Consider the following 72,089-nt stretch of genomic DNA (forward strand, 5'->3'; position numbering starts at 1 on the left):
ATAATGACTGAAAACTTCCCTAACCTAGGGAAGGAAACAGACATCCAGGTCCAGGAAACACAGAGTTGCAAATACGATGAGCCCAAAAAGATCCACCCCAAGAAACATCATAATTAAATCGTCAAAAGTTAAAGAGAGAATCTTAAAAGCAGCAACAGTAAAACAACTTGCTATGATGTGCAAGGGAACCACAAGACCTAGTTGATTTTTTTTGGCAGAAACTCTGCAGGCCAGAAGGGAGTAACATGATATTTTCAAAAGGGTCAAAAGGAAAAAAAACAAAAACAAAAAACAAACTTCCAACCAAGAATACTCTACCTGGAAAGGCTATCATTCAGATTTGAAGGAGAGATAAAGAGTTTCCCAGACAAGCAAAAGCTAAGGGAGCTCATCACCACTAAACCAGCCTTATGAGAAATGTTAAAGGACTTCTTAGGATGAAAAGAAAAGGGACTAACTAATAAGAAAACATATGAAATTAAAAATCTCACAGGTAAAGGTGAATATATAATAACAATAGTGGATTACCCCACTTACAAGCTAGTGTGAAGCCTAAAGGACAAAAGTAGTAAAGTTAATTATAACTAGAATAATTAGTTGAGGAATATACAAAATAAAAAGATGCAAGATACGATATCCAAAACATAAAGCATTGGTGGTGGGGGAGGGGTGGGTAAAAATGTAAAGCTTTTAGAATGTATTCAAATTTAAGTTGCTATCACCTTGAAATCGACTATTGTATTTACAGACTATTATATGTGAACCTCATGGTAACTACAAAGCAAAAACCTATAGTAGATACACAAAGATAATGGGGGAGGAATCTAAACATAACACTAAATAAAGAGGTCATTAAACCATAAGGGAAGAGAGCAAAAGAAGAAAGGAATAGACAGACACTACAAAAACTGCCAGAAAACAATCAACAAAAAGGTAGTAAGTACATACCTATCAATAATAATTTTAAATGTAAATGGACTAAATTCTCGATCAAAAGACAGAGTGGCTGAGTGGATAAAAAAAAAGAGTCATCTATATATTGCCCAAAGGAGACTTATTTCAGATCTAAGGACACGCATAAATGGTAAGTGAAAGGATGGAAAAAGATATCCCATGCAAATGGAAACAAAAGGAAAACTGGTATAGCTATAGTTATATCAGAAAAAATAGAGTGTAAAACAAAGATTGTAATGAACGACAAAGAAGGGCATTGCATAATGCTAAAGGGGTCAATCCAACAAGAGGGTATAATATTTGTAAATATTTATGCACCCAACATAAGAGCACCTAAATATCTAAAACAAATATTAACAGACCTAAAGGGAGAAATTGACAGCAATGCTATAATAGTAGGGGACTTTAATACCCCACTTACATCAATGCGTGGATCATCCCAACAGAAAATCAATAAGGAAACTTTGGCCTTAAATTACACATGACACCAGCTGGATTTAATTAATACATACAGAAAGTTCCATCCAAAAGCAGTAGAATACACATTCATCTCAAGTGCAATTAGACATTCCCCAGAACAGGTCACCTGTTAGGTTGCAAAATGAGTCTCAATACATTTAAAAGATTCAAATCATATCAAGCATATTTTCTGACATCAATAGTATGAAACTAGAAATTGATTACAAGAAAAAATAGAAAAATAAAATATTTAGAGATTAAACAACATGCTACTGAAAAACCAATGGGTCAATGAAGAAATCAAAGAAGAAATAAAAAAAATACCTCAAGACAAATGAAAATGGAAATACAACAGTCCAAAAATCTATGGGATGCAACAAAAACAGTTGTAAGAGGGAAGTTCATAGCAATACAGGCCTGCCTTAAGAAACAAGAAAAAAATCTCATATAAATCATCTAACCTTATACTTAAACGAACTAGAAAAAGAACAAACAAAGCTCAAAGTTAGTCAAAGGAAGGACATAATAAAGATCATAAATAAATGAAATGGAGACTAAAAAAAGCAATAAAAAAGGTCAATGAAACTAAGAGCTGGTTCTTTGAAAAGATAAACTAAATTGACAAACTGTTAGTTAGACTCATTAAGAAAAAGCAAAGGTTCAAATAAATAAAATCAGAAATGAAAGAGAAGTTAAAACCTATACCACGGAAATACAAAGGACCCTAAGAGACTACTATGGACAATTATTTGTCAACAAACTGGACAATCTAGAAGAAATAAATTTCTAGAAACATGATCTTCCATAACTGAATCATGAAGAAATAGAGAATCAGAATAGGTCAATTACTAGTAAGGAGATTGAATCAGTAATCAAAAACCTCCTACCAACAAAAGTCCAGGACCACACAGTTTCACTGGTAAATTCTACCAAACATTAGAAGATGATTTAATATCTATCCTTCTTAAACTCTTCACAGAATTGAAGAGGGAGGAATGCTTCCAAACTCATTTTACAAGGCCAGAACTACCTTGATACCGTAACCATATAAGACACCACAAAAAAAGAAAGTTGTAGTCCAATATCCCTGATGAACATAGGTGGATCTCCCACAAAATATTAGCAAACTGAATTCAACAATTTGTTACAATAATTCAACAATAATCAATAAAAAATCTAGTCAAGAAATGGGCAGAAGGTATGAACAGACATTTCTCCAAAGAAGACATACAAATGGCCAACAGACACGTGAAAAAATGCTCAACATCACTCAGCATCAGGGAAATACAAATCAAAACCACAATGAGATACCACCTCACACTACTCAGAATGGCTAAAATTAACAACTCAGGAAACAACAGATGTTGGTGAAGATGCAGAAAAAAGGGAATCCTCTTACACTGTTGGTGGAAATGCAAACTGAGGCAGTCACTCTGGAAAACAGTATGGAGGTTTCTCAAAAAGTTAAAAATAGAACTACCCTATGACCCAGCAATTGCACTAGTAGGTATTTACACAAAGGATACAAAAATAGTGATTCGAAGGGGCACATACACCCCAATGTTTATAGCAGCAACGTGCACAATAGCCACACTATGGAAAGAGCCCAGATGTCCATCGACAGATGAATGGATAAAGAAGATGTTTTATATACATGCAATGGAATATTACTCAGCCGTCAAAAGGAATGAAATCTTGCCATTTGCAACAATATGGTTGGAATTAGAGGTATTATGCTAAGTGAAATAAGTCAGTTAGAGGAAGACAAATACCATATGATTTCACTCATATGTAGAATTTAAGAAACAAAGCAGATGAATATAGGGGAAAGGAAGGAAAAATAAGATAAGATAAAAATAGAGGGAGACAAACCATAAGAGACTCCTAACTATAGGAAAAAAACTTAGGGTTATTAGAGGTGAGATGGATGGGGGGATGGAGTAATTGGGTGAAGGGCATTAAGAATGGCACTTGATATAATGAGCACCGGGTGTTATATGCAACTGATGAATCACTTAAATTCTACCCCTGAAACTAATAATACACCATATGTTAACTAAATTGAATTTAAATAAAAAAATAAAAAAGAGGATTTCTTTGTTGTTTCTGAATTGGATAGATGCGGAAGGTGTTTCATGACAGAAATGTATAAAAAAACTTCTGGGAACATTGACAGGCTCTGTTAAGTAACTAATGCTTTTGTGTGGAAGGGGGCTGAGGAAGCAGAAGAAACATACAGAGAGGTAGAATCAAACAAAACCCACTGCTGGTCCAACCCAAACTGCCAAAATTATGGTTGCCCTAAGTGATGAACAGCATTAGGAGGTATGGGGGCTAAAAATGATCCAAGGTGTTATTTCCTATGCCTGCGGGCTTGGCCAGTACCAAAGTAAATCTTGGTACGGTCACTGCCGGGAATGTTGTGCTTTCATTGGACGCTCAACATCTCCCCCTACAGGGCTTGGCGATACAGATCCTCTCTTCTGGGTAGGCTGTAGTAATTTTAGTTCACACTCAGCCACATAGGAGTAGGCTCTGACAGCCTTAGTAATTTTGTCAAGATTGAGATGCTGTGCTGCTTCAGAAATTCATAGCCTACAAAGGGAGAATAAATTCTGAAGGCATTGGAAATGTATCATAACTCCCTGTCTCTGGCTTTTATTCGTAAAAATAGATGTGTACAATAAATACAACTGGACCCAAGTATCCAATCCAGTTAAGAGACTCAACTGGACGGAATACAGAACTACTAGTTATTCATCTTATAAAAAGCAAGTTTTTAATTTTGATTCAAGTGCCTAGGAATTGCTGCATGCCAAGAATTGCATGCAAGAAAATGTACACTCTCTAGTTAGTAAAAATGTATACCGTCTAAAGCGGTTCAGAGGTCACCACAGACCACAACTGTACAATATGTCATTTAAATGTAAAACAAAACTGAATTCACCTACAAGGAGGAGAAAGAATAAATATATTTAGACCACAGAGTTGAACAGATTATCACATTTGGGCAAGAAAATTGCTATAAGATTTCCAGTTGCTAAAGTTACAAGAGAAACACAGTGTTATAAACTTTTCATTTTCTGACAACAGGAAGAAAATAAATCCATCAGCAGATAGATTTTTTTCCCCCTCTGAAACTACATGAAATCACGAGTAAATGGCATGGGGTTCTTGTATAAAATACAAAAATGTATGGAGTGAATAGAATCTTCACTAGTATAAAGGATACTGAAACAAACCCTCAGATGGTTCTTGAATCCACAAAGACAGAGGGAATAATTTTCAGAAGTAACAATGAAGTCAATTTTGCAACAGACTGTTGATAAGGAGCAAACATTGTTTTTCTAGGGTTTAAGTCAATAGAAGGATGGAATGTGAAGGTCTATATCAGAGATTCTCAAGCTTTAGTGAATCATCTTGAAAGCTTGATAAAAAAAAGGTGGATTCCTAGGCCCTTTTCCTTGAAAAGCTTTGGATTCAGTAGGTCTGGGGCAGGACCCAGAAATCTGCATTTTTAACTACATTCCACCAAGTGTTTGAAGGGGAGGTTGCCCTGGATCCGATTTTGAGACACACAGAGCAGATGACATAAGTGGATTTGGGGCAGGTGCTGGATCAAGAGCTGTTTACAATTGTGGAAAATTAACTGGAGACACTTCACAACCTGTGTGGAGATGAAGCTCATCTGAAAGAAGAAAGCTTCAAGGTCTATTGTGGATCAGGCACAATGCGAGATGCTTTGCATATACTGACTCATTTAAAGAAATGAGGAGCCTTAGGCAAAAGTTTTCTTCCCAACATATTAGATTAGATGCCTATTTAAAGTATCTGCCATGAATTGCTCAGAGCAAAAAGTCTACTATCTCATACTAGTTACAGAATTATGTGAACTTGGTGTTATGTGCAGAGTCCCAAGACTATTAAGTGTTTCCTCAAATAGTTCCATTTTTTTTTATTGCTCACAGTTGTGAAACACAAATTTATAGGCTGTGTCCCCATGAAAAGAATTCACACTTTGAAGTTTTTCTACATCTGAGCAGTCTAAACAAGCCAGTGGTCATCTTGAACAGGAGGGGCACATGGGTAATGGTGATGGCAAGGAAGCTAGGGCAAGATCAGAGAGTTCCTCCAAGCTTTCCCATTGCTGCCACCACAGGAGGTACCCAGGTTTTGAAAACAGAAACAAAACGAACAAAATTCCACCTGGCTCTATGAGTGGTTAACTTTTTGGCATGGTGTTGAGATGCATCTCTATTTGTGATGGAGTGCAGGTCAGAGAGCATGTGTAGGAGAGGGAAAGATCCATGACTACTGCCGAGAGTCTAATCCATGTCCCACCAATGGTGGTACAACCTGAAACCTTTGAAAGTCTACATAAGAGATTTCCCCATCATGAATCTCATTTTTAAAAACTTTCATTATGCTAGAGCACAGGACATTGACCTTGGGACAAAGTTATAGAAAATAAAGAAAAGTCCAGTCTTCTGGATTCAGACCAAAGACTAGATGATGGCAATATGTATATAACACTACCCCCCACCAAGTTGAAAAATTAAGTCATATCAGCCATTTGTCTCTACAATATGAAACAATTAATTGAACCACTTTTCCTTCCCCTCTATTAAATGGCTACTTAAACATCTGTTTCATCTTCACTCTCTGATTTTTTTATTTATTATTTAACATTTAGGCCTGATAATACTATCACTTTTAACTGCTAAGAATATGTTTAAATCAACTAAAATATATCCATTATGTTTCATTTAGGGGATTTTTCTCTGCCTCTCTTTTAGCCTCCTAAAAGCAGGCAGCCAACTTATTAGCTCATCTATTTTGGCACAATAAAACGATGAATGGTCTTAAAAATTGGGAAATGTAAAACTTCAGAGAAATCACAACAATATCCAGCTTATGCTGCTGTTTATGTACTTCCTATGGGATGTATGGCTCATCCTGTGGAAGGATTTCCTCATTCTGAATCCCCCAAGGTCTCTGACTGTTTTTCCTCTTCCTTTGGCACTGTTTGTGTTTTAAAAAAAGAATGCCCAGGAGAAAGATAACCACCTTGCTGTTGCTTCATGGACACGCATGCATTCTCGTACAATTCCTCTTCCTTCTTCCTCATAAGTGATGAGATGAAGAACTGAGTTTAAGCACATCATCAAAATTGCACAGTAAGGGGTCAGGAGTCTTCACAGGACACAAAAGGAGGCTGAATTACCCGAGGAGGGAAGCACAGCTGGAAGCTACATATTGCATCATCTGGCCTTCCTCCGCTGAACAAAGAACATTATTCTGTAAAGTATTTACAGATGCTCTTATTTCAAGTGCCAGAATGCATTTGTTTCAATGGAGGTTTTCAATCTGCAACTTCGAAATTTTCCTTAGTATAGAAAACCCCATAACAATTCATTGTACCCTGGAGTGTATTTGAGGGAAAACAGTTGAATCTTAAAGCTAAACTGCAATTTGGATAACCTTGAAGGCTGATTTTTCTGGGATGTTTCCATTTTGTATTACAACACAGAAGTTCTGCCTTTATTTGAAAAGGGAAGACTTAAAAAAAAAAAAACGTTCTGTAGTCATGGGACTAGTCATGCTGTGTGATTTTCAATCTGTACTGAACACGACGGTGTGAGTATTCAAACTGATATTCTCCAGAACTGTGAATTTGGTCACGAGAGCCAAGATCAAGATGGGCTTCTAAAAGCAATTGTTGGGGCACCTGGGTGGCTCAGTCAGTTAAGCGTCTGCCTTCGGCTCAGGTCATGATCCCAGGGTCCTGGGATCGAACCCCACATCAGGCTCCCTCCTTCATGGGGACCCTGCTTCTCCCTCTGCCCCTCCCCTGGGCTCACGTATTTTTTTTTTTCTCTCTCTCAAATAAATAAATGAATCTTAAAAAAAATAAAAGCAATTATCATTTATTAGATTATTAGCTTATTAGGTTGAAGCTCTTTTCAAAAATCCTATTTTGTGCAGAGTAGCCGAGACAGATGGCAAAAACAAAATATTGGCATGTTTAATCTAAAGATTAGTGGTAAATACATAGCTGGTTATTTCAATGCCAGGAATCAATTGCTCAAGAAATAATTCCAGACTTAATAAGGGAAAAGAGGAAGTTCTCTATAAGCCAGTTCAAATAATGGATGTGACACTGTCACCCTTCTCTATCATGTAGGAAAGTAGCTTGTGGAAAGGAGAGACATGCAAATTGCTTAGGCAGGCCAAGAACTGAATGAAAAAGTGGAAAAGGAGAAGGCTTCCTTGAGTGAAGTCACTTGTATCTTTCTGATTCAGAATCTTGAAGGAATTTCTCCGTGTATCTCCCGGCCTTTACTTGACAAACCAAAATAAACAGGAATAATAAGAATTTGTTCAGAAATTTTCATATAGTTTTGATTTACCGGTTTCTCAGAATTGAAGGCCAATGGTATCCCCCTAACATGACGATTCACCCCACTAACCCCCTCATGTTTCTTTAGCTTCATTTCTTATTTTTTTTTTTAAAGATTTTATTTATTATTTGAGAGAGAGAGAGAGAGAACCTATGGTGGGGAGGGGCAGAGGGAGAGAGAGAAAGAGCAGCAGACTCCCTGCTGAGCAGGAAGCCTGACATGGGGCTCAATCCCAGGACCAAGAGGTCATGACCTGAGCCCAAGGCAGCCGCTTAACTGACTGAGCCGCCAGGCGCCCCGGCATCATTTCTTATTAGAGTAAATGCTGATTATGTGTTGCACTGGAGTCAGGTTGAATCAATCAATCAACAATTATTTATTATCTGCTCAGAAAAGTCCTGTGTTGGGATCACGTGGAAGTGCAAGCAACGATCCTTTCCAATAAGGAATCTAGATTTTTACACTCATCATTAGGGTCTTTCTGGCCAAGGATCAAGGCTCTAGCCAAGTCAATTCATTTGCTGTCCATCCACAGGATTTAAATTCTTTCCTCTGGAAAGTTGCCTGTGCTCTCCACCTAGAATGCCTTCCCCACATAATTCTGGCAGTTCACATCAAGAATAGCTCAAAATTCAATTCTTCAAAAAGGTTAAAATCACTCCACTTTGAATTTCCTGTGTCACAACGGTATCTTTCATCAATGCTACAGAAAGATAAAAGTGGCAATACCTGTTATCTATGGATCTGTGTGTCCATTGACAAAATTCCCTAAGCTCTTTAGAAGTTTTCTGCCCTCTGATTGGGAAGCACTAGTTTAAAATATCAATTGTTTGACTGAATTTGGAGTTGTGTAGGGCAATTTTATAACTTATAACAAGACAAATGCCACACCTTGTAAGATAATCTTTTAACTTTAAATTTAGGCTCCAGATTTTGTTTGTTTCTTTATTTTCCCTCTCCATCCCTCTCTCCTTTTTCCCCTCCCTCCTTCCCTCTCTCCCTTTCTTCTTCTTTGCTAGACTGGATGTCTTGACCCTCTAACTGATGTATTAAGTCCAGTTCATTTTGGCTGATACTAAAGGCAGACTTGAACCTTGTAATTAATAAGAATCATTATAAGTAATTAATAAACAAGGTTTACCACGTGATAAGCTTTACACACATTACCTCATTTAGCCCTCAGGGAGTTCCTCCTCCTCTTCTCCTTCTTCTCCCTTGTCTCCTTTTATATGTCAGTCTGAATCCAGATTTTCTTATCTTAATTATACAGTTTGACCTTCAGCCTGTAGGTTTAGCAGTTGTTAAAAAGCAAAAATCAATCCAGCTCCGATTCTGTCCCAAGCTGCTAACAGCAAGGTTTGGGAAAAATTTTGCAGGCTATTATTCAAAACCGGCTTTTCCCCTAGGCCGCCTGGCAGAAGCAGGGAGGCAGCTGGGTCCCCGATGATTGATTGCCAAAGCAAGGAGGGCTCTGGTGTGAATGGAGCTCCTTGGTACATTTCCCTCCTGGGCGGCGCTGCTTTTCTGTTTCTCCTCTTTTGTGGTCATGAGTGTGTGTTTACTTTGGTCCTGATATGCTTCTGTCTTCTATCCCCAAACACACTTGGAACTCCTTCCACAGAGGAAATTTCAAAAGTTTGTTTAGGGAGCCATGTCTGGGGTCTCTTCTAGGACAAAGGTTATGATTTCCAAACATATGTTCTATAGGCAGTACTTAAAGTCATCATCTTGACAATGACCCTGTGGCCCAGGTGTATGAGCAGCTGAGCTCAACCTGTGCTGGATTCTACCTACTGCTCTTTGTGAGGGGTCAAAAATTTTTAGGAATCATAGGGCAAGTCAGTGATTAATGTTTTGACACCATTCTTAATACTTTGCTCTAACTATAATAACAAGTTTCACAGGGCAATTCTTTACAATATATATTTTAATATCTGACTATGGCACAATGCCAAGACTTGCATCAGTAATTCTACAAGGGGCAAAACACAGTGTGCAAGTTTCTTTTTTATTTATTTATTCATTTATTATTATTTTAATCACCATACATTACATCATTAGTTTTTGATGTAGTGTTCCATGATTCATTGTTTGCGTATAACACCCAGTGCTCCATGCAGAATGCGCCCTCATCAATATCCATCACCAGGATAACCCATCCCCATCCCCCACCCCCTCCCCTCTAGAATCCTCAGTTTGTTTCTCGGAGTCCATAGTCTCTCATCGTTCGTCTACCCCTCCGATGTCCCCCCCTTCATTCTTCCCCTCCTGCTATCTTCTTCTTCTTTTTTTTTTAACATATAATGTATTATTTGTTTCAGAGGTACAGGTCTGTGATTCAACAGTCTTACACAATTCACAGCGCTCACCATAGCACATACCTTCCCCAGTGTCTATCACCCAGCCACCCCATCCCTCACATCCCCCACCACTCCAGCAACCCTCAGTTTGTTTCTTAAGATTAAGAATTCCTCATATCAGTGAGGTCATATGATACATGTTTTTCTCTGATTGAGTTATTTCGCTCAGCATAATACCCTCCAGTTCCATCCATGTCTTTGCAAATGGCAAGATTTCATTCCTTTTGATAATATTCCATTGTATGTATATATATATATATATATATATATATGTATATATATATATACCACATCTTCTTTATCCATTCATCTGTCGATGGACATCTTGGCTCTTTCCACAGTTTGACTATTGTGGACATTGCTGCTATAAACATCGGGGTGCACGTACCCCTTCGGATCCCTACATTTGTATCTTTGAGGTAAATACCCAGTAGAGTGTGTAAGTTTCTGATGGCTTGATTTAATTTGAGGATAAATTTTTAGTGTGTCCAGTGCAGTGAAGAAGTCCTTCACAAATATTACTTCTTGAACAGCAGTGAATTCTAGGTTACACCATGGGTAAGTGAAGATATTTTATGCTGGCCATTTCCTTTAAGGCAATGAGGAACCAGAGAAACTCACTGAGGGTCTATATCTAAATGGATAGTCATCCCCTCTCCAAAAGTGTGAGGGGAGAATACTGGTCTGTAGAGAGAGCTTCTACATGTTCTTTTAAAACGACTTGGGCTCCAGATGCCTGGGTGGTTCAATCGGTTAAATGTCAGTGGGATTTGTCAGAGTCCTAAATGTCAGAGTCCCGCATTGGGGCTCCCTGCTCAGCGGGGAGTCTGCTTCTCCCTCTGCCTGCCACTCCCCCTGTTTGTGCTCTCTTTCTCTCTGTAAATAAATAAATAAAATCTTAAAAAAAACCCCACCAATTTGGACTCAACTCCAGCACACGGAAGAATGGATAATTATAGAAATAAAAGAAAAACACAAATTCCAAATTTATTAGTTCAGCCTGATTAAAATTAAGCTAAAATCAGAAATTGGAAATATTTAGTAACAGGACCCTTAAAATAATGAAGAATTGTTGATACATGTGCTTTGGGAATACGAGACATTCAGCTGGCTTCTTAACATCTTGTTTTGAAAGATAAAGTATGTTAGAAAATATTTGCAGTCTTATATAATACCCAGTGCTCATTACATCACATGCCCTCCTTAGTGTCCATCACCCAGTTTCCCCATCCCCTCACCCCATTCCCCTCCAGCAACCCTCAGTTTGTTTCCTATGATTAAGAATCTCTTATGGTTTGTCTCCCTCTCTGGTTTCATCTTGTTTTATTTTTTTCCTCTCTTCCCCTATGATCCTCTGTTTTGTTTCTTAACTTCCACACTCTACCTCTGAAACCAATAATACATTATATGTTAATTAGTTGAATTTAAGTTAAAAAAATAAATTTAAAAAATTTAAAAAAATTAAAAAAAATTTGCGTATTGGTCACCATAGAATTTGGGTTAATCTAATCCCTATTCTGTTTCTTAGCATTATGTTGAGTTTCTCTTTCTCTTTAATAGAAGAAAATAATTTTCCAAAATATTGAATTTTGAACAGTTTTAATAGTTTCAAAGACTGCTGACTTATAATTTTGAGGGTTTGAATACTTGAAATAAAAAATTAGGGGCACCTGGGTGGCTCAGATGGTTAAGCATCTGCCTTTGGCTCGGGTCATGAACCCAGGGTCCTGGGATCGAGTCCCACATTAGGCTCTCAGGCTCCCTGCTCAGCGGGGAGTCTGCTTCTCCCTTTGCCTCTCCCCCTGCTTGTGCTCTCTCTCTCTCTCTGTATCTCTATGTCTCGAATGAATAAAATCTTAAAAAAAATTATATTCATGGAATCTTTGATGAGGAAAACTGTTAAGTAGAAAACTTTGCTTTCCATAGGAAGTTTTATTCAACAACTGTGAAGAAATTTCTATTGCACCAATATTTTCTGACCCCTTCTTTCATAGCAATAGTTTTTAAAAAATATTTTATTATTTATTTGTCTGAGAGAGAGAGGGAGCACAAGCAGGGAGGGTGGCAGGCAGAGGGAGAAGCAGGCTCCCCACTGAGCAAGGAGCCTGATGTGGGACTCAATCCCAGGACTCTGGGGTCATGACCTGAGCCAAAGGCAGACACTTAACCAATTGAGCCACCCAGGCATCCCGCTATAGAGTTTTAGCTGGGTATAGAATATACTATGTGACTAAATTATGGCCAATAGGATGTGAGCAGAGGTAATTTGTAAACTCGTGAAAATATTCTCAAAGGGCAAGGACATGCCCTACTTTTCTTCTCCCTCTTTTGTGGGGTCTGGAATGTGGATGGAGTGGCAAATTGTCTTGGATAATGCAGACAAGGACGGAACTCCAGTGATACAGAACAAAAATAGAAGGACCTGGGTTTCTGACACCATAGAGAGGGTCATACCTGCCTAAGCCCTTTTATATCCATACTTCATTTATATGAGAGAGAAATAAATAGCTATTTTATTTAAACTACTATTATTTTGGGATCATTTGCATGCTGAGAATCCTAGCTGATAAACCAACTTTGTGCTGACTGATCTCTTGACTCTGACCTCATTGATTAAGTTCTAATTAACTCAATCAAAATAAGACTCTTCAGATAATCTTAGAATTAGAAACATAACCAAAATATATTGTTCTTTTAAAGAAGTTATTTTATAAGTTGAATAAGAAATTATAGAAACACAATATAGAATCTCAATTTTCTTTTTTTAAAAGATTTTATTTATTTATTTGAGAGAGAGAGAGAGAAAGAGAGAAACAGACTCCCTGCTAAGCAGCGAGCCTGATGGGGGGCTCGATCCCAAGACTCTGAGATCACGACCCGAGTCGAAGGCAGATGCTTAACTGACTGAGTTACCCAGGCGCCCCTAGAATCTCAATTTTCTGAGACAACTGTCAAGGCCCCAAAGGTGTGTGTGCCTTAGACCCAGAGCTTTCCAATGGAACTTTCTGCAATGATGGAAAATATTCTATATCTGCATTGCCTGATGTTGTAGCCACTAACTATTGAGCACTTGAAATATGACTAGAATAACTGATAAATTGAAATTTTGACTTTTTTTAACTTTATATAATTTAAATTAATTTAGATTTAAATACCCATAACCTTAGATCATGGCCGTAATGATTTTAGTTTTTAAACGTTTTGATATTCTGTATGTTATTAAAGCTTACTAAACATATGGAATATCTCTCTTTGAGAATTTCAATTTTTCTAAAGAAACCTCCAATATACATGGATTACAAAATATATGCCCAGGTTCTTGACCTGCTTTATAAGGTTGTTAACCATAAGACCATTAAATATTAGAGAAGTGGTCATCATGAAGCAATAACTCCCATCTATAGAGTTGTGAGGCTGGTGTGAGAGGATACTCATTAAGCACTTGGTGCAGCACCAGGATCAGAGGAAACATGCGGAACCTTATAGAAGGATAGGTCACAGTCTGGGTCTAGAACCAAAGGGTGAAAATGAAAATGATGAACAAAGGAAAAATTTTCCAAAGGAGACAGATTTAGCCACTAATGGGAATGCATTGATCTTGCAAATGCTTTGGGGTACTTCCTGGTAGAGGTAGAAGTAGAATATATAAAAGTTAGAAGTTTATCAAATAATTGACATATGTTCAAATAGACAAAATGTGACTCAATAAAGGTGATGTGTTAGGAAATATGATATCTACTTTTCTAACAAGTTGAGTTAGAACCAGAGATTTCTGCCATACAGAGCCAGAAAGCTTAAAAGCAGTTTCATGAGGTTGGCAAAGATAAAGGTTGATCAAATTAACTTTATTTATTTGCTTGTTTATTTATTTCCTTGAAAACCAGAAGGTATTAAATGTCAAAACCAGTGCATATGGAAAATTGGATGGTCTCTAGTCCTTGTCTCTTACAGGCACATAACTAATAGAAAGTCAAATACACCCTGTTTGTATCAAATCAACCATGTTTAGGGAAACTATCTCTTCTGGTTTGTATTGAGGTGTTGATGTAGGATGAGAAGCTTCACATTAGAAATGAACAAATGACTATTCTTATTTTCCAACGTTTTTGGTGCTGGAGTATTTACTAGGCATTTTGCCATTTTTTTAGCTTAGGTGTATAGGGGGGGAAAACAGGAGTTAGGAGTAAATGAATTATGATCTTAATAAAAGTGAGTGAATCTACAAAAAAAAATTGTGTGGATCAAATAAAAATTTTACCAAATAACCTCTAATAACCTCTGTCAGATTGCTTTATCCGGTTTCAACCTAATATTTTCTTATCTGACTATTTTGTATATTCCTGGAAATATCCAATGATATACTAGAGGATGTTATTACAAAATCATATGACTCTCATCTTAAAGTATGAGCCAAAAAAAAAAAAAGCAATCTTTTTTTGAAATGTTGGATTTTCTAACTTTTATGATCTAATCTGGCTGCATTTCAGGAGAGGAATGTTGATCATTCTAGGGATTGTAGTCACTGGAAAATAGGAGTGAGTGTAGGGTAGGGTAGGACTTAAAGGGAGAGTGATGAGAAATTGGTATTGTTTAGAACTGGCTAAAAGCATAGCCACTAGTGTAGCATGCCATCCTGGATTTCGCGATGAAGTTGATCTGGTTTAAGGTAGAGCCATTTAGCCAGTTCCTAGACGTAGAGGAGTTTTCTGACATTCTGTATTCATAGGGGTTTTTGGTTATAAACATCAGAAATCAACCCCAGCTAACTTAAATGAAAAAGGAATTGTCAGGCAACTCACAGAATCAATAGAAGGTCTAAAAAATTAGGCTTGGAAAATAGACAGGAACCAAGAGAGACTTGGCTGCAGTAGACATTGCCAGAGTTTCACCACCTCTTAATGCCTCCACCTCACTGGACTAAGGATGCTGGTGCTGTCACCACGTACAAATTCTCAGTCATCCCTAGATCTTTGTGACACCACCACAAGAATCAAAGTGCCTGATGAAAGCATCTGATTGGTAGAACCTGTACCCTTATCTTTCATGGCTAAGGTGAGTTATTCAGTTCTTTTAGTTTCACTTTAAGATGCAGACAGTGGGGGATTATCTTCCAAAGAAAAGGTGTTCAGATAAAAAAAGATAAATGTCCATGAGGCATTCTGGACCATATACCTTGGAGTTGGATATACTGGTTCCTCAACCAAGCAGGACTGCCCTTCAAGGCAGTAGAGTTGGGACAGGTAGGGTTGGGAGGGGGCCACTCAAAGGAGGAATACATATCTGTGCCAACTATAAATCTTTTCAGAACTTATATAATCAAGGTATATATTAAACATGGCATAGGGAATGCTGGGAACATGATGTCTCAGCAAGCCCCGCCCTCTCTTCCCCTTTATTGCCAATAACTCCAAGCCAAAACTCCTGGGTTGACTGGGAGCCAGAGCTGGGAGGCAGGTGGAATGTGGAGGCCAAGCTTCCCTTCCCCCTACCATTCTAAAGCCAGATAAAGCCTAGGGAAAGTTTGAAAGCTACAATTCTTAGGAAGGCCATTCTTGGCACATGGATATCCCCAAGCACTCAGGGAGAAAGTTGACATTGGCTAGCATGAGTGTGCCTGTCTTTTTTTCCCCAGGAAGCCAAAGAAGAAAGCCATGTCTTCTCCCACAGAGAAGAGAGGCATCTTCTCAATTTCTCAACAAGGGATGGAAAACTTTTTCATCAATGTAATGGGCCGCACAGTTAGAGTCTGCTGTGCTTCCACCACTCCCAAGATTCTAGTGCTAAAGTATCTGCAAGGACAAAGGAAAATAACACTATACCTCAAGGACCAGCAGCCATAGAGAAGAGTAAATAAAATAATCAGAGCAGACTTAAACAAAATCTGAGGAATTTACTGAAGGAAAGACTTTAAGCAAACAATAAATAAATCCAAAGTCCTCAAGACAGGAAAAGATATTCAGGGGAGAAAACAGTGGTAATGAAGGAATCTTGTGATATATCCATGTAGTTAAATCAAAATGGATAACCATGGACTATCTGAATGTGTATAACCTAAGAGGGAACTAATATAGAAGGAAATTGAAATTAATGAAATAGAGATTTTAAAATGTCACAGAGGCTAAATAAATCTGAAAATTGGTTCTTTGTAAAAGTTGATAAAATAAGTTCCTTGAAGACTGGATTAAGGAAAAAAAGAGCAAAAATATATAAAATTGGGAATGAGACAGGAAACATAACCACAGAAATGTAAGAGAGTGAAAGAATTGTAAGATAATACCACATATAACTCAATTGCAACAAATTTGGAAACTTAAAAGAAATAATTTTTAGCAAAATATAATTACCCAAACTAACCCAAAATTAATTGGGAAACGATTAGACTAATTACTATAGAGTTATGATACAAATCATCTGTACTTGCTGAAAGTATAAATTCCTACAGCTGACTGTATCCCAGATCTGATGAATCAGAATTTCCAGAGTCAGGGCCTAGTAATTTCTGTATTTATCAAGTCTCCATTGATTTCTATTTTCAGTGAACTTAGGAAATGCTGCCATAGAAGATTCAGGCTAGGTAATTGTAGACATACCATTTAAGAAAAGACTTTAGGATGTGATGCTTTTATAGCTGATTTCTATTTAGCCTTTAAATAACAGATACTTTTAATATTATATAACTATTCCAGACCATAGAAGACGATGGAATAATTCTTCTGATGTCAGCATAATGTTAATGCCAAAACTTGATATAGTACAAAGAAAAATAAAAAACTACAAACCAAACTTACTAATGAAATAGATCAATCTAATAAAAAAGCACACAGAACCCAGCAATGTTTCACAATAATAATACACTATCACCATATAGAATTTATTTTATGACTGTAAGGATGATTTAAAAACAAGATTCTATCATTTATTTCACTAATTTCATTAATAAATTGAAAGAGAAAAAATGATGGTATCAATAGATGATGAAAAGATATTTGAAAACATGATTCCTAATAAAAACTATAAGAAAAATAGGAATAAAATGACATTATTTAAATAAGATAATTTCTGTTTTCTAAGAGCTAATAGTAACTATAATCACAAGTAGCAATACATCAAAACATTTTTAATTAAAATAAGAAGCCATATATGGATGCCAACTATCACCATTCTTAACATGATCTTAGAGTACTAGCAATTGGAATAAGACAAGAAAATAATCAAGATTGGAAAATAAGGGGGAAAACAATGTCATTTTACTTGTGAAATAATTGATCTAGGCAACCAAAGGATTTCGGTTAAAAGTAAAAGCTGCTAGAATTAATGAGATAATTTAGTAAATAATTACATAAAGATATATTAAAAAGTCAATAACTTTCCTATATATTTCAGTACTTAACATAGTACTGAAAAAACGGAATTAAAGAAGTCAGACTCCATTCATCACAGAAACAAAAATCTATAAAATACCTAAAAATAAATATAAGAAGAAGCAGAGGAACTCAGAAGGTAATTACAAAATCCTAGTGACTGATAGGGAACCACAAATGGAAAGACATCACATTTCTGAATGTAAAGCCAATTAGCTTAAAACTGATATATACATGTAATGCAGTTTCAAGTATAATGCCTGCAAATTACTTTACAATGGCATCAAATGATCTTAATATTCAAATGGAAGAATGAGTGCTTGAGAATAGTTCAGAAAAGTGTGAAAAAGAGTAACCACTATTAATTGAGTATTGTTCTGAGCACTTTGCATGAATTAACTTAGTTAATCTTCAGATAACTCCATGGGGTAAGTTTTACTTTTCTCTCTTATTTATTTATTTGTTTGTTTGTTTGTTTGTTTATTTAAAATAGGCTCCATGCCCAGTGTGGAGCTCAACACGGGGCTTGAGCTCATGACCCTGAGATCGAGACCTGAGCTGAGATCCAGAGTTGGATGCTTAACTGACTGAGGCACCCAGGCCCCCCTACTTTTCTCTCTATTTCAAAGATTAGAAAACTGACGCTCAGAATGTTATGAAGCTACTAAATGGCAGAGCTAGAATTTGAACCCAGGTATGCTTAACCACTAAACATACCAAAGGCAGTATACTTAACCACTATGCCATAGTCTTCTTTCCTGATATTAGGACGTACTATAATTCAGAAGTTGAATTAAATTTTTTGTCATAGAAGCAGATAGATTAGTGAGACCAAACAGAGCATCTGTGATAAAAGTGACATTCAATTCAGTGGGAAAGAATAATTTATTTAATTATAGGGGCTAAAACCAGTAATTACCCAGAAAAACATAAGGTTAAGTATTTATCTGTGAACACAGATAAATTTAAGCTGAATTAAAGATGTAAATATAAAAAATTAGGAAGCAATAAAATATTAGAAAAACATCTGGGAAACTATTTATATAACTCGGGAGATAGGAAGACCTTCTTAACTAGATAGGCAACATAAGATGTATAAAAAAGAAATATCTGACAGTATAAAAATAAGAAAAACTTTTTGCAGGGCAAAAAATTCTATAAGTAAACTCCAAAAGCAAGTGACAGAATTGGAAAAAATACCTGTAATTCAAATGTTGATATCTACAACTCATACCAAAAAGTGAGCAAATGGTATGAATAGTTCTTAAAAGTATAAATTTAAATAGTCAATAGAATGTGAGAAGATGCTCAACTAGTCAGCAGAAAATGCAAATTCAAGTAGAAATAAGAGTTCTCTCTTTTGAACTGTTGCTAGTATGACGGGTTTGAAAACACCCACTGTTGATAGAGACAGAGGGAAAAGAAAATTCTCATGCATTGGTATAAATTCTTACAGACTTTGAAGAAAGCAATTTGGTTACATCTTTTTAAAACTAAAAATTCAGGGGCGCCTGGGTGGCTCAGTTGGTTAAGCGTCTCGCTTTTGACTTTAGCTCAGGTCAGGATCTCAGGGTGGAGCTGCACTGGGTATGGAGCCTGCTTAAGATTCTCTCTGTCTCTCCCTCTACCCCTCCCCACTCATACTCTCTCTTTTTCACTCTAAAAAGCAAAACAAAACAAATATAAAATTTCATGGGGCGCCTGGGTGGCTCAGTCATTGAGCGTCTGCCTTCAGCTCAGGTCATGATCACAGGGTCCTGGGATTGAGCCCTGCATCGGGCTCCCTGCTCCGCGGGAAGCCTGCTTCTCCCTCTCCCACTCCCCTGCTGTGTTCCCTCTCTTGCTGTGTCTCTCTCTGTCAAATAAATAAATAAAATCTTTAAAAAAAAAAAATTCATATGCCCTTTGACCCAGCAGTCCCATTGTGGGGAATCTATCTCAGGGAGCTGAAAGCAGCTGTAGATAAGCATATTGAATAGAAGACATTTAGTGGAGCGTTGTTGTAGTGACAAAAATCTAGAAATGCTTAAAAAGAGGGGGATGGACAAATAGAGTACATTCACATCATGAAATGTCATATCATCAAAAAGAATGAAATCAGCTGACTTGCAGGGATTGCCACAAAATATTGAAGAAATAAAGTAAGATTTAGAGATATGCAGGGGCACCTGGCTGGGCTCAGTTGGTGGAGCATGTGACTGATCTCAGGGTCGTGAGTTCAAGCCCCACATTGGGTGTGGAGCCTACTTAAAAAAATAAATAAAAAAATAGAGATATGCATAGTATGACCCTATTTTTAAAAAGCAAACAATTCCAAAATCCTACTATTTATCTGACAATTTATGGATATTTACATATATATATATATGCACAAATTTGCTTATATGTGGCTGTATGTATATGAAAAATACAGAGGGGTGCACACTGATATTAAAAAAGATTAGGGTAGAAATTGAGTCAGGATAAGTGGAGAGGAGATGAAGGTGAGGGACAGAAAGAGGTTAAAAAAAAAAAGGCTGAAAGCAAAAACAACAAAAACAAAAATTTTTCTAAAATGATCTAATGTGTAAAATGTAATTCTATTTATGTAAAAAAAATGTGTGTGTGTTTACCTATAAACAAATTTTCTGTTCTTTTTTTTTTCAGATTTTATTTATTTATTTGAGAGAGAGAGAGCATGAGCACAAACAGGGGGTGGGGAGGGCAGAGGGAGAGGGAGAAGCAGGCTCCTTGCTGAGCAGGGAGCCTGATGCAGGGCTCGATCCCAGGACTCTGGGATTGTAAGTGCAAGGCAGACGCTTAACTGACTGAGCCACCCAGGCCCCCGGAACAAATTTTCAAGCAAATAAATATTTTTAAGCAAATCCCTAATGCCATATATCTGGAAATATTTCAGTAAGAATCGCCAACATATATCCTTAGGTGTGCTTGTGACAGTATCATGAACCAGGGAAAAGGAAAATGGTGGAAAGGTACATCCCGGGCTGCTAGTAATGGGCACCTCAGGGGGTGAAAGTGGAGTGGGAGCAGGAGGGATATAATTAGCTTTGCTTTCATATGCTTTTGAACTGTATTGTTTTACTTGTTGCATTAAACATGGAAAAACTGGTGATTTGGTCCTTCGGTTGGACTTAGAATTGGAGAAGACTTTAGCAATATTTGCCGTCTTTTCTCTCATACTCAAGGCAGCATGCTTGAGCAGTGGTGAACATGAAATAGTTAAGTAGAAAAATATTAGTGAGGAAACAAATGGATGACTTTTTACCAAACCTGTTAAAATTAAGATAATATTCAGTAGTCAGAGGTACCACAAAGCAGTCAGGGAAAGAGCTTATGAATTTTGGGGAGAGGAATCATATATATATCATAAGAATAATATATATATATTTATATATATAAAGAAGAATCATATAATCATACGTACATGATATATATATATATATATAGTAAGACTACACCTAAGGAAGTAAATCTAAACCCAAATTTTGAAATTTTTTTGCATTAAATGCTTTCAAGTAGATAAACTTAAATTCTCCAATCATTGTACATATGGATTATTTCCCAAATAGCGATGTAGTAATTATCTTTTTTTATGTTATTAAAAATGATGTTTAAAAAGAGTATGCAATAGCTAAAAACTTTTTTAAGATTACACGTTGAGAGAAACAAAGAATGATAGGCATGAAAATACCCCTTCGTTTAAAACAAAACAAAACAAAACAAAACAAAACAAAACAAAACAAGGGGCGCCTGGGTGGCTCAGTCGTTAAGCGTCTGCCTTCGGCTCAGGTCATGATCCCAGGGTCCTGGGATCGAGCCCCGCATCTGGCTCTCCGCTCCGTGGGGAGTCTGCTTCTCCCTCTCCCCCTCCCCCTGCTTGTGTTCCCTCTCTTGCTGTGTCTCTCTCTGCCAAATAATTAAATAAAATCTTAAAACAAAACAAAAGGCCTATGCATTGAAAGGAGGCAGGAAGGAAATCTAGCACACTAGAATGCTAACAACCATTTCAGAAGTGATATCATATATATTTATAAAAAGTTACTCTATTTTATTTTGTCACACTTTCCTGTAATTAGCATGTTTTTATAATGAAAAAAAGTCAACAAACTTAAATATCTTTTCCAATTTAAGTGCAAAAGTTTGTTTTGACATAAACCATTCATAAGCACTTTGTGGAGATTATTGTTAGAGTCCTTTTTTCACCATTTCTGGCATTACGTAGATAGTGAAACCTTACACAAAGCCAGAAATACATATGTTGTCAGTCAGTTATCCTCAGTCGGGTCAAAAAACAACGATAAGAAATTGCGGACAGGAAAATAGGAGAATACTGTGAAATCAGTATTTTGAATCCACTATCAGGAAAATACCAGCCTGGCAGGAAGTATTGAAGAGAAGGAAAAAAAAAAAAGATGTATCTTTTTGTTATCTGAACCAGTATAACTGCTCTCAAGCAGTCGCAATTCCCCTTTCATTTAATTAGCTAATTTCGCTTATTCATTCTCATTTATTCATTCACACACATATTCATTCGTTCAAATATCATATCCTGAATGAGCCAAGTTAACCTCTGGGACTGGCAGTATCCCCCATGTAAAATGGGGATCCTACGGAGTACTACGTACAGTGTGCCGCTGAAGCCTAGGGGTAATGAATGTAAAGTCCCTGGCACGTGATGGGCAGTAAGAAAAAATAGCACCTGTTGTTGTGGTCATTATAATTCTTATTAGGTGCCTAGCTAAGCACTAACCACTCTTGTCAGAAGGCTTCATAACTATTTTTACTGAGGAGGCACCACAGTGTGTTAGGTACTATTTATAATTTTGACATTGTACAGAGCTGTGGGTTTTATCCCACAAAGTAGACTCAGTATTTCTCTACAAGGTTTACACTAATTTTTTAAAAAATTTTTTTAAAAAATTAAAAAAAATTTTTTTTTTACCACTAATTTTTGTTGTCTGTGTCGAATCCTTAACGGAAAGATACCTTCAGGCCCTGAATCAGGACAGCGTGACTGCCACTAGACAGGCCCGGTGGTAGATGAACAGCTTCTTGCTGGTAGGCGAATCACCCCTTACCCACGTGTGAAGCGATGACATGGGCACCTCAAATCCTTCCAGAGGCTGTTGCTAGGCTTCTTGATAGAAACTGCTAGGTGGGAGTTTTTCTGTGAGCACCTGGTAATAGCAACCATGTGAGCCAGTGGCTAATGCATCCCATGACCACTTGGAATAGTAACAAGAATCTCCAGATGGAAGGATGCTGCAAATGAGATTTTATATAGTTAAAAGGACATTTGGAAGTCTGGGAATACACATGCACTTTATGTAAATCCAAATTCAATTTAGATAGACGCCATGGCCTTCAGGCACCCAATAAAGAAAGGTGACTCAGATGCAGGTTCCCATCAGGTGCTAACTCTCATTACCTAGAGTTGTCTAAGCTTTAAGTGGCTATGGTGAATGCCCAGCATGGTCAGCTGTCAATCTTGGGAACTATCATTTCTGTTGTTGTTAGCATCATAATCATCATTATCAAGTCCTGCGGTGATTGTCCAAGAGCTCAACCGAGAAAGAACTTGCCCAGACCTCATTCTATTTAATTGCATGATACACTTAGTGTAAGGGAGGCTGTTTTTCTGGTTATAAAATCTGGTTTTATTTGGGGGTAAAAAGCAAAGGTCTCCATATATCACAATCCTTTGCTACATTTGCTTTTTACCCCCCAATCTAAGTACTGGCAGCTCCTTTTCTGACCTAGAAATCATAGTGCTTTAGAACAGCTTTTCTTAATGCTCACCCCTCTCTTACTCTGGGATACACATGAATGCTACAGACGCCCATTGAATGATTTCAGATTTGATGAAAACCCAGAAAACTGTGATGATGCAAAGCATTACAGTAATTCGTGAGTGTTACAACTATACATGGCTCACCAGAATTGACAGCTCTTTTAGTTTGGGTCCTCTCTGAGGCAAAGCCTGAGGCAAGGACTAGAGTGTGAGTTTATTTGGGAGGCAATTCTTTGAAGCCGGAGTGAACGATTGGAGAGTGAGGCAGGGAAGGAGGAAAAGCTAACATAAGGGTACATTATTGAGGTTGTCACATTAAGCTATGGGGGCTGGTTCTTTCAGAACCTTGGAGAAGCAAGAGTATGCCTCTTGGAAGCATCCATCTGAAGGGTGTCTCCAGTCACCCAGAGTTGAGGATTTCCGGGGAGTTTATGGCCCTGAAATTCTGGGATTATGTTTGCACAAAGTTGGGGTGGGATTCAGAGAAGGCCATGAGGTAAAACAAAAACACAAACAAATCAGGGGCGTAAAGACCTCCAAAAATCTGCTCTTCCATATGAGTGACAGCAACTATCAAAATCAACTTTTTTTAGAACTCTGGAAATTAATTAAAGGTGTGCAATAATCCAGGGAGTATTTACTCAAGAAAAATAGCTAAATCTCAATAAGAACAGTAAGACTTGTAGCATTTCAAGGCTGACCACAAAGCTTAAGAGGAAAAACTGGTGAATTAGGAGGTTTTGATTTTGAAAAGCTTTGGTGTATTCCTACAAATCTGGAAGGCCACATGCATGTACAAGACTATGCACATACTCAAGAAAGGCCTGGAAGGCTTTGCTCTCCCACACAAGCAAATAAAAGGGAAAATGAATGAATGGAAGTGGTACAATTTATAAAGATCACCTTGAGTCCCTTACAGTTAATTTTTAAATACAATTCTAAATTTCATATTGTAAAGACAGTTCTAAACTTAATTTTTAAAATTTATTAATAATTTTTTTCCTTTGCAACACATCTCATAACAGATAGTAACCTAGGTAGTGGGAGCATGGTGGAGAGCCACTGATTACCGGATCATCTACTGCAGTGGATCCCAAGTTTTAATAAGCACAAGAATTACTTAAGAAGCTATTTAAAAGGTTGATTTTAGATTTCTCCTATCCTCTAACCTCCCTCCACCCTCTTCACCCCTACTAACAAGTGAGACTCAGTAGGATGGGGAGGGTCCCCGTTGTCTGTATGGCCAAAAGGATTCTGATGTAAGTCTGTGGATCCCAGTTGAAGAAACAGTGATCCTGTCCAACCCACTAGTTTTAGAGAGGAGATAAGTGAGACACAGAAAGGGGAAATGACTTCTTTAAGGTTACATGATAGAGGTAGAGGTATAGAGTGAGAGTCTAATTTCAAGTCTTGTCACCTGTAGTCTTGTGTGTTTTCCAAGGTATCACAGTTCTTCTCATATATTTGGGTTAGAATCGTCCTGCAGTCACTGGTCAGGTGTGCCCAGGGAGGCGGAGGATCACATATCAGGGAGTACTGAGGCTGCCACATACCTGAGCGTGGCTTGGGCAATCAGAAATTGTGCTTCTGTTGCTCATAAAAAGCATCTGGTGGGGAGCATCAGAATGTGAGCAATGACACTGTAGTCACCGCGAGAGGGCCAGTGAATGCAATGATGTATTTGAAAGTACTTGGAGATTTCAGAGTGGGGTAACCCCAGGACCCACTAATTACTAATTTCTTCTTAGACCAGAGCTACACAGTACTAAGCATTCACATATTTTCAGACATGTGGATCACTGATTTAAGTGTTCAGTTTCCTGCTGGCATCTGACATCATGAAACCACAACTGTAGAGAATTCCAATTCACAGTTATAAATAAACTTGGCTGCAAAGATCAGAGACAACAGGAGCTATGAGACAGAGTGCTATGTGCCCTTTTCTAGGATAAAAGGTGAGCCTGGAAACTATATTATTATAATTTGATATCACTGAGCTGGTAAGGGGGAGGGATGAGGAACAGAGGGGGTTCTAGGCTGAGAAAGCCTCACATGCAAAGACACGGTGGCACAGGAAAATACAGGAAGCTGGGAATGATAAGGAGTTTGCTGTGGCTGGTTGAAGGGGGAGAGAGAGAGAGGACTGGCAGGGGGACAGGGAGCGGCATGAACACTGGGAGTTGAGTTCAGAGTAGTAGGAGGCAGGATCCAGATCACTAAGGGCCTCAAATGATATTTTTGGGAGCTTGGACATCATCTTATTAACAGTGAGAAATCCTCCATTAGGAGGATTTCAAGTGACGGACTGCGGTTTAGAAAGGTCACTTGGGTTGGAGTATGGAGAGAAGTTGGAAAGGGGGTTCAGGAATAAAGACCAACTAGAAATGATAAGAACCTGAGCTAGGGTATGGTTAGCAGTTCTTCCCATGCCTGAGGATGACCAGTTGCAGTTGCTGCTACTGGGCCAGTCCTCAGGAGGCCTAATCCTGGGAATGTTTTTGCCTCCTGCCTCTTTATTTCTTAGGAGACATTCCAGTGATCTGATTCCAGGATCAAATTTCAGAGATACAAGCTTGAATGATGGGAATAACTGTTATAAGAAAAATTGGTAAGGAGAGGGGAGGAGGCGATCAGAAAACGGGAAAGGGAGAGGAAGAATGGAAAGATATATGAACATGTAAAACTTAGAAGAATCATCAAGAGGCTGCAAAAATATCTTACAAGGATTGCTTTAAGAAAAACATCCAGAATTTCAAGATAGATATCTTCTGTATGTGATTAAATTTATTGCTAAATGTGTTTTTAAAGAGCTTATTTTTAAAATTAATGAATTATCTCATGGTGATCTCATGCATAAATATCATGCCAAAGAGGTAAAAGGTTACTGAGCTGCACAGAGGAAGCTGATCAGGGTCTGTGGTTTGATGATATGCATTCTGAGTAAGAGCCAGAGCTTAACTTTACATCTCAGAGGAGCAAAAGTTTTCTGAGAAGGGGATGAAAAATGTGCACTTACTGGGGTGGCGGAGGAGGTTAGGGCTGGAAGCCAGGTTACCGAATCACTGTCTGGAGCATGTGGGCAGATGTAAAAAGTGGGAGGAATGTTCAGACTACATCGTTTCCTAGTGAAAATGCCAACGCAACTTGTAACCATAGCAACACAATAGCCCTATTAAAACAACAAAAAAATCTCAATGTCAATTGCACTTAATGGACACACAAAAAACAACCCTCCACTTTTTACTTTTTACTAATAAGTAAAATTTTGTATTCAGTTTTGTTTCCTTTCTATCCATTGGATTAATAATGCTTTGTTAGAAGATTTCAATTTCTTGATAATCCTTTCTCACACAGGGCAAAAGTTTTAGAAATATAATCTGCCTGGTAATTTTGGATTGAATGTCAGACATTGTGAATATTCCCTTGTAGGGTGCTGGTTATTTTTATATTCCTATAAATATTCTTGATGCTTGCTCTGGGCTAAATTACTTGCATTCTTTTGAGGTTTGCTTTTAAACCTTATTAGATGGGACCAGAGCTGCTTCTAGTCTAGGGCTGATTTTTCCTCACTACTAATTCTTCTACCCAACGAGCCATGAAATATGAGACTTTCTACTGGTTGGTGGGAACAGCAGCTATTTCCAGTCTTAAGTGAGCAACAAGTATTTTTTCCTCTAATTCTTTCCGTGGCCTCAGGTAGTTCCTTACATATATACACTGATCACTTTCTATCTGAACATTCCAGGGGGACCTTCTCAGATCTCTAAAGCTCTCTCTGTGAAGCTCTCACCTGTGAAACTCTAGCTGCCTTGGCATCCCTAAGTTCCAGTTCCATCTCCTCAATTTAGGGAGCCTGCCTCCCTGCACTGTGGCTTGGAAACTCTTTCCAGGCAGTAAGCTGAGACGATCATAGAGCTCTCCTTGATTTCACCCCACTCTCAGTAATCACTGTCCTGTGCTGCCTGGTGTCCAGTGTCTAAAAACTGTAGGCTTATATATTTTGTCTATTTATTTTTTAGTTTTTTTCAAAAGGAGGGTCCTCGTTACTCCACTTTGTGGGAAGTAAAAGTCCCCAACTTTATGACTTCTGAATGTGGTTGATGAGTAATATATTTGGAGAACAGAATAAATTACATCTTGAATGATCAATTAAAGCTTCTTAATGGTTTAGGATACCTTAGCAAAATTTACATCATTTTCAAGTATCAAAACATAATTCTCATAATTTTATACTCATAATTTTCATATAAATACATAGTGAGCAAGTACCAGTTTTATTTCTCATTAATGAGGTAACCAGAAAGATGATAAAGCCAGTTAGAAAACTGAGACACTGAGAAGGCAAATGATGTATTAGGAGGGAGGGAGGGAGAAAGAGAGAGAGCAAGAGCGAGTGAGAATATAAATGGAAAAATATGCTGGAATAGAATTGCTAAATTAGATACAAAACTGGTTCATGTCCCACAGGCCAATAAAATCATAAACTTTGGGGTTATCTTCTCAGCTGAATAAAAATAATTTTAATTCTATTATACAAAAACTCATTTGTATAGTATTCATTTCCACAAATTAACATCTAATCTTTACAGACTTAAACATGTCTTACAAATGTCTTATGTCTTAAAAAATGACCTTGGGTGGGCTTAAGACCAGTTTTAGGAAGGCATTGAATGGACACAGTCATCTTTTTTGACTCATTTCCAAATTTTGGAAATCTTCTTAACATAAGTATTACCTATAAGTCAATGAGATTTGCCATTACCTAGATGGTCACTCTGGGTCTATGTTTGCTCAGGTAATGAAAAAATTAGCGTTTTATAACTGCAGTTACATGTTAGAATCACTTGGGGGAGCTTTAAAAAATTACCAAAGCCAGTAATATTCCACTATAAATATGTGTACCACATCTTCTTTATTCATTCATCTATGGATGGACCTAGAGAGTATAATGAATGCTAAGGGAAATAAGTCAGTCAGAGAAAGACAGATACTATGTGATTTCACTCATATGTAGAATTTAAGAAACAAAACAAATGAACAAAGAAAAAAAGAGGCTCTTAAATATAGATTATGGGGCACCTGGGTGGCTCAGTCATTTGAGCATTGGATTTTTGATTTTGGCTCAGGTCATGATCTCAAGGTCATGGGATCAGGCCCTGCATCGGGCTCTGTGCTGAGCGTGGAGCCTGCTTGGGATTCTCTCTTCCTCTCCCTCTGCCCCTCCCCCTGCTTGTGCTCTCTCTCTCTTAAAAAAAAAAGTCTATCTATCTATCAATCTATCTATCTATCATCTATCTATCATAAACTGGTGGTCTCCAGAGGGAAGGTGATGGATAAAGGGGATTAAGAGTACACTTATCCTGGGGCGTCTGGGTGGCTCAGTCATTAAGCCTCTGCCTTCAGCTCAGGTCATGATCCCGGGGTCCTGGGATCGAGCCCCACATCGAGCCCCAGCTTCTCCCTCTCCCACTCCCCCTGCTTGTGTTCCCTCCCTCACTGTGTCTCTCTCTGTCAAATAAATAAATAAAATCTTAAAAAAAAAAGAGTATACTTATCTTGATGAGCATTGAGTAATATATAGAAATTTTGAATCATATTTTACACCTTAAACTAATAGAATGCTGTATGTTAATTATACTTAAATATAAAACAAAACACCACCAAAGCCAGGGTCTCTTCCTAAACTAATTACATTAGACTCTGAGGGTGAAGTCAGGGCATCGTTAATTGTTTTAAAGTCCTCTATTTATTCCAGTGTGCAGCCAGGGTTGAAAACTACTGGTTTAGCCTGGGTTTCTCAGACTTCTTGCAATAATAATGCTCTGTGATTCTATGGCTTGAAATACAGGGAACTCACTTTTCCACTGAAGAAAGTAGACATAAATTCAAACTCTGCTAGCTTTCTTGCACTACCAGTGACTTGGAAATGATTAAAGGCTGCCAGCATTCATTCTATGGTGTGGAAGCAGTGGGAAAGGCCAGGGGTGGGATGGCTGAATGACTGGTCTTTGTGTTCCAATTAGAAATAGTCAGCTTGAGTTGCTGGAAAGAGAGAGGAATGTCTGCAGATAACTTCTTTAAAAAAAAAAAAGAAAAGAAAAATCAAAATTCATTTTGTGCCCCTGCTTCTATACTCTTGAGCTCATCCATACTCCCAGAGCAGCCAGAACAGGTGTTCTTTCACATAGTTATTAATGGAGACTGCATTTCTGATTTAAGACTATGTATCAATAAATCAAGGCTATGACCCATAATATCTGTAAAAAGAAAATAATGCAACAAGTATAAGCCTTTAAGATGATTTCAAATAATGAAATTCTTCAAATCCTATTCTTTCATGCTTGTTGGGTAGTTTTTTTTAATTGAAAGCTTTTTTTTTTTTCATTTTAACAGTTTATTTAAAGTCGTATATATAATTACTTTATTCCTGCATGTACTCAATTGTTTCTTCCTTATATTTGCCCTTTCCCTTTCCCACTTGGTGAGATTTGCCTTTACATTTAAGGATCTTTTTTGTGGTCTTTGTCCAGTTTTAGTCTAGTGATAACCACCTTGCTAGGGTGAGTGCCCACATGGACAGTTGTGGCATCCGCCTTCTCTCGCTATACTCTTTCAATGTAGATGACGTATTTCTTCCTGTAAACCTGGACGACTTTGCCCATTTGCTGACCTTTGTAGTTTCCTCACACAGTCTGTACTTCATCCTTTTGGATGGGTACAGATCGAAAGTTTTACTTCTGTCTCAGTTCTTTGAAAAGAGGGGAAGGCATAATCTTCCTGCAAACATGGGAAGGTACACTGAGATGTCTTTTATGGTACTTGCCCTGGTTAGAAGTCATAAAGGGATTGAACTTCATTTTGGCCATTGGTGCTTTAGCAATGTCTGCAAAAGGGAGGAGAGAAGAGCATTTTTTGAAAGCAAGGGCTTTTGAAACTCTTTACTCTAAAACTACATTTAGGAGAAACACATAGTAAATGTAACTAGCCAGCCAAAAATTAACAGAAAATTTGCTTAACTTGATAAGTTTTTTTAAATTGTAAATTAATGTTGAATTTTTCCAATTGTATGACTTCTTTTCTTCCATCTGTTAATGCAGTGAGTAATATTAATAGATATCCAAATATTAAACTGTTTTACTTCTGAGATTGAACCCTACTTGGTCATGATGGATTATTCTTTTAATGTTCTATTTGATTATGTTTCCTCCCTGACACTTTTAATGATAATAATCTTCTTTCTTTTACGGTGAAACATCCCTGTGAGTTGCATTGGGATGGTATTAATTTTCATAGCCATTTGACAGATTAGAAAACTCAGATACAACTGTGGTAAGTGACTTATTAGCCAAGAACAAGTAAATTAGTGACAAAATCTATACTTAAATGTTTAGTGCCTAATTTCTGGCCTAGGAATTTTTTCCCCACTACTCTCCTCTAGTAAATTTGTGTTTTCATCAAGCAAATATCTCAATCATGAAATATTTCAGATAACCTTATAATATTTCACATAACCTTAGAATACTGATTTGAAAACAGAATTTTCAATTCTAGATAAACCATGAACACTGCTTAATATCCTAGTTCTTAATTCTTTCCTTTTCTTCTTCTCTACAGTAACAGTTCTCATAACCACATTTAATAATCATGGGTTTTGGGGAAGAATATCATGTGGAAGTGGGAGAAGATGAGAACAAGAGAGTTCAGGTGGATGGTTGAGCCGTGGGCTGAGCTAGAGAATCCACCTGGATGAGTAGATTTGAGGATAAGGCTGCATGGATGGGCTTAGAGAGGCTTGGGCACATTTGTTTGAATTTCCATGTGTGAAATCTACAAGGCACTAGAATGTGCAGTTCTGAAAACTCTGGAGAGAGGTTGGGCTGGACATATACAATTGATAGTGATTGGCATAGAGGTGGTACCAGAGTCTTGGGAATGGATGAAAGCCATCAAGAAGGGTATGGGGAACAAAGAGAAAGGAATGTGAAAGGCCAACATTTCTGTGGATCCATAAAGATGAGCCAAGAAGAAACAGAAAGAAGAGTCAGAGAGTTGGAGAAAAGCAGGAGAGGGCAATATCCTGAAAGCTAAGGGAAGAGAGATTCTCCTCCCTTCTCACCCCAACCTTGTCTTCTCCCAGGCTTTCCCATCTCAGTAAATGGCTCATCATCCACTCAGCTGCTCAAGTAAACAAACAGGTACCTTTCTGATTACCTCCCACTCCCAACCTCCTCCCATCAACAAGTCGTATCAATTCAGCTCCTAATATATATGAATTTCTGCACTTTTCCTTCCATGGGCACCCCATGGCTCCAAGACACTAACACCTCTCCCCTGGACAACTGTAACAGTCTTCTGAGTGGCCTCCTTGCTTCTGATCTGGTTCTCCCTCTACCTAGACCATTTTCCACCTAGCAGATAGAAGAACACTTTTTACAAAAGCACAAATAAGATCATGTCATTCCCCTGATTAAAATCCTTCAGTGGTTTCTCATTGCACTTTGACTAAAATCCAAACTTTTCATGACCTAAGTGGACCCACATTTGGCCCCTGTCCAACTCTTCAACCCCATCCTGCACATTCTCCTACTACTGCTTACTAAATCCAGCCAACAGCCTTTCGTCTGTTCTTTGAACATACCAAGTCCATGTTCCCTCCAGGCCCTTGCCTTTGCTTATCCTTTTGTCTAAAGTGCTCTGCCCCAAACCTATGCAAGGCTGGCTCTTACCCTTAGTTAGGCCTCAGCTTAAATAGTACCTCCAAAGAGAGGTCTTCCCTGACCACCCCATCTAATTAGTAGACACCTACTGTATTAGTTTGCTAGGGCTGCCGTAACAAAGTATCGCAGACCAGGTGGCTTACATGACAGAAATTTATTGTCTCACCTGCTGGAGGTTAGAAGTCTAAAATGAAGGTACTGTCATGGCTGGGTTCCTTCTGAGGGCTGTGGAGGAGAATCTGAGCCAGCCTTCTCTCCTTGGCTTGTACATGGCTGTCTTTTTCCTGTGTGTCTTCACATCATCTCCCTCTATGTGAATTTCTGTGTCCAAATTTCCCCTTTTTATAAGGACCCCGTCATATTGGATTACTATCCTATTGATCTTCAACTTCACCACCTCTGTAAGGACTATTTCTAAATAAAGTCACATTCTGAGGTACTGGGGGTTAGGACTCCAACATCTGAAGGGACGCAATTCAGCCCACAATGCCCACACCCAATGGACATCACATTGAACAGTTTCATTTTCTTCACAGCATTTGTCTTTATCTGAAATTACATTGTTCATTTTTTGCTCACATTTTGTTATTTGTCTCTGGAAGCTCCACAGAACAGGAACCTTGCCTGTCTTTGGAGCAGACTCTGCTGGTGCCCCTGACATATCCCCTGTTACCATAGATACCAGCAGCTTCTCACTGCAAGCCTCTGCAACATTCTGTCTGAGGCTTCTTCAAGCATACTTGTTCTTTAGTGAGGCGGGCTGGAGATGCCGGAAGTTACTGACAGATGAGGGGAGACAGAATACCCTAGTTTCCTCTCCTCCCTGTCAGGGACAGTGCTGAAGTTTGCTTTCTGCTGTTTCTGAGAGGTCCAAGGCAGGACTTCGCCAAATTATCCTTACTGCTCATGAATATACCTATATTGGCTTCCCCGTCTTCTCTGTTTACTTCCTTACTCCCCTACCAGTGTTTCTAGAGTCTCTCCCCAAATAAACTACTTACAGTGAACTCTTGTCCCTGGGTCTGCCTCCTGGAGAAACACAACCTAAGACAGTCTTTATCACTGTATTCCTGTCCCCTAAAACCGTATATAATGCAACATTTATGGTTAATGCTCAATAAACCATGACAAATTAATCAATAGAGGGTGGTGGTAATAGACATGGCCAAATGCTGTGGAAAGAAGTCCAGTAGAAGAGAACCTTAAAAAAAAAATCTCAATTTGGTAATTGTGAGATCAGTGGCCACTGCTAGAGGAGCTTATTAGAATGGCGGGGGGCAAGTCTGATTTTGGTGGGCAAGATGAAGTGAGAAAGCTAGGAGCCATGGACAGGAAAGAGTTAACTTCATATGACAGTGGGGTGGAAGGAAGCGGGTTTTTTATTTTTCTGGAGGAGAACAATTTGAGCCTATTTGAAGCTGATTCAATGGAAAAGGAGAGAAAGATGGTACAAGTGAGAAGAGGGGACAACTGAAGGTCAGGGTCTTAGATGATAAATTAGAGGCTGGGTTAGTGAGTACAGGTGGGGGAGTTAGCATGCAGAAATAGAGGCCTCTGGTCTTCCAAGAAAGGAGGCAGGAGGTAAGAACTTATAAACAGAAATAGGAACAAACATACAAATATACAGTAATACTCTCTCTTTTTTTTTCTGATTTCAAAAGTGACAGGGGTTCATTGCAGACATTTGGAATAATAACTAAATTTATTAAGTACTTACAATATTTCAGGCTCTGATCTATGTGCTTTACATGTGTTAACTCATTCCCTCCTTCAATCTACCATATGAAGCAGGTACTGTTTCTCTGTCTTTACTATAAGGAGAGAGCCTGAGTCAATTGCCCAAGGTCACAAGACTGGTCAGAATGGCAGATCAGGATGTGAACCTACTTTGTCTGCTTCCACAGTCATTCTGTACTAACTGCAAAGGACAACCCAAAAGGAAAACTTATCCATCAGAGAGAATAAATAAATACATATGAAATACTCAGACAGATAGAAAAATCACCAGGAGTTCGCTGCCATTGCTTCCCTTTTCTCATGGAAGTAGGTGGGGACCCTGAAGCAGGGAATGGGGGTGAGTAGAACTCATTAATAAAAATAGTTTGAAGATGTTTCTTCTGGGAAAGGAGAAAGGAACTGATGAGGGATTTTGAACAGTGCTGAAGAGTCGGCTTGAGGTTGCAAATACTAAATTGGGGGAAGATCAATCAGCATGGTTCAGTGATTTTTCTCCGGGGCACTGAACTGGTGGTTGGGGTAGAATTTGCCATGGGAGGTCCACAGAAAGTCAAGAGAAATTGATAGTCTAAAAGAAGGTGTGGTTGAAATGACTGCATCTTCATTTGGGATCCCTGAAGGCAGACCTTGGGGCAGATATTTGAGAGCAAGCAGTTTCCAGGGAGACGATTGTAGGTAAAAGGCTGGTAGGGGAGGGCAGGGTAGGGAATGATGCCAATAAAGGGTGTGCACTGTAGACAATGGGAGCTTTGTCCTGATGGGGGACTCTGGGAGCCAGTGTGGAAATATATCTCAGTTATCTCCCTTGAGGGGATTTCCATTAGCTAATGGTTAGGACTGCTCCAGGGGTAACCATGCAGGAGCTGAGAGCACCACACTTGGAGATACAGAGAACTTGGGTGGCCAGAAAAAGGCTTCAGGCAAACAGATGTTGGCTGCTGGGGGTCTGGTCTCCTGGTGTCTATGGGAAAATAAGACCTGAGGGGATAAAGACCAGGCATCCAGAGTGTCTGCTACAGACGGACCATGGATTTGTGGTTGGGTCAGAGAGGTAGCAGACCTATAAGGAGCCTAGGAGAGCAAGGGAACAGTTGGATGAACATCTTTTTGAAAATTATTTTAAATAGGTAATATTGGCACATGGAATAAAATCCAAGTATGAAAGAATATGCAGTGAAAAGTAAATCTTTTCTCACCATCCATCTCTGTTTTCTACTGTTGCTAGTGTCCTCTATATCCTTTCAGAGATAGTATGGTAGGTACTATGTGTGTGTATGTATTACAGGTGTCGATATTATATACACATATTTATATTACAGGTATAGGTATTATATACACAAACTAGGTACAGTTAATATATATATATCATTTATTTTTACATAAATTACCCCATATAAGTGGTAGCATATAATATACTCTGCCTCGTTTACAGGGGTATCTTGGGGGAACCTTTCATATTATTGCATTTAGATTTGCCTCAATTTTTTAAATAACTGCATAGCCTTCAATTTTGTGTATGGATTTACTTAATGAGTCTTTTGTTGATAAATTTTTTCAAGTCTTTTTTTTCTGAAATATTATTCTTATACATGTGTGTTATTGAGCACACTCCAGTGATCTATAGGATAAGTTCCTAGGATTAGCATTGCTTGGCCAAAGAGCATGTGCATCTAAAATATTGATAGATAGTGCTGAATTTCCTTGAACCAATGTACACACCCATGGGATTGACCATCATAATGAGGCCAAAGAGCAGAAGGACAGGAATAGGGAGGAGAAGAGGGAGGGGCAGTTGGACAATGAAATGTCAGATATCAAGATTATGGTGTAGTAGTTCCATTCCTGCCAAAGTCCAGGGTGTGGCCATACCAGGAAGTTGTTGGCCTGGAGTGGTGTGCAGGTGAAGGTCAATGACGCAGAAGTCAAGGAACTATGAGGTGTCAGAATAACTCACCCAGATGACGAGCCAGCCAGTCTATCCTGGGGTTTGTCATTATATTAAGTTGTGAAATGCAGTTAGAGAAACCTTCAGCTTTATTATTTATGTATTTATGTTTAAAAGATTTATTTATTTATTTTGGAGAGACAGAGAGAGAGAGAGAGAGACAGCGCATGAACACAGGGGAGGGGGTGGCAGAAGGAGAGGGAGAGAATCTCAAGAGAATCCTCACTGAGCACGGAGCCCCACGTGGGGCTCCATCTCACGACCCTGAGATCATGACCTGAGCTGAAGTCAAGAGTCAGAGGCTTAACGGACAGCCACCCAGGTGCCCCTCAGCGTCCCTTTAAATCTAGCAAGGAAAAGATGCCAGATGCCTACCAGTCCTTTCTACTCTGGAGCAGAAAACTCTTCACACTTAAGCTGAGGGAGAAGTACATCAATCAACATGGCTGCCCCAGGGGACAGGAGATGATGTCTCTATTTTTTTTTTATGATGGCATCTGTGGCAGTGGGACTGGCAGGGCTGTTCTCCTGAATCCTTCATCTTCGAAGGAACATCACTTGGGTCTGTGGGTAACTCATTTTCCAACATCTCCAGTCTTCCAAGCATTGCTGACATTGCCAAACCAACCCTGGCCTGGGCACCCCTTTCTTGGTAATAAAACCAATAGCAAGAATAGCAACAATAGAGGGTAATGTGCTGAATCAGTTAGGATTTGTGTTCAGCAGCAGGTAGTTTAAACACTGGTTTAAACCAGAGAGGAGTTCTCTTTCCTCTCGGGTAACACGGAGTCCAGAGATAAGCATTCCACAAAAGGTGTAGCATTTCCACAAAGTCAGTGGTATCTTGGACTTCTTTCTGCTCTGCTTCCCCAGTGCTGACTTCTAGCTCATAGTTTCTGGATGGCTGCTGGAATGTTAGCCCTCATGCCCATGTTCCATGCTGGAAGAAGGAAGAGAAGGTCAAAGATAAAAGGGAGCGTGCCAGATGAATCAGCATTCCCCACCCCTACTTTTTAATGAACTTTCCCAGAAGCCCCACTCAATAATGGAACTTAAATCTCATTGTACAGAGTAGTAAGTCACATGGTCACCCTTATCTGAATCATGGTCATCACAAGTCAGTGGCACTTAAGTATATCTATAGAGTCATGTAACCATCGCCATCATCCATTTCCAGAATGTCATCATTTGAAATAGAAACTCTGTATCCACTAAACAATGCCCACTCCTTCCCCATCTCCTCTCAGCCACTGTTAACCTCTCATTTACTTTCTGTCTGTATGAATTTGCATATTTTAGGTATTTCATATAAGTGATCGTACAATATCTGCCCTTTTGGGACATGCTCACTTAACTTAGCATAATGTTTTCAAGGTTCATCCATATAGTAGCCCATGTCAGTACTCCACTCCTTTTTATGGCTGAATAATATTCCATTGTGTGGATATACCACACTTTGTTCATCTATTTGTCTGTCGATGGACATTTGGGTTCTGTCTTAGTCTGTTCGGGCTGCTATAACAAAATACCGATTCTGGCGGCTAGAAGTGCCAGTGTGGTCTGGCTCTTGTAAAAGCCCTCTTCTGGGCTGCAGTCTTAAACTTCTTGTTTTTCCTTATATGGTGGATGGGTGAGGGATCTCTGTGGGGACTCTTTTTAGAGGGACACTAATCCTATTCATGAGGGCTCTACCCTCATGTCCTAATCACTTTCCAAAGATCCCATTTCTTCTCTTTGTGTATGTGTGTGTGTTCATGTTTTGTTGCTTTAGTAATGATTCTTCCTCATCTCTTAATATCATCACATTGGACATCAGGATTTCAACATATTAGGGAGACACAAGTATTGAGACCATTGCAGGTTGCTTCTAGCATTTGGTTATTGTAAATCATGCTGCTATGAACACTGATGCACAGGTATCTGTTTGAGTTCCTGCTTTCAATTCTTCTAGGTATGCACCTAGAACTTGCTGGATCATGTGGTAATCCCGTGGTTGCTTTTTAAGGAGCCAGAAAACGCACTTTACATTTTGCATTTTATTTAGTTTTTACAAACTTGGAATTGTTGAGACCACACATTGAAATTCTAGTAGAGAGGATCCTCCTACTCTGGATCCAACAGATTGATGCTGCCCACTGAGTGGTGTTCTTCTGAGTAGGGGACTTCTGAGTCATGTATGCTAAAGTGAGCTGGATGGAGTTGTCTCCATTTTAGCAATGGATAACAAATAAAAAAGGCTAGGTTACTCTTCTCTTGGTAATGAGAGCTCCACTAATTTTTCCTAGCTCTGTCCCTAGGAAGCCTCACCAAGTGCTTGTGGGGAGCCTTACTGGGTTTATACTTGACTCCCTTGACCGGTGTGGACTTATGAACACCACCACACCATGAGGTTCCAGGCAGGAGCTATCTCCATCCCTTCGCTTGACCTCAAGCCAACCTGTCACAAATTTATCAAGGAGATGGAAGATGAACTTAGTTATTCCATGATCCAGTAATAGTTCTAAGTGTGCACTAGTATATTGGGTAACAATATGGCCCCAAAGTTGGATGGCTTGTGTTCAGATCCCAGCTCTACAGTCTATTTGTTGTGTGATCTTCATGGAGATTATTTAACTTCTCTGTGCCTCAGCTTCCTCATCTGTAACGTGAGGATTCATAATAGTGAATTCATTCATAATAGTGCTTTAATTTTCATATGATTGTTGTGAGGGTTACCTGAGTTAACACAGTTAAGAAGTGCTTTAGAAAGATGCCTGAACTGTGGAAAGGCTCTGTAAGTGAGGGTAGTGTTAGCAGTATTGACATTATGATCATACCCAGGAAATGTAAATTCTATAAACCATAATAGTTAACAGCAAATGAACTATGGATCAGTATTTATAGTGCTGGTAACTAAAAAAAAAAAAAAAGGAACAAAATTAGGAGGACACACATGAACAAAGCATGGAGAGACACACTCAGATGGGTTGAAAAAGTCACTTTTCATTATCTTTGGTCTGATGTTACAAGCCTGGAAAATGCTAACCACTTGGCCTCTTAAAATTTTTTTTTAAATTAATTATTTGAGAGGGGGTGTGGGGAGGGGCAAAGGGAGAAGGAGAGAGGGAAAAAAGTCTCAAGCAGACTCCCCACTGAGCACGAAGCCCAACGCGGGACTCGATCTCACAACCCTGAGGTCATGACCTGAGGAGAAATCAAGAGGCAGACACTCAACTGACTGAGCCGCCCAGGTACCCCTTGGCCTCTTAAATTTGTTTCTCACCTCCAAGTTGGAGATAACTGCTATTTTCATTGCATCATTGTAAGGATTTACTGAGGCAGAGATAGGACTTTATAAATTATTATCACTAAACAAATATAAACACTTAAATTAACAACATGAAATAGCTCTTCAGCTACAACTGTCATTGTCCAGATGGATTTGGTTTGTGAACAGGCTTGGCATAATACCAAGGGAGGTTGTGGAAAACATGGAGGAGGTTCAGAGGCCAAGGACAGACATGAGGAAGAGCTGGAGTTTCTTTCTTTTTTTTTTTTTTTAATTTTTTTATTGTTATGTTAATCCCCATACATTACATCATTAGTTTTAGATGTAGTGTTCCATGATTCATTGTTTGTGCATAACACCCAGTGCTCCATGGAGAACGTGCCCTCCTCAATACCCATCACCAGGCTAACCCATCCTCCCACCCCCCTCCCCTCTAGAACCCTCAGTTTGTTTTTCAGAGTCCATCGTCTCTCATGGTTCGTCTCCCCCTCCGATTTCCCGCCCTTCATTCTTCCCCTCCTGCTATCTTCTTCTTCTTCTTTTTTTTTTTCTTAACATATATTGCATTATTTGCTTCAGAGGTACAGATCTGTGATTCAACAGTCTTGCACAATTCACAGCGCTTACCAGAGCACATACCCTCCCCAGTGTCTATCACCCAGTCACCCCATCCCTCCCACCCCACCCCCCACTCCAGCAACCCTCAGTTTGTTTCCTGAGATTAAGAATTCCTCATATCAGTGAGGTCATATGATACATGTCTTTCTCTGTTTGACTTATTTCACTCAGCATAATACCCTCCAGTTCCATCCACGTCGTTGCAAATGGCAAGATCTCATTCCTTGAGCTGGAGTTTCTATGTAGTGCACTGGACCAGATTAGTATCTGCCCACTGAGGATGTGGGTAGGATGAGCTGCACCAGAGTCTGAGGAATTTGAGCTAATTTTTATACAGCATTGAAATTAAAATACCAGAAAGCGTTCTTGAAGAAAATGGTGAAATCTGAGTCTTTCTCCATGATTATCCAATGGAATAGAGAAAGAAGCTACACAGCCAGTCCGTGGTTGTAGCAAAGATGGGGGATGGACTGGAGGCTCTCCAGCCTCGAGGCAGCCTGGTTACCAGACTGACCGATTCTATGATGTCATCCAGACTAGGTATTTATTTAGCAGTCAACTTGCGCCATCTATGGGTCAGTATGTTTCCTTGCAGTTTGAGGACCATAAGCCACTGTGACACCTTCAGATACAATGTGGTTGATTTCATTTTTGTGAAAGCCTTATTTCATGTTTTGGCTTACTTGTTTTTGTTTTGGGTAGATTCAATACTTTTTGTGACTATCAAGAATGTTCTCTTTGTAACCAAGGAGAAATTTTGCTTTGGGATGCAGACGTGCCTGAAGAAGGACCTGGATGCCTAGATTCCATTTGGTGATATGTTTCTTATTAATAGCCAGGGAATGCTTTCCTCTATTAAGTGACTAGGACGACATTTTAAAAAATCCTGTGAGGCTTGCATTTTCCCGTAGTTTACTGGAAAAGGGGATGGGCCAGGAGTCGGAGCCATTTCTGCTTTCTATTGTCCCATGTTTTATTCTTAGCGCTGATTAGGACAAAAGAACCCTCAGGTGCTGTGAAGGGAAATCAGGGAGGACTGTCTGGAGGGGATGAGGTGGGTTCTGGATTTTAGAGGAAATGAGAGTCACAGGAAAGGAGGAGAAGGCCACCTGTCCTCTGTGTCGGCAGCTCAAGAGGGCCTCCCATAGAAAGAGAAACTTGTTGCTCATGAGGTTGTCTCATATGAAGCTTGTTTTCATTCAGTCTCCATGTCTATGGCACCTGTTTGTTTCTGCGCTAAGCTCCCTCACCCTCTCCCTGGTCCGACCATGCTGGTGGTCTCTTTTAGTTTCTGGAAAGCCCCATGTTCTCTATCACTAGGGGCTTTTGCAGCGGCTGCTCCCTCTGCTTGAAACCCTCCTCATCCTGGTAAGTCTTCTTCATCCCGTAGATTTCAGCTTACCAGTCACTTCCTGGAGGTGGCCTTGCCTGGTCCCCTTGCACGTGCCGCACGCTGCGTTCCTACCTCTCCTATGGAACTAACATCACACTTGTAGGGCTGCAGGTCCAACATTTGTCTTCGGGATTGTAGGTAGGACACCCTGTCTGCATCCCATTCTCCAGTCAGAGGCACCTGGAGGGATCAGGAGGGAAGAATAGCAGCAAAATTGTACATGTTCCATTATTAAGTTTTCTTTGGAGATTTATTTTAGAAACCAAGCAAAAGATAACCGAATATGCCCAATCACTAACTCATGGTAGGGTTGGGGGAGGGAATGTTGTGGGTGCTCTTTTCCCAACACAGCAATGGGGCAGGCCCCTGTTTTCTGATCCTGTGGGGGCAAAGCGGAAACACTCTGGGGGGTGGTTGTCTTTACTCCTGTCCCCGAGGGTGGAGTAGGTTAGTGACCATGCAGAGAAGCCTCCTAAGTGAAGCATGACAAGACCACCAGACTCAGGACGGGAGAGAGAACTTGTCTCCATCAATGAATTGAGAAAAGCCATTTCCCTGAGTGCAGAGAATTGGAAAAATTACATCCATAGCGCAATCCTTTAAAACATGTACTAATAATATGTAATAAGCTATAAATAAACTACAAAGAAGACTGTGCTGAGGCTTTAGTGTGTTGAACCCAATGGTAGAGCTTAGCATTTTGAACTGGGAGGGGATAAGGCCAAGTGATCCAGGTCTATGCTTCTTTTTTATTTTGTTATGAATACAATAAAATCTTGGGGTTATGTTCAAAATAATAATAATATATGATTTTGAAGGTGAGAAAGAGAAATGGTATCCTGTGAAGTGATTTTGTCTGCAGTATTTGGAGGTCAGTCCAGGAAAGGGGGGTGAGTATTAGGACTAGAGCCAAATCCATGAGGCAGGGTCTGAAGGAGGACCTGGGGCTTAGAGTCTGTGGTGTGCTCAGGGTCTGCAGTGAGGTTGCTCAGCTGTCAGAGGGCACCTGGCTCCAGTTAGTGTCAAGATGGTCCTGGAAAACTGTTCCCAAAGTTTTGTAGGCAACTGTTGCCTCACCTGTCTCAGGGCCATATGAGTGTCCTGTCAACATTATTTGAGGCTCATGAGAGAATTGCTTTGGGTTGCCAGGGGGAAACACTTGGTTTTGCAAAGGTGGGACAAAAGTAGGAGTTGGAGTTTGCATGCAGTCCCGGTCACTTGACTCCTGGTTGGCTGAAGAGATGTGAGGATACCAAGGGGAGGGCAGGATACTAGGTCTTGATGGCTGCACCCTGGCAGTAGTGGGTTTCCTGGGTAATGAGGTCAAGGCATAAGGGGTATCACCAACACCCCTTTAAGGTTTAGAAAACCCACGTAAGCTCAAAGGGAGTTGCCTATGCTATACCCACAGAATTGACTAGAATCTTTGAATCCAATTTGGCTAACACCATGACCCTTTCTTGACAGGGAAAGAACCTCAAGTGTTGGATTTAGGAATATGTACTGAGTTTCAACTGGCCATACAACATTTCATGGCTCCTTTAGAACATTTCATTGTTCTAAAGCCCTCCCTTGCTAATAAATAAAGATCTGGCCCTTCAGAATTTCTTCTGAAGAACCCATCCTTTAGGGGCTGCATGGGACAGTGGAAAAGAGCACTGACCTGGCGGGGGAGTCTGGGTCCCACTCCCAGCTTCACGGTGAGCAATCTCCAAGAGCAAGTCACATCACGCATCTGGACCCCAACCTCCTCACTGTAAGATGAAGGAGCTAATATTCTTTCTATGTCTAACATTCTATAATTCTATGATCTAGTAACTGGATGTAGTGATGTGTCTTGGTTCTAGAAAACAAACAGAGGCATCCCTCCTGTGATGCACTGAATGTGTCCCCCTAAAATCATATGTTGAAGCCCTAAACCCCAGGGTGATATATATGGAGATAGGGCCTTTAGGGAGTTAATTAAGGTTAAATTAACTCATAAGTGTTGGGTCCTAATCTGATAGGACTGCTGTCCTTACGAGAAAGGCACCAAGTCTCTCTCTTTCTCTCCCTTTCTGCTTGTGCACAGAGGAAACACCAAGTGAGGACTTGGTAAGAAGGTGGCTGTCTACAACAAGAAGAGAGCTCTCAGCAGATACCAACCCTGCTGGCCCCTTGATCTTCCAGTCCCCAAGACTGTGAGAAAATAATTTTCTTTTTTTTCTTTTTTTAAAGATTTTATTTATTTATTTGAGAGAGAGAGAATGAGAGAGAGCACATGAGAGGGGGGAGGGTCAGAGGGAGAAGCAGGCTCCCTGCCGAGCACGGAGCCTGATGCGGGACTCGATCCAGGGACTCCAGGATCATGACCTGAGCCGAAGGCAGTCACTTAACCAACTGAGCCACCCAGGCGCCCGAGAAAATAATTTTCTTTTGCTTAAGCCATTCTGTTACGGCAGCCCAAGCAGACTAAATCATTTCCTCAGCCCTCAAGAACTAGACTATGATTTATTGGTCTGTGGCTTCTGGGTGAGTTTGTACTTAACTTTTTCCATTGACAAAGGAACAGCAAAATAAATGGGATCCTGAAAAAGAAGACATTCCTATGTTGGGGCATTTATAGGCCATGTCTCTTAAGGCCCTAGTGACCAAGTCTTTTTCAGGGTGGAATCATGGATGTCCCTGCGGTATTTTCTTTGACACCAACCAATTCTCTGACACCACCTGGGTGTCCAACAGTTCAACTCAATTCTGACATTATCCACCTGGAGTTAGCATCAGATCCAGCAAGTTAAAGGACTGCCCTCACATTGGACACCCATTGTGAGCCAGGCCACCTGTACTACTGATCAACCAGCTATAAATCAGGGGTTCTCATGACCCCCTCCTGAGGTTTGGCAGTTTGCAAGAATGGCTCATGGAACTCAGGAAAGCTTTACTTACGTTTACTGGTTGATTATAAAGGATACAACCAAGAAATAGCAAAATGGAAGAGATACATAGGGCAAGTTATGAGGGGGGTGGGGCAGAGATTCAATGCCCTCTTTGGGCACTCAATTTCCCAGCACTTCAATGTATTTACCAACCCAGAAGCTCTCCCAATCTCATTGTTCAAGAGTTTTTATAACCTGGGGTGCTGGGGTGGCGCAGTTGGTTAAATATCTGACTCTTGGTTTCGGCTCAGGTCATGATCTGAGGATCATGAGATGGAGCCCCGAGTCGGGCTTAGTGTGGAGTCTGCTTAGACTCTCTCTCCCCACCCCCTACCCCTCCCCACCTCTCTCTAAAATAAATAAATAAATCTTAAAAAAAAAAAAAAGTTTTTATAACCCTATTTCTAGTCCTTCTTTCCTTTCCACCAAGGTCAGTGGGTGGGGCTGAATGTTTCAACCCACTGGTCACTTCCTCTTTTTGGTGATAAGCTCCATCCTGAGGCCAGCTAAGGGTCTTACCTTAAGTCACTTTATTAGTATAAACTCAGGGGTGATTGAAAGGAGCTCATTATGAATAACAAAAGACACTTCTGTCCTCAGGAAATTCCAAGGGTTTTAGAAGCTCTGTGTTAGGAACCAGGGATAAAGACCAAATATATTACTTATTATACTATGATGTCCAACACATATAATGCTCAGTCTTGGGTGGTCCCCTTGTAGTTGTGGTTGAACCTGTGGGGCTACTTTATGAGCAAAAATTGAGCACTGAAATCTAGAAAAGATGTTATTGACTCAAGAAGTTTTCTGCAAGTTCTGCCAAAATATCTTGGCTGTGGGGCATTGGATAGAGTGGACAGCTGTGGGGCAAGTGGACTGTAGGATTTCCAGAAGGGAAGGTCCACACTGTGACCTCAAAGACTTAGATCAAAGGACAAAGAACATGGAGGTGTGGAGAGTTGGGCTTGTAGGTCTTCTCTTCCTTGGGTGTTCCCTGTTTAGGGGCGTGGCACCAGCTGGGTAGTGAGTAATCTCTCAGGACCCACCTGTTCCAAGGACCCACAGAGGAGAAGCAGGAGCAGACAAGCAGCAAAAGAGCAGGACACCAAATATTGGGGGAGGCTCTCCCTGTGGGGAGTCTAAGGGATCTGAAGACCCAAAGTAACAGCAATATGAGGGTCCATGGACTTGATCTGGACCCTGAGCTTTCTGTGGGGCAGCTTTCTTGGTGTGACAAGGTGTTGACGTTACTCAGTGGGGTGGAGAATGCAGGGCCAAGGGACAGCTGTAGGTTCCTGTGACCACACTGTGCCTTGTCCTGCTGGGAGCATTATGCCCATGCACTTGGACAGCCCCAGATCCAGCCAGCCATACCCACGGCCCCTGGTGAAATCTTGATTCTCATTCCTGGTATGGGAAGTATGTTTAATTTGGAAAAAGACCATACTGAAATCTGACTTATCATGATACTCTCAAAGCTGTCTGTGAAGCAAAATGATTTCCTTCTCTTTCATCAGACACTGACACTCTACATCAGGGTTCGTAGTGCCATTCCAAAGGCGTTTGCTGACAATCTTGGAGGTGAAGGACTTTTCTGAATCCTCATCGAAATAAATATTTTTAAAGAGTAGGTACATCTTACAGTTTTCTGTTTGTGAAAGTTTGCTATCTATGGGCCAGATGGAGATTTTTCTATATCCAGAACACTGGATTTTCCAGAGTGCGTGTGGGATTTTATTGTATAAGTGTACACAAGAGTGCATACATATATTTCATCTATGTAGGAGAATAGATAGAAACATGCACTTTTCACACACTTCAGAAACATTTTTTAAAAACCAGATTATTTTGCTAATGAAACATTTATTGTAGGAAGTATCAAAGAATGTAACACTTGGAATTAATTGGAGTACTGTATGAGCATCTAACATGATGTTTCTGTAAATGTAGAGATGTTAAAGCCTGCAATCTAATTTACTTCTGAGTCCTCGACCAACCTCACTTGGGACTCTATATAGGATACATCCTTGCTAAAATTTTGTTGAATTAGTTTTTTTTTTTTTTTTTAAAGAAAATCGTCTTATTTGAATACCTCTGGAGTTACCTTAACAGAATGGGGAGCCTTATTTAAAACAGACCCAAGAAGACCCAAGGGAGCACAGATTTTTAATTTGTGGTTTTAAATATTCAGTTTATGGGTGCCTATTGCTTCCTGTCTCTTGACAGTTCCGCATGTACCGCTCAGTTCATTGCTTTGATCTGTTCTCTTTTATGCTCCACTGAACATGTAGCTCTGTGGGCTAAGAGATTAAAAGCCCCCCACAGGTGGCCAGCTCTCTGGTGGTGGGTCTGAAGAGAAGGAGAGATCAGGTCAGGCCTAAAACTCCCCCGAGGTGGGGACAGCCCAGCTCCAGCTTTCTGAATCTTTATTTTCCCCTTCGGTGCTCAGTCTGTCAGAAATTTCTGTCTTGGTTGTGGGCAGTATAGACTCCAGCTGATTTTACCTCATTTATTAAAATGGCATTGCGTGGCTGGTAGGGTTCCTGGCAGAGCTGGGGAGCTAGCTAGGCGTGGGGCTGCAGTAGCAAGGCGGGCTGCCTGCCATCACGCCACGCGGTGCTCGGGGGGGACGCCACTGCCGCTGCCCCGGCCAGGAGCTGAACTCTGTCGCTGCCCTGGAAACGCGCTGCCATGGAAACACCGTCCTGCTGCAACTGCCCCCACCTCCAGAGACGGTCTCCGAGGTGCTGCTTCTTTGTGTCACTGAGCACCTGATTCACACTCCAGAGTGGGTGCTCCATCCTGTGCCCGTGACTACCTGCAAGGGATGCCTGGAACGGCCATAGCTGGCATTTCAGTCTTTCGAGCAGCAAGTGGGCCCTGCCTCCCATGAAAACTCATAAGAAAGGCAACTGTTCAAATACAGGCAGGACATTCAAAGGGTCGGCAGCCGGAAGAAATGACAACCGTCCATGATAGGAACTAAATTAACTAGACTACCGCCCCTCACCCAAAGGAGGATAAAAACCCTGCTCTACACAGATTATTAAAAAACAAAGCAATACCTGCCAATAGTAACCACGATAGCAAGGAGATAGTAGTTTATTCTTTACCTTTGAAAACCTTCACTACTGTGAGAACGATTTCAAATGTAATTGTTTCTTTTTCTTTCTTTTTTCTTTTTTGCCATACTAGGAACTTTCAGCTTCATCTAAATATTTTCTTTAAGGGAGTTTTGCCCTTCCTTTTTCCCTTTTTCGAACCCTACATTATTGGTGTGTGATGGTATTGGATTGGAATGGGTTACAGGTATTTTCCAGTCATGGAGACCACTAATTTGTACATAGGGGTTATGTTTCTAGAAACTTCTAAATTGGAGATCTTCAGTCCTTAAGACCCCTGTGGGGATAATCAGGTTTTCCTTAACTCAGTTTAGGCAACATCTCCTTGGATTTTATAAGAAATCAGAAATAGAGCCAAACGGGCCACTTTTACTTAGGGGGAAAAAAAAGGTGTCATATCTCACTTGATTTGTACGGTGTCACTTTGGCAGTGAAGATTTCCAGTTCGTTTGTGTTCACTCTTACACAGGTGCAGTCTCAGAGTGCAGGGCATGTGGCATAATGGTGAGAAAAGGAGAGAGTGATGTGGGCGGGAAGAGTGAGAAGTCAGGGAATGGAGATTCCCGAATTGTGTTGGAGAAGCCATTTTACTCTCTGGAGAGTGCCCTCCCCACCTGGACCCTGCTGATGTTGGTCCAGTTATTTTAGATGGTTCAATATAAGCCAACATTGTTGCCACAAATGAATTGGGAATTATTCTAATATGATTTCCACCTTCCCACTGACAAAAACAAGTCTTGATCAAGGGAGAATAGGGAGTAGGTCAATGAGGTAGAAGAAAATTACTCATCTTAGATATTTAACTTATATCATTGTTTAATTAATAAGCCAATTAGTTAATTCACTCTATAACCATTTACTAAGACCCTACCACATACTAAGTGCTATGTTTATTATTTATTACCTTTATTACTTCATTTAATAATGCCTCTAACAACCCTATTTTATGAAGTAAATCTAATTCCTTCCCCTACTTGAGAGATAAGAAAACTGAGGCCCAGAGAGCTTCAGAGGTTTTGGTTTTGGTCAGAATTTTATAGAATGAGGTAGAACAGCACATCTTCCAATCACGCCTTCTTTTGAACTTTTGAACTTTTTAGGTCATTATCATTGCATTCCTAGAATGTGATCTTCAGTGATGAGTGCATCTCTGTCTCCCATACGCTGCGCCAACTGGGAGGAGAGGGAAAGTTCTCATGGGCAGATTGAGAAGAGTGGTTTCATTTATGTAAGGAATGTGTGTCCCATGTCAGGCCCAGCTAAATTAACACTGACCCAGGAGAGCATGACATCACGATGCCAATTGGAAGCAGGGGATGATATCACTTAGAAGGGCCCCTTGGTGGTGGGAGCATGAGTGGTGGGGGAGAGGTTTTAGAAGATAAAACACACCTGCTTCCACCCGCATTTCCCTCAGTGCTGTCAGAACCTGGACAGGTTAGAGCCTGTGCATGGGCCTGCATATGTGGCTCAAACCCTAGGGTCCGTTGGTGGTGGTCTGTATTCTTTTTCTATTGCTGCCATAACAAATCAGCACATATTTAGCAACTTAACACTCCTCTTTTATTTTACAGTCATATGTGTCAGAAATGTGGGCACACATGGCTTAGCTGGTTGTGTTCCACATTTCATGAGGCCAAAATCAAGGTGTGAGCAGGGCTGTATTCCTTTCTGGAGGCTCTGGGATGAATATGTTTATAAGCTCATTCGGATTGCTGACAAAAGTCAGTTTCTTATGACTATAGGAATGAAGTTCCATTTCCTTGCTGGCTGTTGGCCAGGTGTCATTCTGGGCCTCTAGAGGCTACCCACATTCCTTAGCGCATGGCTTTCTTTTATCCATTTTCTTTTTTTCTTTTTTAAGATTTATTTATTTATTTGAGAGAGAAAGAGAGAGAGCATGAGTGGGAGGGGCAGAGGGTGAGGGAGAGAAAATCTCAGGCAGACTCCATGCTAAGTGCGGAGCCCGACATGGGGCTCAATCCCAGGACACTGAGATCATGACCTGAGCTGAAACCAAGAGTCTGATGATTAACCGACTGTGCCACCCAGGCGCCCCTTTCATCCATTTTCAAAGCCAACAGCAGCAGGTTGAGTCCTTCTCATGCTTTGAATCTCTCTGGTTTTTACTTCTGCCTCATTCCTCTTCTGCTTTCAGATGGAGGAAGTTCTCTGCTTTTAAGGGCTCATGTGATTAGATTGGGCCCACCTAGATAATCTAGGCTAATTTCCCTATTTAAGGTCTGTACCTTAATTACATCTGCAAAGTCTCTTCTGCCATGTAACATGACAAATTTGGAGGTTCCAGGGACTGGAGTGTGAATATCTTTGGGGCCATCGTTCTGCCTTACCACAAGGATTGCTGGTAGTCCTAAAGCACTGGACTCATCCTGTATATGATATGACTGAGCTTCACTCCAAATCAGCATGTCAGCACCATTCTGAGGGCCCAGTGTTGCATGAACCCATGAAAGAAATGCTCCACAAGCCAGCAGGAACAATCCATTTGGCAGGCTGCCCTCTTGGAGTGAGGCCTGTCCATGGAACTGAGAGCTACCACATGAGCTCTTTGTGTGATGTGGTCCACTTCCTATGTTGGTAGGTTGGTGAACATCCCCAAAGGGAGAAACAGAAACTGGGGCCAATGAAGTTCCCTGTTTAGGCTCCTGCCTGGATGGTACTACTGATTCTGGGTGTTCCCAGGTATTGGAGGGGAACACAAGGAAGTCTTCCTAAAATGTAGGGGTCCCCGGAGATGGGTCAGGTTCTAAGGTCAAGACAGTACTGCTTCCAACAATGAAGCTGACCAAAGCTTAACTTTCTTATTATTCGTGTAATATCTCTATAGACTGTAGTTCAATGCCCTGTTGGGGTTTTCCCTGATCAGGCAGTGCTGTATGACAGATAGCTCAGAAGCTTTCATTTCAGCCAGCCTTGGTTCAAGTTCCAGACATAACCCGTATTGGCTGGATGACCTTGGACAATCTACTTAAGCACATGAGCCAGAGTCTTTTTACCTATATAGCAAAATGAAGGCAATTACAGTGAACATTGGCACTCAAAGAAATGACAGATGTCATAGCTACTTCACACTCTTATCTGCTTATTATTTCCACCTTTAACATTGTGATAATCAAGTAAAAACACGTGGAATATAATAAGCGTTCCATAACTTTCAACGATAAAAATTAACTGAACCCAGTGGTGGGCTGATAAATGTTTAACAAGTGGCTTTCTGGGGGAGGAGAGGAGGAGGACTTGAAGCATTTGCAATTTCCATGGTATACATACTCCCACGATGGCTAATTTTGAACTACCAACATGGTGTCACTCATCAGGGAGCTGTGAAGCAATGCTAACAGCCGGGTCTCCTGGGAAGATGGGAGCCAGATCCAGCACCCACTGGTTGAGCTCCTATTGTGAGCCAGGCAGAGTGTTGATGCTGGAGACAGTGATGGAAATGATGGAGCTCATAGTTCTTGTCTTTGTGCTCTTCCCTTTTCCCATTCAAAAGTACAGTCCTCCAAAATACTTGGTAAATAAGATGTAGTTCTAGGTAGGGACGCATGAACCCAGGAACCTCTCAAGGTGTCTCTCAGCTCTTGCCTGAACCAGTAGAGGAAGTGTTATTTCTGGCTTCTTTGCAAGCCAGCAGTCTTGTTTCCATAGAGCTGAGTGGGGTATGATTAAGGCCAGAAATGCTGCTCCTCTCATTGGTTTGGGGTTTGGTGTTGGTGGAGATGTTTCATTTCCTGGAGGCCCACTCAGCAACACTAAGAGGGGAAGGTGCTGGCTCATCCATTCATTATAGTGGGGACTGAATGCCCCGTGAGAGCCAGAGTCATTTCCCAGTTGTCTGAGGTCACACCCCTAGCCATGTCCATGCTTCATTCTCCCAGGGCACTTCAAGGATGCCATAGATTCCATTAGGATTAGCATCTCGTATTCTTAATAGGAAAGCAATTTATCCTCAAAATGGGAAAGCTATTTTCAGAAGATTGTAGAAGGAAGTAGGTTGGAAAATGTCTATGTAGAGTACTTAGAAATGTGTAAACTGGTAAAATGAGAGACCAAGGAGAAGTAGGTTGTCTCTACCTCACCATCTTGAGTCACTGAACTCATATACTGTAAGTTGCTTTATGTCATTTCTCAGAAGCCAATCTCTTTTCTCAGATTAAGTTTCCATGTAAAGTGATATTTAAGAGGGAAAAAAAGCATAATGCAAGCACTGTTGTTACTAGTGTTTAAAAAAGACCATTAAAAATACTAACTTATGGGACGCCTGGGTGGCTCAGTAGGTTAAGTGTCTGCCTTCGGCTCAGGTCATGATCCCAGGGTCCTGGGATCCAGCCCCACATCCAGCTCCCTACTCAGCAGAGGTCTGCTTCTCCCTCTCCCTCTGTGCTCTCTCTCCCTCTCAGGTAAATAAGTAAAATCTTAAAAAATATATTAACTTATACCTGCCCTGCTTAATACTACAACCCACTGAAATGTAATATAAAAGCTGGGATCATGATGTTTTTTGGTGTGTGTATAAACTTACAACAAAATTTACTTGGGATATTTGAGATTTTATTTATTGTTTTTAGCACACCTGGGAAATTAAAATATGTATTTAATATGAGTTCAAGCTAAATACGCAAATTTTGGAATAAAGGACAAACTCTCAGAATTTCAGAATGGCTCCACAATATAAATAGAAAGAACAAATTAAGATTCAAAGATGATAGAAAGTAGAAAAACAACTTCAGTTTATTTTCGGAGCAGCATGGGTATGGGTGGGGTACTTTTATTTCACTAACATATAGGTGCCAGGTGGTTCAGTTTTAAGTTTTTCCATTCTGGACAACTCTAATTGATTTCTCATGTGTCAAGGATTTAGCTTTGTGAGTTAGTTTCCATAATAACTTTTACATTTATTATAGAATAATATATCTTTCTCCAGGTTGGAGCTTTTGGATTCAATATAGCAAATGTGCAATGAGAATTGGATCAATATTTTGCTGTTTTTTAAAAATCTCATCCACTTTCTTTTTTTGAAGTATTATACAATTACACTATAAAAACAAACATTTATTGAGTGCTTTCTGTATAGGTATTATTACTCTTTGTTTCTGATATGAAACTTTAAGGATATAAAGGTATTCTAGAAGTTGGAATATACCGACAAGATAAGGGGACAGGACAACATGGAGTTATTGGGTCAACGAATAGTGTAAATCCAACCGAGAAAAATTAAGTTAAAATGCCAAAATGTGATTTTAAGAAGATATTGTTATAACCTTGAATGCTAGGGTAGGGTGCTTGTGTTTTAAAATCATCACTGAATTCCTTTTTTCCTGAAAAATGAAAGGTAATGATGGTATGATATGATCAGAGTGTATTTTTTAGATATAGGTAGAAATATTTAAGGGGGAGATTTGGACAAAGAGAGGATAAAAACATGGGTTAGGAGTAGAATTGCCAGAAAAAATTCAGGATGCCCAATTAAACTTAAATTTCAGGTAAGCAACAAATATTTTTAAAGTATAAGCGTGTCCCATGCAATATTTGGGAAATATTTGGGACATACTAAAAAAGTATTTGTAGTTTATCTGAAATTCATATTTAATTGGGTGTCCTGTATTTTTATTTGCTAAATCTGGCAACCATACTTAGGAGGCTACCAAAATAGTCCAATAAAGAGGTAACAAAGGCCAACCAGGGCAGTGCAAGGGGAAACTGATAGAAGAGTTTGGATATGAAAGAATTGGGAAGGAAAAATTGATAGGACTTGACAACTGAGAAGGGAAAATGATGTGACGTGCAATACTATAATGTGGGAAGATGAGCCAGAATCTAATAGACTAATTTTCTAATAGAAAATTCAGGGGTGCCTGGGTGGCTCAGTTGGTTAAATATCCAACTTGATCTTAGCTCAGGTCTTGATCTCAGGGTTGTGAGTTCAAGCCCCATGTTGGGCTCCACACTGGGCATGGAGCCTGCTTAAAAAAATATTTTAAAATTCAGATATTTCAAGGAAAGAAAATTGGCTAACAACATAGAGCAGTGATTCTGTGAATTGATAGCCTTGATTAGTACAATGACACAAACATTAAAAGACATCATTGCAATTTTAAATTAAATTGACTTAAAAATTTAATAAAAGTTATAGTCTTTGAAGAATAATTAACATTTTTGTAGATGTATCACACAGTTTAAATATTTTATTAATAGCATTGGGGATATAAGTCTGCTTTTTCATAACCTAGATAAATGAAAGCTCATGGATCTTATTCTCCCAAGCATTTAAAGTTGTACCCTAAATCAAACAGCTGTGTGTTTCATTTCTACTGAGGAAATAGTCTTTGAAATGAATCTGTTATCAAGCTGGGCAAAATAACTTGTGCCTCATATCAACCAGTAAGATTAAAGGATGTTTTACAAAATCCTGAATTAAAATTATTTGATAATATTCTTATGTTTTTTTAGCACAGTAAACTGGGCCATTATATCTTTTAAGGGCTTTGATTTCTAGATATACCTATTATTGAACATATATGGGCATATATTCTATTTCAAGATGGTAGAATAAAATTAGAAATTATAAAGATGTCCCTTGAGACCCTTTACACTTTTATAAAGCCCATTGAAATTTATTCAATCAATATTTATTGGGCCTCTTTTATGGACTTAGTTTCTACCAATTAAAAAGAAGACAGACCCTTTCCTCTTAATCTTAAAGAACAAATCAGTTATGGAGTAATCAAGTTGGAATAGAAACTTCAGAAAAAAAAGCTGCAGTTCTCTATTTTTTCTGCTACATCTCCCCTGTCTGCTGTGGTATTGCATTAGCCACCTGTATCTGCCAGGGTCCAGTCGGCGGATAGAAACCACACTATTTGAACAGAGAGAATTCAACTTAAAGAGCTCACCAGGCCTAGTGATGTGAAGTAGGTAGCTGAGAAGCAAAAAGAGAACTCTAATGTGTCAATGAGGTAGCCACTGCAACCACCACACTGGGGCAGGGGGAACAAAACGAAGAGGTTAGGATTACTAAAGCCTAGGAACTCACAGAAGGACCCTCATTTGTCTGGGACCCTGACTGCTGAGGAGGGGTCTCCAGTTGGTTAGCACTAGTGTCTCTGGGGAGTGGGGGTGGGAGCAATGAAGCTGGCTCTGCAAGTTTTGGGAAAAAGTTGCAAAGTGGATCCAGCTGATGCTAATGGAAGACACTGGGGCTGCAGAGTTGAAGGGAGCCTTGGGTGATGTTCACACAAACATGGAGCAGACAGGAAAAAGCAAGTCCCTTCTTGCTTCAGCCTTGCAGTGTCCTTCAACACCTTCTATTGACAGAGCCTAACATGGATCCAGGTGTCGAATGTAGACATGTTTTCAGACTCCCAGCTTCAGTATCACACTGCGTGATATAGAAAAGTCGATTTGAGCTGAGAGACCATAACTCAATGACTGGCACACCTCCTAAATGCTTCTCCTGAATCACCTCTTGCCTTTTCCAATGGGAGTTCTACCCTGCACCAGAGTGATCTTTCCAAAGCTCTTCAAAGCTTCTTATGATCTCACAATAAAGGTAAAGATCCCTACTATGACCCAAAAACTCTGCATAAGTTGACTCCTCGACCTCTTTGTTGCCATGTTGGCCTCCCTTCCAATCCTAGAATGTGCCATGTTCTCGCCTCCTCCTGGGCTTTTGGACATACTACTCCCTGTACCTGGAATATTCCTCCCCTGATCTTTGCCTGGTTTCGTTCTATTCAATGTTGAGATCTCAGGTCAGGAACAATTATTTCTTTAGTAACAATGCTTTTTAGTAATAATTACTCTCTTTAGGAGAGCCTCCTTTGCTCCCTAGACAAGATTATGCCTCTCTCATAAACGCTTCTAGGGCCTCCTTGATTTTCTCATGATTTGAAATTGGATTGTTGTATTTGACTAATGTCTGTTTCCCTACTATACTGTGAGCAACACAAGTTAGGGATGATGTCTGTTTTGCTCATCACTATTTTCTCAGTGCCTATAAGGTGGTGTGTAGTGGGTATTCAACAAATTTTTATCACATGCCTGAGTGGCTGGACCAAATTTTTCTCTGGAGATGAAGGATTTATTTTCATAATCTGGGATGCTATTGTCATAAGTACTGTCATTTTATTATAAAGAAAAACTGTTGATAGGAGCACTATGAAAACATGTTGGTTTTTCAGGGTCCAATTTCAAGGCACTAAGTCCCAAACAGTGGGAGATTTTTCTTTTGCAACTTATTCCAAGATCCTGGTTCCCAGGGCTCTTTTTATTTCCTAGATTGTCTTATTTCTAAAGGAGGTCACCCCTCTTCATGGGGTTGATTACAGACAATCACAACAGAACATAATAGGCCAGTATTGTTATAGACAATGCTCATACACAGGTATATGTATGTGGTTAAGGGTGTGTTTGTGTGTGAGTACTTATTTTTCCTTTCTGAATTCCAAAATTAAAAGACAGGCAGCTTGCTTGTTTGTTTACTTAATTAATTTAAACCTTTCTCAGAGCTTGGGTCGCTCAGGCTTTAGTAGCATGTATGCTGGGTTGTAATGATAGAGTTCTGATGGCGTGTCACCAGGCCCAGGCCTCTTTACTTTAAAATGAAATGAAATCAGGTCTACACATTGTTCATTTCCAAGGCCCCAGCCACAGATTTTCTGCATGCCTCTCTTCATACAAAGCACCACTCCATGGGAACCAGAGTGAGTATGCAGACCCAGAATCATCCAAGTTCATTCTTAGAAAAGAAACGTTTCTTCAAAGGAAACATGGTCTGCTCACCCTACAGACAACCTTTTACATTCTCAGAAGAGCAGTTTGCTTTTCTGGTGTGACATCATCTCAGATGTGTGTATTTATGATTAGGGTCTTTGTTCTATAAATGAAAGGCCTACTCAAATGATCTTATGGTCTGTACCAAAGATTTGTTTGAGTCTCCGCTTCACAAGGCAGAAAAGTGCTTACGACCTTGAAATGGTGGTTCCAGTTTGTATACCCCTTCCCATCAATGCCTCAAAGATGTGAAGACTAAGTTACAGTCAGGGCTTAGGTTTAAAGTACCATGAATAACACATCCCCCCACAGTCTCTGTAGGAAGAAAGTTTCTTACAAGCATGTTTATCCATTCAGTCATCCACTCATTCAACACACATTTACTGAGTGTTAACTGTGTATGAAGCATTGTTTTGGACATTGGAACTATTGAGTTGATAAGGAGAGACAGATCATAAATAAACAAGAAAATGTAAGGCAATGATAAGCACCATGATGAAAATAGAGAGTGACTTGTGGGCCTGCACTAAGATGGGTGCCATCGATATCATTAATGAGATGATATTTAAGTGGAAATCTGAATGATAAGAAGGAACCAATGTTACTAAGATATGAGGGAAGAGCACTTCAGGCAGAGGGGACAAAATGTGCTAAAGCCCTCATGTGGGAATGAATTTGGCTAGGCATGGCGGCAGTGTAGGGAGTGAGGGGCCTGGGAAGAAGAACCCATCCCTGAGATTATGACGTAAAAGTTGACTTACCTCTTCTACACTCTGTGCCACTTTGCCTTTTCCCTGTGCTGGGGTTACTGCATTTTCTGGTATGTCCAGTTGTGATTTCTGCTTAGGTTCAGTGGGAGCATCCAGTTGCTCTACTACTATACACCATCAGTTAAACTTCAAATATATTTTTAGAAAATGATAATTCAGTTCTAAGCTCAACCTTGAAATATTTTATAAAGGAGCTACTACATTATACACTTGGGATATTGGAAAATAAGATAAATAAAGCTAGCCATGGAGCCACGTATTCTGTCAATACCTCCCCAACTTTAATAGAATTACCCCATTTATAAATGTTATAAAAACCTAAAAACAATGAGACATAGCTACATGTCTATTAGAATGATTAAAATTAAAAAAAAATGCTAATAATACCAAGTGATGGTGAAGAGGCATAGTAGTCAGAACTGTCATACGTTGCTGGTGGGAAAGCCAAATGGTACAGCCAGTTTGACACTGTCTTATGAAGATAAACATCTACTTTGCATATGACCCAACAATCCCACTGCTGAGTATTTACCCTAGAGAAATGACAACTTACGTTCACACAAAAACCTGTACTTAAATGCTCACAGCCTCTCTGTTCATAATCACCCAAAACAGAAACAACCTAAATGCCCTTTAGCGGACGAATGGGCAAACTAGGATACATCCATCCAAAGGAATACTACTTAGCAATAAAAAGGAACAAATAATGATACACACAACCTGGATGAATCTAAAAAGCTTTATGTTAAGTGAAAGAAGCGAGTCTTAAAAAGTTACATAGCATGTGATGCCATTTATTTGGCATTCTTCAAAGGACAGAATTATGGTGCTGGAGCAGGTGGCTGCTAGTGTTTAGGGCTGGGCAGAGGGCATGGCTACTAACGGAGAGTATGAGGGAGTTTTTTGGGATGAGGGAATTGTTCTGTATTCTGATGGTAGGGATGGAGATCTAAATCTATCCATGTGTAAAAATTCATAGAATTGTACACAAAATAGAAAAAGAGTAGACTTTGTTGTGTGTTAATTTAGAAAATAAAATAAAAACCCAAACAGTAATCATTAAGTATGTGGGTGTGTCTGAGAAAAAAAGTGCAAGTCTTTAAATTGATAGACAACAAAGAAAAATCTTAAAGTCTTGGTTGTAATGATTTCTGCATATAGTAAGTTGTTAATCTTTCCAAGCTGAGAAGTCATCACTTTGATGTGAATTCAGAAGGTACCATTTACTCTACAGCCAAGAAATTCTTATCTATTAATGAAATATAATCAGATTCACATAAATTAAAAATTATAATATAGCCAAACTTTGAGCAGTTCAATAGACTAGCACATGCTAAACAGTGTTAAAGAAAGGTACTGCAAGGATTAAAAAACAAATAAGATTTATCTTGGCTCCCAAGTAGCTCATAATCTCTTAGGGAGAATATGACAAAAAGAAAATAACAATAATACAAGGACGTTTAGGAGCACAATTAAATAAGGATGCTAAGACAAACACAAAGCACAAAGTATCCCTGGACGTTGAAAGGAAACAGGGGTCATATCAGATTGGGGATCCGAAGTTCAACTGAACTCTTGATTTATTGATCTTATTTTCTGCAGTCCGAGTTTGGGAGAAAGAAGTAAACAATAAGTTCATTTCAGAGATTTTATGAAAAAAAATAGAAAAGAATTATTCATACTGTATCTTCAAGTAATTATGGAGTAAACCCTATCTCCAGGGAAGATTGTTTTTCATGGAATATCTAGTGGGCCTAAAACACTTTGAGAAATGCTTTATAAGGCTCAGACAACTTTTAAAAGTAGTTTTCTGAGCATTTGGATCCTGGTGTGTATGAGGAGATAGGGAGGAGGTTTGGGCTAATGCTGAGGACTGATCCTTACAAGAGGGAGGGAAAGGAAAAGTGGATCGCTGGCTCAAAAATGAGAGAGAATGGTCCTCAAGAGGAACTAGGCTCTCATGACAACTTCAGCGCCATTCTGGAACATGGGTTGCAGGTTGCTAATTCTCTACTAGATTTTACAGCCCATAAGAATAAATTCACATAGTTATTAAGCCTTCAACAAAGGTGTTCCTTCAATGGCTTCCCAGCCCACCCTTGAACCAAAGAACCTGGGTTGGGATAAGCCTCAGAGGTCATCTCGGAATCTGCACTGACCTCCTTTTAATTCAGACATTGTTTTGTGTCCTGATGAATGATCATCCTGCCTTTGCTTGAACACACCCAGTGCCATTGTCTGCTTTTTGAGGCAGCACATCTCACTGTTGGATAACTCTGGTTTTTAATACAAAGAACAGCTTTCTAAATTGAACTCTTCTGCCCTTTCACACTTTGGGCCTCATCACACCCCCAGGGCCATCTAAGATGTCTCTTCCTTCCTATATGACCATGGGGAATTACTTCATTTTTTTAGCCTCACCTCCATAAAACCAGGGCAGAAATATTTTTAAGGATTTTGTGAAGGAGGATTAATGAAGTAATATACATTAATCATCTAGCATGGTAGTTGATATAGTAGACATTTAATACATTTTAATTTCATCTCCCTCTCCCGACATAATAGTCTTTCAAATAGTCATTATTAGGTGTCCATGTTTTTTCTCTATAAGAAAATCTTTCCTCGTTTATTCATTCATCCATCCATTCATTCATTCATTCACCTGTTGATTTTACAAATATTTGCTGAACATCTACTTTATGAAAGCCCCCATGCTAGACACTGAGAGTACAGTGGGGAGCAGAACGGAGAGTACTCCTCCTTATCCTAATCTCATGGGAGTATAAAGACAGGCAAATAGGTGATCATAGTTAAGTGCTGGAAGTGCTATGCCAGGTGTGCCATGGAGAAGAAAGAAGGAGGAACTTTTTCAGATTGGAAGTGTATTAATTTCTTGAGGCTATTTTAACAAATTACCATAAACTTCGTGGTTTAACACAACAGAAGTGGATTTTCTCATAGTTCTGGAGGCTAGAAATCCATCTGGGTGGCTCTCCTTCCAGGGATCATAAGGGAGAATAATTTCCTCATCTCTTCCAGCTTCTGGCAGCTGCCCTGGCATTCCTGGGTTTGTGGTTACATCACTCCAACCCTCCTTCCTTCATCTTCATTCGGCTGTGTACTCTGCATGTCTTTGTTATCTCCCTTTACCCCTCTTCTAAGGGCACTTGTGAAGGCTCATGTGGACAATCCAAGGTAACCTTCAAATCATCATAAGATCCTTAATTACATCTGTAAAGACCATTTTTCCAAATAAGGAAATTCCAGGGATTAGGACATGTTATCTTTGGGTGGCCATTATTCAACCTACTATGGAGGGGTAAGGATGAAGAAAAGCTTCCTAGAAGAAGCAATGTTTATCCTGAGATATAAAAGATAAGTAGAAGTCCTTCAGATGGAGAGATGGCAAGAGTGGTCCAAAAGGTTGCAAGTGGAGGAAATCGTGTGTTTCTGGGCAACGGCCCAGACGTGAGAAGGGATGGTGATTCTGAGAATATGAGTGGAGTATGGGTATAACTGGAGCACACAGTAGGCGTGCGTGCATATGTGAAGGAAAGGCTGGAGAGAGGAGGGGCGGTAGGGGAGTCTGGAGACATAGAAACACTGGGTAGATCATAAGGGGCCTTGATAGCCATGCTCAAGTTTTTGGATTTTATATCAAATATAATGGAGGTCCTAGAAGTGTTTTAAGAAGTCATCTCACATGATTATTTTTGTGCCAGCTACTGGAGAAAAGGTGAGAGGCATGAGCAGAAGCAATCATTCCTGTTTCTTCTACCACGATTCCAGATCCACCATAATCCTTGTTCAGGAATCAGACCTCATTTACCACTGTCACTGTGATTCCTACCTATCCTTGAAAGTGGTGAATTAAGACCAGACCACAGAATGCTAAGGTAGGCTACTGTTATTTGGCTTCCAAAAGCCATGGGATTCCAATCTTGACTATAGAAGAGAGGCACAGACTTCATTTAAGTGACACTTCTCCATCTCTCTTCTTATGCCAGCCCCTTCCCAGCACCATCCCAAAGGTAGAGGTGAGAAGCAGTGATGGAGGAAAGGCAACTCAATGCGAAAAACAAAATAGGAATTTCCCAGTATGTTTTCTGACTTTTTTGGACTTTTTGTGGGCTAATCAGAGGTATGGTATAACTGAATACACACATACACACACTCAAAGGCATCTGTAAAATTGGAGTGAAGTTAACATTTTATGAGAGGACCTTGGGAGGGGTACTTCTGCCATTGGTTTGTCTCAAATGCTTGGTTATTTTCAGAACCAGCAGAGGTGTTAAGCCTGGGTGTTTCTGATGGACTATATATATATATATTGGCCCATCCTAAGGTTAAGAATCCCTAAGCATCAAATTCTTTACTTTGGATTGTTGGGATCTGGAAGTAGACCTTTATATATTCCTCTCAAAATAGAGCAGGGCTTCCAGAAGGTTCGAGGTTTCTAAATATTGAGAAAGAGTGAAAATATGCTTGTAATATTCTGTAGTTTGGCAAAATGGTGATTCTCATACTGGGGTCTCTCCACCCTGCTGCAGACACATCACCTGGGATCTTTTTAAAAAATGTACAGGTTCTCATGACTCATTTCAGTCAAGTGAATTCAAATTTCTAGGGGCAGGGCTCAGGAGTCTGAATTTTTAACAAGTTCTTCAGGAAAATATAATGCTCATAAAAGTTTGAGAACACCTCCATGAGAGCTCAAAGAGAAGGAGAGACAAAGGAATGAGCAGTAATCCTGATGAGGAAGACAGGAAGAAATGTGCCTTAACTGGCTCAGTCAGTTAAGCGTCCAACTCTTGGTTTCAGCTCAGGTTATGACCTCATGGTCCTGGAATGGAAACCTGCATAGGGCTCTGTGCTCAGTGGGGAGTCTGCTTGAGGATTTCTCTCCCTCTCCCTTTGCCCCTCCCCCTGCTCATGCTCCATGTGCACTCTCTCTCTAAAATAAATAAATAAATCTAAAAAAAAAAAGAAGGGAAGGAAGGCCTCCTCTCAGTGGGCTCAGAGAGAAGAGGAATCCATCATGTAAATTATGGTATAAACAACAATCCTAAAATATAGCAAAAAATTCTGTAGATGAATATATATATATATTTTTGATTTTTTATTTATTTTTTATTTTTTTATTGTTACATTAATCACCATACATTACATCATTAGTTTTTGATGTGATGTTCCATGATTCATTGTTTGTGTATAACACCCAGTGTTCCATTCAGTATGTGCCCTCTTTAATACCCATCACCAGGCTAACCCACCCCCCCACACCCCTCCCCTCTAGAACCCTCAGTTTGTTTCTCAGAGTCCATAGTCTCTCATGGTTCATCTCCCCCTCCGATTTCTCCCCCTTCATTTTTCCCTTCCTACTATCTTCTTTTTTTTTTTTAACATATAATGTATTATTTGTTTCAGAGGTACAGGTCTGTGATTTAACAGTCTTACACAGTTCACAGTGCTCACCATAGCACATACCCTCTCCAATGTCTATCACCCAGCCACCCCATCCCTCCCACCTTCACCACTCCACCAGCCCTCAGTTTGTTTCCTGAGATTAAGAATTCCTCATATCAGTGAGATCATATGATACATGTCTTTCTCTGATTGACTTATTTCGCTTAGCATAATACACTCCAGTTCCATCCACGTTGTTGCAAATGGCAAGATTTCATTCCTTTTGATGGCTGCATAATATTCCATTGATACAAATCGAGAAATAAGAAACACATTTTCTTATTCTATATATATATATATATATATACCACATCTTCTTTATCCATTCGTAGATGAATATATATTGACATGAAAATATATTTATAATATATTGTCAAATGCAAAATAGTGTGCATGGAATAATTCCATATTTATATATGCATGGAAATATTTATATATGCATGGAATTATTTATATATGCATGGAAAAATCTCTCAAATCCATTTATCTTAAGAATATTCATTGAGTTAAGAGTGTTGAACAAGACTAATAGAGTCCTTTGTCTACAGTCTAGTATGTATACATCTATCATGGTGTTAGCATACTATTTATGGATATAGGAATTTCTATTATTATATTTATGAATTTTCTAGTTTATATGTAGTTAACATGCATTGGTTTTATAATAAAAATAGTAAAAATGAATATAAATGCTCTTCATATATATATATACACATATATATGTATATAATTTTATAAATTATGTTCCTTGTTGGTATGTAAGTTTTTAACAGAGTACTTTCCTGCTCTCATCTCCTTTCATACTGGTTCTTTCTGATCATGGTCTGCTCTTCCTTTTCTATATCCAAATCATCAGTCATAGTCCATCAACTTTATGTGATGAAAAATCAAATTCATTTCATTTATTACCCATATACTATGTATGTGCATATAAATATCTGGTTGTATAAGTATTTTTCATGACATCTTTCCTATAGTCTACTCTCCACTACGGTGCTTTTTTTTTTTTCTAGCTCAGACTACCTGATACACAAATGAGTAATAATTCTAGGTAAAGAAGGCAGGAGTCAGGGGCAATACATCTCAGTGTAATTCAGGTAGGTCTGTAGTGTACGAGTACTCCCTGCAGTTTTATGTCCAGTTCAGACTAGTTCCTCTTTTAGGACCAAATAAGGCTGGACAGAAACTAAAGGTAGTCAAGTGACTTTAACAGGGAAGCACCTTCAACTCAACTATACTGGCTGAGAGGGGCCATAGAGTAAAGGGGAGAAACAGGATTGTGTCAGGCAGCCTTTCTTCCTTTCCCTTCCCTCCTGACCAGACTTGGTTTAAAGACTTTCTTTTGTTTTATAGACATAGTTTCAATAACCCTGAATTTTAAAAGCTATAGGAAGACTGAGTAGGTACAATTTCTTTTAAATTCAACTTTATTGGAGCCTGAGACCTGAGGAAGCCTATTGGACGAGTATTCAGTTACTTCAGATGATACAAATCAAGAAATGAGAAACACATTTTCTTTGCTTTTTCCTTCTTTCTGGCTTAGCAAAACCACCGAAATTCTAGGTTACCATGTTGTAATATGTTTTCAACATATTTTCAACTCACAAATAAATGCCTTTGCTTGCTTTCCTTCCAGCAAACTCAGTTTAGTTCCTCATGCATTTTTAATGTTAAGTAATGGCCCACAGTCAAGCATAGACTAAGTCTTATGTTTCTTCTGGACCCATGTAAGGACTTAAAACTGTAGGAGAACGTAGGTAGAAAGGTGGCGGGTGTTTCTTCTTGGAGCCTCCCTTCCACATTACATGTTCACTATTCTGGGAGTGCGAGAGAACACTGCTGAGATGTTTTTTGTGTGTGTAACCAGTGTGTGTGTGTGTGTGTGTTCATGGGAGAGTGTGTGTGTGTGTTCATGGGAGTGTGTGTGTGTGTGTGTGTGTGTGTTCATGGAAGTTACGGTTTCACTTCAGGGTTGCTTTCACCTATGAAAAGGTTGTGATGAAGCATCTTAAGAATAGCATTCTATTATTGTTTAATTCATTTCTCAGCCCAAAGCCATTGAAAGTCTCTTTCCATGGACATCTGGAACTCATTTAGGATCTTCTCCATATGCATATTGGAAGCTCAACAAGAGCTGTCAACTTTAATGCACTTTGGAAGCTGCAAAGTATATAAGAGCAGCTGTGATCCTTAATGACATTCCTTCCAGCTTCCTAGTAAAAGTAGGGCTGTGTCCAGATCAAAATGGAAAGTTCTGATTTGGCATCCATATGTTTTTTTTTTTTTCAATTTGATATTCCACATCTAGATTTTTAAGAAGTCTAGGTGAGTAACTGTTGGAATACTTGTGATTTTTGGTGCCTGCCTGGAACCTCCAAAACATGTGAACTCAGACTGTTTACACTTGTAGAAAGGTTTTATTGTTGCCTTTGAGAAGCCACCATAATGGAAGGCAGTCTGATATGGACACCTGAATGTGCTGGTTGACCAAAGAAAGGCATTGCAAAGTGGTCAGAAAAAGAAATAAAAAATAAAGAATATAAAGCTGTGCTACTTTTTATCCCCTTTCCTCTCAGAGATAATTTTGAAGCATTTTATTTATTTATTGCATGCACACTCACTGTTCAAAATGCTGATGACAATAAGACAAAAGTGATATGGTCCTTGACTTTAAGGAATAGAATATGGGGAGAAGACCTGAAAATTAACAAAGCCAATGGAGCATTGTGGATGCTGATGGAAGTATCTATAGGTTACAGCAGTGGCAGACAGAGTGGTAAATCTATTGGGGGTGGAGATGAGGGAGGAGGGAAAAAATGTTCATGGGAAAAGTAGGCACTTGCCCTGCAGGAAAATACTGGCAGACTGAGGACTGTTAGGAAGCAGCATTGCTAAGTGTGAGAGTCAGAGAACTTCTGCTGTAGCTCCCAAAGAAGCCTGTATCCCCTGCAATAGAAGGAGAAATGTAGCTGAGAGGCAAACTGATGGAGTAATCATTAGAGTCAAAGAGCTTCAGAGACATTTGAATGTTCAGCCAAGGCAGGTCTATTATACAAAGGTCAGGGATCTGGTGGGAAAATGTACAATACTGAGATATGAGGTAAAGACATCTGGATGGAACTCTGAGGATGTTGACTCTGCAACCTTCCCGAACCTTCTGGGCTTGCAGAGGTGGTTCACCTTCAATAGTAAGGGCTAGTAGTTCTACAGTGCTGGAATATGCTGTAAAAACCTCACCTCCACAACAGGGGCCACCTTCAGGACTGTCCCCATCTCCTCTCCTGCTGGTCAAGCCATTAACTAAGGTTAAACCCCAGTATACTATGGCTGGGTTTATGCTAGGCCTGGTAAGTAAAGAGAGTCTATATCCAAAGAATTGCAATAATTAGTCACCATGTATTTGCAGGAGCTAAGGGAATACTGGGATTCGATTTTAAGGATGCTTGATATAGGGGCCTGGAATATAAGATGGGATAAGAAAGAATTAATTGACTCAAGAGCACTTTCTTGATGCATGGGATTTAATACCCTAGTGAAGTTGTTAGGGGATGGGGCAAACTCACTGCTGGGGTGGCACTTAGAAGGCTGGATAATGCAATGGCCAACACTCATGAAGTTGCCCTGGCATATGGAAGGGAAAGACTAAAGAAACTGAAGAGGTGGGCGTGCTATAATGGATATATCCTATGAGACCAGAAGACCCATCAGAGGATGATGTTTGATCAGAGAGACCAGAGGACAAATTATTTGCCAAGGCCATAAGAAATATGCTGGGAGAGGGGCACCAACATCAGTGGTTGCTTCCTCTGTATACCAGAGATTATGGTAAGAGAGGGAGTCACAGTGCTGGGCTTGTTAACATCTTTAGGGGTGATAGAGCTCCGGAAAACCATATAACTGCAAGAAAAACAAAGACAAGAGTGGAGGATCAGAAGGCTGAGGAAAATTATCCCCATAAAAAGTTGCAATCCTTTGCTCAATAACTAAACTTGATCCAATTTTCAGATCTGGAACCCACTGACTGAAGAGGTAGCCAGGTGCTTAGGAAGATGGACCCTTTAACACCACAGCAAGAATATATTGTGATAATTCCTTCAGTTCATCCCCCAAGAGACTATGACCTCTTACTTGAATGGGGAAAGGGGAATAACCAGACATACTGAGGATTAATGGACACAGAGTCTGAGATGACATCAATACTTGGAGCCCCAAAGTATCATCATGGCATCCTTTGTTAGAGTGAGAGCCTATGGGGGCCAAGGGATAAATAGAATCCCGGAGGATTGCAAAATTGGAGTTGATCTATTTGGAAATTGGAGTAACCCCCACATAGGCTTTATGGTCTATGGAGTAAGAGTTATCATTGGAAGGTCAAGTAGAAACTTTTGAAATTTACCAAACCCCCTCCTTTCCCATCCAAGATAATAGACCCTCAAAATATCACATCTTGGGGGAAGGGGTGGTAGAGATTAGTGCCATCATTACAGATCTAAAGAATGCAGTGGTGGTGATTCCTACCATGCCTCCATTTAATTCACCTGTCTAGTGCCTTCAGAAACTGGATGGATTTCAATAGTTCTATAGACTACCATAGCAATAGCAGCCCCAAGTATAGCTGCTGTACCAGAGGGGAATCATTCCTAGAGTAAACTGCAAGGGCTGAGGCTCATGGTATGTAACCATGTCTTGACAAATACATTCTTTTTCATTCTAATTAGAAAAGAGGATCAGAAACAGTTTGCATTCTTCTGGGACAGAAAATAATATTCATTTACAATTTTGCCTCAGTTCTGTTTCTCCCTTATGTTTTTCTCATCCTCTGATATGGTTTGGTCTAAAGAGGCCTTGACCACCTGGACATTCCACAGAACATCACACTGATCTACTTAATAGATGACATCATGATGACGTCATGACAGGTTGAACATGAGGTGACTAGTATGCAGGGCTTTGGTAAACTATATATGTCCTAGTAGGTGTGAAGATTCAGGGTCAGACACTTCAGTTATGATTTTAGGGGTCCAGTGCTCAGGGGCATGCTGGAATAGCCCCTTAAAAATGAAAGACAAATTATTATATCTTGCATTTTCTATCACAACCACACACAAAACAAAATGAAAAAAAAGAAAAAAAAGAAACTGTATTTGGTAGGCCTCTTTGAGTTCTAGAAGCAACACACCCCACATCAAGGACGTTGCTCTCACTCCTGTACCAGGTGATATGGAAAGCTGCTAGCTCTGAGTACAGTTCAGAGCAGAGAAGCATACTGTGGCACGTCCAGAATGTGATGCAATCAGCCCTGCCACTTGGGTCACATGACTCAGGAGACCCTATGGTGTAGAAGGTATTAATGGTGGAAAAAAGATGCAGTATGGAGTTTATTCCAAACTCCAGCAGGAGAATCCTAATGCAGCCCTCTGGGATTCTGGAATAAGGCCATGGCATTTGCAGCATTACCCTTTGAGAAATCCCCTTGAGAAATAGCTCTTGGTTTGTTACTTGACCTTAATAGATGTAGAATACTTGACCATAGGACTCTAAGTGACTGTGCAGCTGAAATTGCCCATAATGAGCTTAGAACCACCAGATTATAAAGTCACATGGCCCCAAATCAGTCTATCATAAAATGGAAATGGTATAGCTGGGATTGAGCCTAAGAAGAGCTAGAGGACATGAGTAAGCTGCATGAGCATATGGCCCAGATCCCATGTCATCCACCACAATTGTTACCAATGCCCCTTACCCAGAATGGACCTATTGTCAAATGGGTGTTTCAGTATGACCAGCTGAACGAGGAAGAAAAAGCCAAAGTTTTGTTTATGGGTGGCTCTGCCTGGCACTTGGGTGCAAGCTGAATGTTGACAGTGGCTGCATTATAGCTTCATTCAGGTATGGCTTTGAAAGACGGTGCGGAGGAAGAATCTTCCCAGTGGGCAGATCTGTGAGCCAGGCTCCCAGTTATTATTCTATGTGGAAAGTGAAATGGTCTAAAATGAGACTATAGATCCTGGGAAGTGGCCAATGACCTGGACATCTGATAAAGGACTTGGAAGGAAAGGATTGGAAGACAAGGAAGCCTGGGGTAGAGTCTTGAGACTAAACATTTGTAAGTGGGAAAGCACAAAGATTTTGTTTCATACATTAATACCCATAAGAAAGCATTCACCATGTAAGAAGCACTGAACAACTAAGTGGATGAAATTATTTGGCCAGGCTTCATCATTGGTTACCCCAGCACTGGTACAATGGACACAGGAATAGAGTGGAAGAGATTGAGGTGACATGTTGGTTCAGTAGTATGGACTTTTTTACCAGTGCAGATCTAGCTAATGCTATTTATGAATGTCCAAACTGTTAGCAACACGGAGCCTCTCATGTGGCACTATTCCTTTAGGAGACTTGGGGGCAGGGTGACTACACTGAGACCTTTCCATCCTGGAATGGCTAGTGGTTCATCCTCACAGGTGCAGGTATCTATTCTTAGGATAGACTTGCTTTATCTGCCTGGAAAGCCTTGTAACAACACCACTATCCAGGGACTTCTAGGCCTGATCCACATACATCCTCTGACCAGGGGATCCACTTCACATTGAAGGAGGTGTTGGAAAGGGCTCATGTCCATTGGTTGTATCACATACTGTACCAAGAGGCTGTCAGCCTCATAGAGTGCAGTAGCAGAAGTGTCAGTTTGGAAAAAACACTCTGAGAGGATAGAGGGCCATCCTTTAGGATGCAATGTATTTATTACATCAGAGACTCCTATATGGTGCTGTGTACCCAGTAGAAAGGGAACATGAATCAAGGAATGAAGGGGTGGAAGAAGTGAGCCCATTTACCGTCACTGCCAATGACCCATTGGGAGATTTTGTGCTGTCTCTGCTACTCAAGGGGAGCACATTCTTGCTAGAAGACACAACAAGGCTCCCAAAGAGCTACAGATTATGGCTGCTGTGAGGGTGCCTTGGAATCCTGTGTCCCCTGACCAGCTGGCAGGAAGAAGACTCACCACACTAGTGGAGGTAATTGACAATGATCAGGGAAGGAGGTAGGGCTGCTTCTACACAATGGGACAGGGAAGAATACAGGTGAACACAGATGATCTACTTGGATGTGTCCTGGTACTCTTGACCCATCGTAACTATGAAAAAACACGTGTTGTCACTCAGAACTGTGAAGGATATGATCCTCAAGGACTCAAATCATCAGGATTGAAGGTTTGGGTCACATCAAGAGGTAAGTCACCAAGATAGGCTGAGGTGATAGCTGAGGATGTGGGGAGGGAATTTAGAATGGAGACTGGGGGAGGGAGAGGAGGAAGATTAGTTATGGTCTTGAGATCAATTGCGGTGATGAGGGTTGTTTTTCATCCATTAACCTCCCTCTTTTGAGTTTTCTCTCAGGAAGAAAGGCCCCCAGGAAATGCAGAAGAGAAGCTGCCTGAACCTAAGTGAAGTGGATCCACATGGCACAAGGGTAGACTATGAGAAGGAACCTCACAACCCCCCTACTGTAAGGAGGATAATGGACCAAGGACTCAAGCTGCTGCACTCTGACATCCATTGCCCTATTTCTGCTGAGGTCTTGCTTCCCATGAGTTGCTCCTGGCCAATAACTCTAAGTGGTAAGAATTCTAAAGCAACCCTGTTCCAGATGGTCCATCTTGGCTCAAGGACCCTTGACAGTCTTGGCAAAGCTTTCTTGGACTGCATAGGGGTCTAGCATGCTTCCACCAAATCTCCCCTCCCACTCTCATTCCCTTAGGGGTCAGATTTGCATAATGATCTGATGGTTCTCCCAGCTTTCCCTATCTCCCTCCCCATTTTCTTTCACAGATATTTCTCCTAATAGGACCCTTGCATGTTTAATCCCATTTTGGTCCAAATGTCAATTGTTCTGAAGCTGAGAAACCCTGGCTTACAGGGATAATAACAGTGGGAGTTGAGTGTCAATATTGGCCCAATTACTTTGTGATTGCCTGGAGATAGAGCTCCTGGGGATTGGTCCAGATGGCAGATGCTGCACCAAAGAAAATGATGTTTCTGAGAAGCACTTGGACTAAGATTAACAGCATTCTGCTTCCAAGGGTTTGGTCAGAATTGACTTGCTCTGAGAATACATGGTCTTAACAACCCTTGTCTACTCTGGCTTCCTTCCTCCCTTCCTCCCTTTCTTCTTTCATTCCTTCATTCCTTCATCTTCCTGCCCCCTTCTCTCTTCTCCCTCCTCTTTTCCGGTCCCAGTGACTTTTTGTCTTTTGCCTCAGTATTGTGTAGTTAGTAAATGGCAATGATTACTCAGTAGTTCCATCATGAAAACATAATTCTCATGCAAGCAGTCTACGAGGACTTTTAGTTTGAAATTTCTCATGGTTTAGTTTCGGATAAAAGGTGAATGTTCTTGGAAAGTTTGAACTTAATCAGAAAAGTTATTTTAGAATTATGATCTTAGAGTAATTGCTGGTCTTTTAGATCTGGAAATATTTTCGTACCAGTTATTGTCCATTCATTGCTAGGAGATTTGGGTTAATAAATTTATCACTTAATAATTTTTTCCTCCTCTTCAGTTCTTACACATTTGCACATATTTAGTTTCACTTCTGCCAGCACTGCACCCCCAAATTAAAGCTGATTTTAATCCAACCTCAGGTTTTAACTGGGTCAGGTTTGCTAAGAATCAAGCCCACTTTTATCAACTCTTTTCATAAAATTGGTCTGGGTTTCAAGAACATAATGAAACCAGAATGTGGGAGAGTTTAGAATATAGTCTGATCTCAATTTGTCTGCTGTTTGAAAACCACGGTCTGGTTTCAACCCAACTAAACTTGGATAGTTTAATTTAAAAAAATAGTGACTAGAAAAATCCCATCAGTCCCTGGAATACAATAGCACCCTTCTAAGGACAATGAACCCAAAGGAAAAGGAAGTACGGCATTTTTCTTGTTAGGTTTGCCAATGAAGTAAAGTGATAGATATTCTAAAATAAATGTACCAGAACTTATGAGTGCTAGCTTCTTCAGAACATGATCTTGGCCTCCAGTCAGACCTATTTATGTCTCATATCTCTATCTTGATCAGTTTTCTTCATCTGGGTTCCCAAATGTCTTGCCTCACCTGCAGGCCCTGTGTTACCTCAGTCCTAACTGAAGTTTTAAGGGCTTTAAAATTCTCAGTCCTTCACTGAATGAAACTTAGCACTAGTCACTATCCAAGACTTAGACCCAGTTAAGATCTGACCATTGGACTTTCACTTTGGAAAATGGCCACTGGGCTCTCGCCATACTCAGGTAAGACTTTGCATTCCTCCAAGTCCCTTTGCCCACATCTCAGAGCACTGAGTTTCTGCTTTCAGCCTTTTGAGTCTTGCCCTTCCCCTGAGGCCAGAAGCCCTGACCTGATCTCCATCTTTTTATCTTGGGGCCTGGGGCTCATCAGTCTGTGGGCAGACCTTCTGAATAAATAAATATCAGGCTACTATCTGCCTGGATTCCTACTTTTTGTGCTCTACTCATTGCATATAATCTCTTTTCCTTGGCTCAGTGCTGTTAAGTTGTACCTTGTGAAGGTTTGGCCTAATTTACCATCTGATCCCCCAGGGGCCTGAAGCTCAGCTGCAGTTTTTTTGTTTGTTTGTTTTTGTTTTTGAGAGAGAGAGAACACGCACAAGCAGGGGAAGTGGGAGAGGGAGAAGCAGGCTTCCCGCTGAGCAGGGAGCCTGATGCAGGGCTCCAGGACCCTGGGATCACAACCCGAGCTGAAGGCAGACACTTAATGACTGAGCCACCCAGGTGCCCCACTCAGCTGTAGTTCTGCCCTAGTGACGGATAATGAGAGAGTCACCTTCTTCTCCACTTCCATTTGCTTTGTGGGGCCATGGAGTCGGATCACACTGCTTGCTCAAATCCAAGATGTTCATCCCTTGTTCTACTGCTGCCACAATTACTGAAAATGTTCTTGGTATTCAAAGGCCTGTAGCATGATCCTTCCAACGTCTTCAAAGGCAGCACTTATTTATTGTTTGATTAA

The 72,089-nt window shown here is 40.0% G+C and overlaps 1 pseudogene; it reads right to left on the reverse strand.

Annotated features, from left to right (window-relative positions):
* Window positions 1–29,747: 29,747 nt before the first annotated feature.
* Window positions 29,748–30,183, reverse strand: LOC118523994 (large ribosomal subunit protein uL24 pseudogene; annotated as a pseudogene).
* Between the last annotated feature and the right edge of the window lie 41,906 nt (window positions 30,184–72,089).

This window comes from Halichoerus grypus, chromosome 4 (genome assembly GCF_964656455.1).
Source record: "Halichoerus grypus chromosome 4, mHalGry1.hap1.1, whole genome shotgun sequence".
Taxonomy (NCBI): domain Eukaryota; kingdom Metazoa; phylum Chordata; class Mammalia; order Carnivora; family Phocidae; genus Halichoerus; species Halichoerus grypus.